The 72,089-nt window shown below is 36.2% G+C and overlaps 1 protein-coding gene across 2 annotated transcripts; it reads right to left on the reverse strand.

Annotated features, from left to right (window-relative positions):
- Positions 1-25,527: 25,527 nt before the first annotated feature.
- On the reverse strand, positions 25,528-36,794 carry LOC143082379 (uncharacterized). 2 transcript variants are annotated; one of them, XM_076258025.1, is made up of 9 exons: positions 36,701-36,794; positions 34,506-34,618; positions 33,068-33,166; positions 31,280-31,369; positions 29,282-29,405; positions 28,345-28,472; positions 27,646-27,767; positions 26,515-26,674; positions 25,528-25,814 (listed from the first exon to the last, which is right to left on the reverse strand). In XM_076258025.1, exons 2-9 carry the CDS (start codon positions 34,600-34,602, stop codon positions 25,603-25,605), a joined length of 1,032 nt encoding a protein of 343 aa, XP_076114140.1. In that variant the 5' UTR covers positions 34,603-34,618; positions 36,701-36,794; the 3' UTR covers positions 25,528-25,602. The 2 variants fall into 2 exon arrangements, with proteins under 2 accessions (XP_076114140.1, XP_076114139.1); XM_076258024.1 differs by lacking the exon at positions 36,701-36,794 and having other exon boundaries at positions 34,506-34,781.
- Between the last annotated feature and the right edge of the window lie 35,295 nt (positions 36,795-72,089).

Raw genomic sequence — 72,089 nt, forward strand, 5'->3', positions numbered from 1 at the left:
AACAAAATTGGGGTATATTGACGTCATGATAACCAGTACATTGTTTGATGGTTTTCGGTTGTTTTCATATTTGTTTATCAATAGAACATATGTTCATCTTCTAAATAATTAAATTGATTAGGTAAATTCGTGATAAGGACTAAGCCGCAGGCCAATTAACAGGCGGTTTCTTTATTCAGCTGATTATCGTGAAATTATACAAACACAACATGTATAAACACAATGAACAATGTCTAGGACAGAAAATCAAATACGACAACTTACCTTTGCACGCTGTTAGATTACATTGCTGAGTTTCAAAAGCATAGCCTAAACAAGAACCAGTGAAGCATGTGCGTGATCTTGTTTGATCACATGGGCAACCACTCCATGATGTCCATGTGGACCAAGTTTCAGAACTTCCAACTTTGATGAAAGAAATGATGAGAAACTGTTTATAATTTTTCCTTTACTTATATTTAGATATCTAAAAATTAGTAAATGTACCAATGCTGTTAGTTTACACACTTGAATAAATTCACTTGTAATAAAATTTTGCAAATTTAAGAAAAATAGATTTTGACCCAAACTTGAAAGGGTAATTTCCCTCCAGTTACCTCTGGGTTTTTGTCACAAGTGGAAACGTATGAAAGACCTAGATTTGATTTCTTATAATGCAATGAGAAGAGCATCATTTCCAGAATGTATGACTCAGCATATATAGTTTGAATGGCAGCCAGTTTGAAAAATCCGAGCTCACCCAAGATATGAATTTAGTGAAAAATAATTGTGTTGTTCTCTTCTTTTACAGCCTTTTTGTGTACCTTCTGGGAACATTTGATTGTCAGCACTACAACATTGAATGTCTTTTTATAGTATATTATTAATTTGATATTTAGATGAATGTAAACTTCCACATAATTTAAATAAAAGGGCAAAAAGTACTGCATATTTCCTTTCACAAAGTTAATCTACTATATGCCAAACATTGCATTTAATATTAGTTATCATCATCAAATTAAATAAATCTCAAATTATTAATGAACAGTATTTTGAATGAGAAGACAGGTTTTTGAACATTGCGCAATTCTAGTTTAGAAGATGGTAACAGAAAGGAATAGGCAGATTTTTCATCTTGCAAATAAAGTTTAAAACGCTAAATGACATTGTTTGCTTGTAGTTATAGCCAATTTGTAATGATGTATTTTTCTTAAACTATGAAATAAAGGAATTGTTTTGAGAAAAAAAATCCTTTCTGTTACAATCTCTGTCCAGTTACTTAAGTTTCTTTCATGTTACATATGGGGCTTTATTTTATGTAATTTTGTTAACCTTTCGTATTGTTAATGCAACAATAAATAATTGGCATTTGATAAAATATTGTAGGATATACCAGTAAACCAGGTATAGTATCTTTAACTTATTCTTTATTCCCAATAGAAACTTTTTTAAATTGATTCATTTTGGTAACATGAAAGAACTGGAATTTTCGGTGCAATTTTTTAAATTGCCATTGTTACCACATTTTACAATTGTTTGAATTACAGTAAACAGTTTCTGAATCTTCAAAGTTTGTTTTTTTATTTGTACTAGCTATTGAAATACCAGTTCAAAAGACATTTTTTTCCTATTGCCAAAAATAGACATTTTCAGATATTGTCTCATATATATTCCTGCTAAATTTATTATAAGTATCATCTACTCAATCTACATCTAGGTTAGCTGGTGTTGGTTCTGGGCTATTTTAAATTTCTTTTGATTTCTTTTAGTATCCAATAAATAACTTTATCCTACCTAGTCTCAGGTTTCATCGAAGACATTTTGACTTTTCATGTTCATTCTCTTAGTTTTAAGACGTTTATTTTAAAACTTGTTAAAATCCACCACATTGTGTGCTTGGTCCAAGTCAGACTACTGTGTTATGAGTTATTATTTTTATCTGTGTCTGATTTTTTTTTTCGAATGGTAATTTATACTTCATTTCTTTACATAGGAAAACTATTTTCAACCTTTTCCAAAAGGTGTTCATTACATCTACATTAAAACAAAAACCTGACGTAGTGTTAACTCAGATGATTCCTGATGTCTGAGGGTTAGCGAAAAACGCATACCGATGTCCATCTTCCTGTAGACTGCGAAAATTATCTTGCAGCTGATTTCTTGCTTCGAGTGTCAAACTATTTTAGTCTCATTTAAGATGATAGCATAAAATAATTACTCAATTAGGTTGGGTTTGTAGGCATAGAAAGTCGACAAGGTCAACTTTAATAACAGAAAAACCTGACAGCTCTGAAGAATAAACGGTAACTTGAATTACTACGAATGCAGCCCACACCAACAAAGTCTTCGCGCAACATCTTAATGTTTTGCTTAACAATTTAATATATTGTGCCTAACATTTTAATGAATTGAGGTTATCATTTTAATATACATATATATGTAACATTTTACAATATGTTTATCATGATTTTTTAATATGATTTTATAAAATAAATTATTCCACTTTTACTTATTTTCTTTATAGATAAAACTAATTCTTCATTTCAGTGGGTGTGTATAAATTCTGACGTTTTTTTTTCTAGTGATTATACACAATCCCTGAACATATATAATCACTTAACTATCCATTGATACTTCACAATCCCTGAAAATTTAAGGGATTCTACAGAATCACTGATAATACAAATTCACTGAAGCATATAATTATTGATCCAATATGGACTTTTTACGAGGTCGATACGTTATATATGAACCTATTCAAACTAAATTGACCGATAACGAAGTATGTATAGTCTAACGTCCATATATAACGTAATTACTGGGTGAAAGTCCTTAATTTATATATATCATATGTACCTCATGTAATCGAAAAATAGATACCATGTTCTTGTGTGTATGTCTTAATTTTTCTTGTTGGGATCGAAAAAAAGTCGTTACTTTCTACATCGACCGGGAGCAACCCTCTATTAAGGAAATCATGATGAGAAAAACAATCCCGGGAATATCGTATCAATTTGGAGATATATACTCCGTATGCAGGCGCCGCTGGAATGTTGGTACATGGAAATATAAATTTCACAGTTAGATGCTGAAATCATCTCTTTTGTCGAACAGTTGTGTTTTCAACCCACCCTCATTGTCAATTTGTAGATGTAAGTCCATATATGAGGCAGACTTAACTGTATCTGGTGTACCCTTTATCTCTTGTCCGATAGGATAAATGCGTTCAATCTAGTTACCATTTGTTTATTTATTTGGTGTGATACATCATCTATATAGCGGAAAGTAAAGTTCAAGGATATTGGTAACTTTTTTTCTTTTTCCTAAAAAGTTCTTGTATGAAGTCCGCCTCATAGGAATGATAGAACAAGTCGGCAACACGAAGGTCAAAAGTAGTTCCCATAAGAATTCCGATAGTTTGCTGAAAAAAAACACGTCCTCAAAACGTAATAAATATGAATCAATCAAGAAATCAAGCATCTTGATACTTTAAATTTTTGATGGATTCAGTCGAGGATTATGCCAGGCAATGGGCTAAGTGCGAGCAGGAAGACGTAGACACTCTTACCGAATGGATTAAGGCGATGAGGTCGTTGATACCAATCAGAATTAAGAAACTGAATGGATCTTTCAATGCCCATGCTACGTCAATCTTTAAAGAACCAAAGGTTAAAATACACTTATCCTACCTCCATGACAAATATGTTGTTGTCCCTGCAGATCAAGCCTGAACAACATCGTTTTTGTGTGTAAAACTCATTACATTAACTGCTTGATAAACGAGTTAGATATTGAAACTTCACTTGGAAACTCGAAATATACCCTCACGACACTTACCAAAGAAGAAATTCTGGATAATCATAGGTCTGTTCTATGTTCCTTTGGTATTCCAACCAAAGATAAAGAACTCGATCTTCCATCACTGTATAGTGTCGTTACAAACAACGGTATATTGCTGGGTATTCCAAGTGCTCGTCGAAACCTCTTTTTAAATTATTAACATCTATTTTATCAGCAATCAAAGACAGGCTTCAAAGTTATTGTAAAACTGCCTATTCTAGAGGTGGCGTGAATCAGATGTGCAAATTCCAAACATTTTTTACAGTTCATACAATCTAAGACTCTTTCTTCTTGCAATAGTATTAAAAAAATGACTTTTCTATACTTTATTCCCATTCAAAACTTAAAAAACAGGCACTTTGACGACCCAGCAATATACCGTTGTTTGTAAGGACACTTATGTAGTTTAGGCATCCAATACAGTGATGGAAGATCCAGTTCTTCTTTGTCGATAATCATATTTTGGTCTCCCACAAATCTGATTATTATGTACGGCATTGTTAACAGAATATATCGTCAGGACAAACAATGTGACTGCATATTGTGCATTAAAATGTATTATTTCGTTTTGTGTAATTCTTAATTATGAGAAACGCACTGTTATGACGGTGATCCCTATGTTGGTGCTGGAATGCTTTAATGGATATAGAATATGATGTGTTGAAATTTCTTTTGTGAGCAAAACCAAACACTTTTATCCCTCATCAAGCACAAGGGAAAGGAAATAAGAGTTGTGTTTTGTGATATCAGTAAAGCGTTTGACCGTGTTTGAAATAAAGGCCTCCTTCATAAACTAGAAAAATATGGAATAAGAGGGGACTTACTTAAATGGTTTAAAAGTTATTTATCTGAGAGAAGACAAAGAGTTGTCATAGGAGGACAGACCTCTGATGTGTACAGCATAAAAGCAGGCGTCCCCCAGGGCTCAATTTGAGGCCCTGTATTAATTCTATTATTTATAAACGATATTGTATGTGACATATCATGCAACATCAGACTTTTTGGTGACGATACATCATTATATATAGTTGTTGAGGACGAATTATGCTACAGCTGAATTATTGAACTCTGATACAGAAAAAAATCACTTATGGCCTCATCAATGGCTTGTTAATTTTAATCTAAGAAAAACTGCAACCATGACCATATCTAGAAAAAGAGTAAAACCCTATAATCCACCAATATATATGAATGATACACTGATACAAGAGGTTGAAGAACATAAACATTTAGGGTTGATTTTTCAAGAAAACGGCTGTTGGGAAAGTCATGTTAACTATAGTATTGATAAAGCTACGCCTCGCTTAAATCTTATGAGGAGTCTAAAGTTTAAGCTATAACGTAATAATCTACAAGTTATATTTATCAGCTTCATCAGGCCTATTCTCGAATATGCGGATACTGTGTGGGACAACATACCAATTTATTTAAAGGAAAAACTAGAGAGCATTCAAATAGAAGCGGCTCGCATAGTCACAGGTGCCACTAAGCTTTGCTCTAAATCTAATCTTTATAATGATACTGGTTGGGTATCTTTGAGTGAAAGAAGATCCAGACATAAAATTATTAAATTTCACGAAATGTTTATTCGTTATCAAGTCTATAACTATAATACTAGAAGTGCATTTAATGTTCAAAATATGAACTGTAGAACTACCTTTTATCAAAATTCTTTCCTACCATCTATTATTCGTGAATGGAACAGGCTTCAACAAGATGTTAGATGTAATCAATCAAAATTTACACTTAAAAATTATAGAAATCGAGATACTAAGAAAGTCCCTACATATTATAATGCTGGTTGTAGAAAAGGCCAAATAATTCACGCCAGACTCCGGTTAAACTGCAGTGGCTTAAATTAACACCTTTTATACTACCAATATATAATATACAAACATTATTATCAGGTACAGTCTATGGAAGAAGCGTATCGATAAAAACTTTTCTTATATCACATAGCGATATTGTCTAATATCAATTGTAAATATACAGACATTCCATGCGGAAAATGTTGTTTTCGGCAACGAAAAATTAAGAAAATACTAATTTTAAAACTTATTGTTCAAATATAAACAACAATTGAGTCTAAATATACATGCAGAAGTTAGTTAGAAGTTTACGTTTATGTCAGTGTAAAATTTGAAGTGCTGTGTTTTTCTTATATACATAAATAAACAATGCGATACTTTTAAAATATCAATGCGTTACTTTTAAAATATCATAGCGGTGTTTTTGTTATATCAATATTAGTACCGATTAGTATTAATATTAGACTGTTGTACACATATTTTGACAATTTTACCTATTATGTCTGTTTTGTTTACGCATCGTTGTAAATATGACAGAATTTGATGAGACTGTCATACACGTGAGAGGTGAAGTGCTATAAAACCAGATTCAATCCACCATTTTCAAAATTTGAAAATACAAGTACCGAGTCATAAATATGACAGTTGTTATCCATTCGTTTGGTGTGTTTTATCATTTGATTATACCATTTGATAAGGGACTTTCTGATTTGAATTTTCCTCGGAGTTCAGTATTTTTTTTAATTTTACTTCTTAGTAGTATTGTATGTAAATAAGCAATTTTAAGACCATTGCTTAAATTCAAATTGTTTTTGGTAACATCTTACAAATTTCTCAATTGGTTTTGGAAGCAAATCTAATCAAATAAGAGTTAAATAAACAATGCCGTAATCAAATAATCAAATAGCTAAGTATCAAAATGATTGACCTGTACTTTTGAATCTCCTTTTTTTTTTAAATTTGACCGTTGGTTTTCCTGTTTGAATGGTTTAACACTAGCAATGTTCTTGTTCCTATATAGCGTGGTGTTCGCTGTGAGACAAGGCTCCGTGTTTAAGGACCTACTTTGATCTATAATGGTTTACTTTAAACAAATTATTACTTTGATGGAAAGTTGTCTCATTCGAACTCATGCACCATCTTCTTATATCTATAAATCTTTAAAATTTCCCCTTATAAATAACTGCTTTCCAGTCCTCCAACTGAACAATCTAAATTTATGAATATAGAAAAGATATATAGATATAGGAAGATGTGATGTGAGTGCCAATGAGACAACTCTCCATCCAAATAACAATTTAAAAAAAAGTAAACCATGATTATAGGTCAATGTACGGCCTTCAACACGGAGCCTTGGCTCACACCGAACAACAAGCTATAAAGGGCCCCAAAATTACTAGTGTAAAACCATTCAAACGGGAAAACCAACGGTCTAATCTATATAAAAAAAACGAGAAACGAGAAACCCGTATATATTACATAAACAAACGACAACTACTGTACATCAGATTCCTGACTTTGGGCAGGTGCAAACATTTGCAGCGGGATTAAACGTTTTTAATGGATCCAAACCTTCTCCCTTTTTCTGAAACAATAGCATAAATCACAACATAGAAAAACACACGATAAAATATCAATTGGCAGACTTAACTCCATCAAAAAAAGTAAATTAATACACAATGAACGAATATACACATTTCTAACGTCAAAAGACATTTACATCTTATTTATTTGTGTTCTAAACATTTTTTTTAGTACTCACTGAAGAAATGAATTTATAACAAGCGATACGGATTGTTATTTTGCACTAAGAAAAGTTCGCGTATTTATACGATCGGTTACTAGCCAAAAACGAAAGTCAAATCTCTGTGGCAACAATACATCGGAATACCCTCACGGTCATCGCGATGTAAAAGAGCGTCCAGGCGGCGAGCTGATTATATTCATAGAAATATCGATTTACCAACGGGGAAAAGTCTTTGATATCAAAAAAGAACTGTCTTCCTTCTCAATATCTTTTACTATGTTAATAATAAATTTATTTTCTGTTTGACAAGATTTTTTATTTTCGTTGTATCTGAACTTGTCCAATTTTTATAGTCTGAGGCTACTCAGTTGGTATCTTCAAAGAGCGGACATCAGCATTTGTACATTTTAATTTGTTTGGATTATTCATTTTACCATTTGAATATTCATTGTAATTTGGAGCTGTATTGGATTGGATTGGATTGTTTGAATGAATGTTTCTTTTAAGTAATGATATTTTTTGTCTATTTCGATATTACGAAGGTGGGTAGACTATAGCAGTGTGACCAGTAAATTAGAATCTAATAAGTCGGTAGACGTATTTGCAACCACTTTTAAATTCCGCCATTGCATCATCACTTCAAATAGAATTATAAAAAAGAAGAAGTGGTAAGATTGCCAATGAGACAACTGTCCACAAGAGATCAAAATAACGCAGACATTAACAATTATAGGTCGCCGTACGGCCTTCAACAATGAGCAAAGCCCATACCGCATATTCAGCTATAAAAGGCCCCATAAGCTACATAAGACAATGTAAAAAAATTCAAACGAAAAAATAACGACCTTATTATATAAAAGAAAAATGAACGAAAAACAAATATGTAACACATAACTAAACGACAACCACTGAATTACAGGCTCCTGACTTGGGAAAGGCACATACATAAATAATGTGGCGGGGTTAATCATGTTAGTTAGTTGGTTAAACCATGTGATTGAAAACAATAGACTGTACAGGTTGTTAACACTTTCAACTATCAATAGGGTCAAGCAACATTTTCGGAATGATAAGTTCATGTAAGCGTTAATTGTGTTACAGTTACGAAATTTTAGTGATGTTGATCCTAAAACATTGAACTGGTCATGATTTAAGTTTGTGAAGTATGTTTGCAGTTTTCTTGACATGCATTGTGACGTGTCATCGTATTAATTCTATATTAGAAAACTATAGCAGTTATATTAGAAAAGTATCGCATTCATCAATTTTTTATATTAAAACATCATCGCTATGATATAAGACAAATATCGCATTGATATTTTAAAATATAGCAGTATCGTTGACTTATAGGTGATTTTGGCGTAACAAACAATTGAATTCATCTCAATTGCATTCCACTGAATTTGCTACATGATATTTATAGAATGTGTACATCTACAAATGATAAATCGTGCATTTATGTTTCATTTATTCAATAATTCAATTTTCTTGTTTAAATACACCTTGATTGTTATTACATAAAATAACTCATGAAAATTATACACCAGACATATGTCATGTTAAATGTCACCCTGTTTTAAGAAAAGAGTCATTACTTTATACCGAGAAATCTGCCTTTCTTCGTACAAATGCTAACATTCGTCTGAAATTTCCCACAATGCAACTCGTTGATATAAGACAATATCGCTCGTTGATATAAGAAAAAGCTTTTATCGAATCGCTTCTTCCATAGACTGAGGTAGTGAACTTATCAGTGATGAGGAAAACGAAACGAAAATATTTTTAAAGTTGTACAAAGATTTATTTTTGAAACAGGGATATTTGGTCCATAACAATTATTTTTATGTCGATGTCGATTAAGATGTTGAAACTTTATTTAAAGTAAATATTTTCGAAACATTTACATATTTCTCAGCTATTCATGGATCATAATTATAAAAAAAATGAGTTGATCACATTTTTCGATCAAACTGACATCTGAGTAACGGACAAACCACCGAATAAACATGTTAAATAAGAATTGAACATTATATTATACGAGTTTCTTATACTATGTTCCTAATTTTCTCATTTTTTAAAGGGAGACGGATTTATATAAGTTTTTCTTGTTTCCGAATCTCTGTATTTATATTGTATAATCATATATTTCGTGCATTTTTTTTTTAATAAAATATTGTATAAACTAATCAAGCACACCGTTTGAAATACAATATAAATAGAGAACTTCATTTTCTATAAAAGTAAAATAACAAAAATACCGAACTCCAAAGAAAATTCAAAACTGAAAGACCTTTATCAGATGGAAAAATCAAAACCTCACAGGTGTATATTTTTTCTTACGGAGGACAGAATAAAAAGTAAAAGAACGAAATTCATCTACGGTCTTTTTTTAAAAGCAATCACATGCTCTAAGCAAGTTAAGTGTATTAATTGTAAAATATATCTTACTTTCTGATAATTAAGTGTGTTCAAGTCGCGCCTTTCGCGATCAAAATAATATGTTTACTCATTTTAATTAAAATTTAACAAAATCATGCAATAATCAGAACACCTTTGACAGAAAAAAAAATCATATTTTGCTGTTCTATATTTACACTTCCGGCGCACCTAAGATCACCTCTGGTTTGTAATGGGATTCATGTTGCTCATTCTTTAGTTTTCCTTGTTGTGTGTTGTGTACTTTTTGTCTTTTGTCCATTTTCGTTTGTTACTATGACTTCGTCAGTTTGTTTTCGAATTAGGATTTCGAATACACCTTTCGTATATGTTGCCTCTTCTTTTATTGGTTCTGTATTTAATGTTTCTGACTAACTCTGTATTTCTTTAGAAGTCACTTTAGTGAAGAGTTTAATAAACATATCTAATTAAACTTAAATTACACTTATTATTGTTTAATGACAAACCTTTTACTTGTAATTCAATTGGAGTTTCTTTTCCACTTAAACTACCATCATCTCTCAAAATTAAACATTGATATTGTCCATTGTCATTGAGATTTGTGTTGTGTATTGTAAGACTCCTCCCTGAAACACTGTACTTTGAAGAGTTTTGAAGATTTTGGTTGGAATCACATATCAACTTTGTCCATTGATAGGAATCACTTTCTGTGAAACATCTCATAGTTGCGTCAGTCCCAAAATCAGTTACCATAACCACTAAAATATTTATGATTTGTTTATACGACGTATGTGATACACTTATTCACGACTTACCCTTAAAGAGCCACTAGCTGGCAAATTTATGTTTACCAATTTGAATTCAAATTCCTAAATGTGATAATAAATATTTCACTATTATACACTGAGTGCCACTGAAAAAGGAACACTTTGTTTTTTAAATAACAATTTTATACAAAATAATATTTTCTTTACAGTAATTTTTAATGAAAGTTAATGGGTTTATCTAAAGATTAAAGTCAAACAAAATTTTTTAATGACCACGATATGTATGCATTTGTTATTGATGAACGTAGTTGTACGGAGTGTGCACGAGCAATTTATCTTGTTGAAACATATTAACATATTGATGCTTAGCCATCAACTGTATAACGGTATATCATATATCTTCAGCAATGTAGCGTTTGGCATTTAAATTGCAATTGATAGTGCGCTCGTTCTAAAACTTTTAAAGAATACAAAAAAAAATCCAAAATATTAAATGGGTCATATAAAGTTGAAGAGCGTCAAGGAACCAAAATTCTGTACGATTTTGCAATAACCAATTAAACCAACGAAAAATATGTCCACTTCAACAAAATGCAATGCAGAACACGATAAATAAAGAGGCCCGACAAAACATTAGGTGACCTTAGTTCCCCTTATTATGATATTATTGATGACAACGAACAGGGCGGGCTTCAGAGAAAACAAATCAAGTATATATCCCCTTAATTTTCATGAACACGTTCATGTTTTCATCAAACAATCGGCATATATATTCTTGCAGACTTGTTCTTTTAATCATTTAAGTAGATATGGGAAGATGTGGTAGGAGTGCCAATGAGACAACTCTCCATCCATATAACAATTTATAAAAGTAAACCATTATATGTCAATGTACGACCTTAAACACGGAGCCTTGGCTCACACCGAACATTTAAGGTTTACTAAGGTTAATATAGAATTTACAAAGTATGTTACAATGTATTATCCTTTGCTTTTACGTTCTGCTCTATACGGTATGTGCAATCATTCGTATGTCCCATTAAATTTGAATTGAAACCAACCAGCCACTTTTTAGGCATGAAAGATCGGCTTAGAATCTATCTATATGACAAAATGGATGATTTCAGCATTCAAATTGGGAATAGTCTATATAATGTAGTCACATTTGTTTTTTTATTTAATACATTTTTTTTATTACAAACATACACGATGAAATAATTACGAAAAGTTGAAAAGCTAAGAAAAATGGCTGACCTAATAATCCAAATATACCATCTTTGTGCATCTTTTCTGGCTAATGATTTTTTTCAATTGATTGACGTTTCCAGATTACAGCAAAGAAAAAAAAAAAGATGGCGATCTAAATGATTTTATTAGATTGAAAAGCGTCATTAGAAAAGAGTATTGCCACGTGGATGAAATATTGGTAAAAATACTGTCATTAGGACACAAACTTTAAAATACTAAACTGACAATTTCAACACTGTTTATTGTTATGTAGATACATTGTATGTCATGGAGAAAAATTTTGTTATTAACAGTTTCTCCAATGTCACTTTTGTTTCGCGGTTAACTTTAATTTTAAGGGCATTCAACATATTGACTAGTCTACTTGTATATTGTGTCTATCATGTTTGATTTTCATAGTTCTTTAAATGTATTAAATTTTCTCCAAAACAATCAAAATGTATAAAATCGTCACAAAAAAAGATACAAAGGTTAGAAAACAAATCACTCAATGGAAAAAAGCAACAATTGATTAAGATATTTTGAAGATGAAATTGAAAAAGTAAATCGGAAATGTGTCAAAGGGAGAACAACCCGACCAAAGGGCACCAATGGGTCTTCAACACAGCAAGAAAATCACACATCCGGAGGCGGACTCCGAGACAAAATGTGTACTAGTAAAATTTACATCAATGGTAGTTCATGTCTACACAAAGGTTCTGTCTAATGTGTTTGTAAATACTCTCGGTATTGCGGTTATGAAAATTTATCACAGACACAAGGTTTATTATTTGGTGCACCAGAGGAGCTTTTTGTCAAATAAGACTGATCAACGATACTAGAATTAAAAGAGTTGCAAACTTGAATCAAATATGTTGTAAAATCTCACTTTGCTTTTGTGGCAAAATCTATATATGAAAAAAAAAGACTGTCATTCAACATGGTATTTTTTTTGGATCAAATTGACAACTTCTACAATGGGGGCATTTTATTTTGAGGTTGTCCATTTTTTTTAGAGAATGGCCAAGTAGAAACTTCTGACCATTCGAGTATGATAGCAAAAAACAGGTGACATATATTGCCATCTGACTTCATTGTTTTGAACCTTTAAATAATTTAAAACTGTGAGATTTTGTCCATAGGCATATGGTTGCTATGCCTTTTTCAGCTACTATATTTGTCGATAGCTATAACGAAATTGAATCCTGATTTGTTTTGATACTTCATAAAGCCCAGAATTCAAAAATGTATATCTGCTATGAACATTCATATCAATAAGATTCGTTGCTGATAATTGTTTATTTGACTTTGACTTTTAACATTTGACCCTTTGACTGAATAAGAGCAATAATCGTTTTGATCAATGTTTTCTATTTGAAATTTATATTTTTTATTTATAATTGATACACATGTAATATAATCTACTAGAAGTACTGATTGTCAAAGGTCAGGGTTATCAGCTAGTGCTTGAATTTTTCTTTGTCAAAATACTCTAAATACAGAGACTAGTTTCCATTTTTTTCATAAGTATATTTGTATATGTGAATCTATAGCTATCAACAAAGAAAATTTCGAGAGCATCTTGGACTGTACGTGCCACGACTTGGCTGGTAGTTAAGGTAGCCAAACAGTTCTTTTAATAGCATTTTTTATGTTCAAATATGGCTACTTGTGATACTAAGTAAATGATTTATTTTTTTAAGACATGTCAATATTGTTATACGTACCAGTCTTGTATTACAACTCCAGTTTCCGGTGCATGTCAAAACATGGAGGGAAATAAAATAGTGCATTTTTTCTGAATTTTTTTCTGAACTCAATTTTTTCTGTTTGATTATAGGTTTATGCTGAATTGAAACATATGTATAGACTTTTAAAAAATCTTGCATCTTTTGGGGGATATCAATCCAGGAAAGTGGAAGGATATCATGTTTACTGGAAGTGGTGCGGCCTAGTAAAAACAGCAAACAGAAAGTAGAAAAAAATGTTTTGACTTCAGTATTACGTAACTTTTTATTCTTCGTGGCATGACCCACTTTTTTTTATTAAATCACAATTTCACACTAGTACATACATGATATGAACATGAAATTTTTTTTCTATGTAGCATTTTTTTATATTTTTATTTTCAAAGATCAGCTGTTTTGCATGTAAGCCTATGGAGCAGTCAATTACAAGACTGCAACCTGCGTAGGGTAATTTTTTCCATATGTCCACTGCAAGGAAGTAGCTCATGTGGACTTTTGTGTGCTTAGAATGATAAAACATTAAGATTTAAGGACTTTTTTAGAGAGAAAAAATCATGGGGTTTCAAGTACACTGAAAAAAACTGAAACTATGTAATAATTATGCTTTTTTATACTTGACACCATTCAAAAGTATTTATAGATATAAAGCACAACAGTTTGAGGAAAATTGAGATTTTGATGGTATTACATACATAACTTTCAATTAAAGAGAACATAGAAAGATTTGTTTTCAATGAAATCTTCTTCTTGTGATGAAAATTCTAGTTGCACAGTTTTATTGAAAATTAATGCAAAGTTGAAAGACAGCTACATACAAAAGTAATATTTTTCTTTAGAGTTATTATTTTTTATGGCTCAATTGTTGACATTTAGGTAGAATATGTATAAAATGAACTTTTGGTGAAAAGATTTTTAAAAAATGTTCATTTTTCATGAGTATATACTTCTTTTCCTGTCTGCGGCACTGCATGGTTAATTGAAATTTCCATATTTGGGTTAAAAATTTGTTTAAAAAGTAGATTTTTTCTAAAATTATCCTTCGTGACAAGGATTTTTGTGATTAGGTGTGACAAATAATCAATATTCTTACCAAAAACACCAACTTGAGTATTCATTTTGTTTTTTCTTGAAATTTATTTCAAATTTTATATGTATTGGTGTGTCAAGTACAGTCTAAAAACCATGATATAGTAGGCATGTATAAAGACCAGTATAGTCAAAAAAGAGAAAGGTATGGTCTTTCTTGTGTTCAGATAGTTGTATTGTAGCAAATTCTTCAATATGAAAAGTTTTGAGTAGTTTTTCAATTTTGACTTAAACAAGAGGCCCACTTGGGTAGATTTCATTGAAATAAGGGGGAGGGGTAAACTATTGAATGTTCTTCAATCAAACAGAAGGGAAAAAATAAAAATAATAGATAAGAATACTCTTCTAGCTTCACAGTATCCAAATAATAAGAAAACATTCATAAAGGTAGACTAGAATGAGATTTACAGATCATTAGATAAACATGACTGATTTCCAAATTTTGCCTGTTTTCAGAAAGGGGTACTGCTTTTATAGTGGGGTTATTTTTAATAATACAGCCAAACAGTTCTTTTAATAGCATTTTTATGTTCAAATATGGCTACTTGTGAAACTAAGTAAATGATTTATTTTTTTAAGACATGTCAATATTGTTATACGTACCAGTCTTGTATTACAACTCCAGTTTCCGGTGCAGGTCAAAACATGGAGGGAAATAAAATAGTGCATTTTTTTCTGATTTTTTTTCTGAACTCAACTTTTTCTGTTTAATTATAGGTTTATGCTGAGTTGAAACATATATATAGACTTTAAAAAATCTTGCATCTTTTGGTGGATATCAATCTAGGAAAGTGGAAGGATATCATGTTTACTGGGAGTGGTGCGGCCTAGTAAAAACAGCAAACAGAAAGTAGAAAAAAATGTTTTGACTTCAGTATTACGTAACATTTTATTCTTCGTGGCATGACCCACTTTCTTTTCGATTAAATCACAATTTCACATTAGTACATACATGATATGAACACGAATTTTTTTTCTATGTAGCATTTTTTTATTTTTTTATTTTCAAAGATCAGCTGTTTTGCATGTAAGCCTATGGAGCAGTCAATTACAAGACTGCAACCTTAAAGAGAATTGCGAAGAAAGTTATTACAGAGTTTCAAAAGTATGTCAATCATATTGACGAATCAGCAATAATATACACTTAACGATCTCCTATCTATATTTGAGATAACAAAGAGATGCATCAATTAGTGCGTAAATTTGGTCAAAGGACAGCATATATATGGTCTATACTGAAGTAAAACGTCTGGGCAATCCATGTTTTAATGGACAGGTAAAACATTTGGTAACCTCCCGCCTGTAAGAATCGATTAAACAGTTCTATGAACGGATACTCAGTTGCTTCCGACTTCATGGGTGGTGGACTGATTAAATCAGGCCCTGTAGAGTTTGAAATATCTAGATTAGCAACTACATCTTCCAAGATCCTGCTCACTAATAATCAATTTCTCTCTTTTAATATTACAAGTAATTTTCTGATATTGGTAATATAGTATTTGAATCACCAACAGAAGACTGAACAAAAATAATCGTTTAAATCTACATTTGAACAAAAATTTACCATTAATACCCCAAAAGTGGTAGTCACATTTCTTCTATTGTCTTTATAAATGGTGTCAAATCGGGCTCATTTTTCTTACTATTAGACTCATTCCCCGTTTCGATTACGTATTCTATTCATAACAAGTGGGAAGAAAATATCGCTTGGCATCAACTCGAGTTATTCATTTTCAATATAATAGAAAATGCGTCTTTTGTGAGTATATTTTTATTAATAGCATTAGAAAACGAAAATTTATAACGAACGATACTCAATTAAAAATGTACCAAGAGTTTTGACACTTTATTCTCTTACGGTTGAAATGATAAGTTTGTAAAAATAAAATCCGCGAATTATGTTAACTTTATTGTATTGATTGCAGCTAAACGCATGACGAAATAAGTCATCTTCCGCTCTTAACTTTGCGAAGGCTTCAAAATGGAATACAATTTGACAAAAAGATTATTTTCAGCGAAAAGAAATATCATGTTGTGTATTCTAATGAAACACAAATATTTGTTTCCACGGGAGACGAATAACGCAGTGACCATTGGTAGTCATCTTTTAGGAAAATACTAAATTCGATGTTATTATTATACTGTAAACATTAAAAGTATATATACATGTATGACAAGTAGGATATCATTCAATCATATGTGATGGTCGTACATAAACCTGCACAATGATTAACAAGTCCTTGGCTAAACTAACCAGCCTCGCATAAATAAACTTTCAGAAAAAGTGAAACGACAGCTACAACGTATTCCTTCATAACGAATTAAACACAAACCAGGAAGTTACTATTTTTAACAGAGCTATGGTCATATCAATGAAATGCTAATGAAAATTCTGTTCCTTGTTGATAACCAGACCGTAAACTAAGGTGTTAAAATACACAGCAAAAACGTCTTTCACAATACAGTTATGTTATTCAGTTAAAAAGGGAGAGGGGTATACATGCTACATGTACTTCTTTTAACCGACTAAATGTTATCCTTTCATTAAAAACAGCCAGACATTATTTGTAGATATTTTATAATCATCATATCTGTAAATACTTCCACTTTGACATTCCTCTCATTTTTTAAGGTTGTTTACAAATGGTAAAAAGATCGAGAGATACTAGTAGATTGGTGAATTAGAAGTTAGGTATATATGAAATCAATACTCTACCTAAAATCTAAAGAAATAAAGAAAAGGCTACACCTGCACAGTAATCGCATTCACTTTTGAACCTTTCCAAGACGTTACTTTACAGCGAAAATAAATTTAACGGATGGTCATGTATGGTTTACAATTTAAAAAGCTACCATTAAAATCATGCAGAGTAAATGTATTATTGTTATTGACAGTCTTGAACATTGTACGGGACAATTTTGCAATTCCAGTATGACAAATCTGAATTTTTTGTCGGTTTACAAGATATCGAAAGTATTTTTTGCCCAAGTGATAGATAATCAAAAAAAATATCTCCCAACATGTCACCGTTGTCACTGTTGTCACCACAGCTGATAAAAAGTACATTTCCCATGGGAAATTTAAAAATTCCAAAGGGAATACTCGAAGCTCACATGGGAAAAGTAAAAGTTCCCATCGGAAAAACTTTTTCCGGTGATTGGAAATAGCATAAATTTGGATTTTATTTTTATTAAATACAAGACCCATACAACAGAAACACTATAACAATGATAACATTAAAAATTGAAACTGGTCGATATGAAAAAAAAATCTAGACGAAAGAGTCTGTTTTAACTGCAATATTTTAGAGGATGAAAAACATGTACTTTTAAATTGTCCGTTGTATGAAGATCTAAGACATGCTCTTTTTATTGATATATTGTGTCATAATGATATGTTTTTAAACTTGTCTGATGAAGAAATTTTTTTATATATGTTTAAAAATACCAATATTTGTAATACTGTTGCCAAAACATGCAATAAGGAGAAACAGTATTTTATATCATTAACTATTGTATTTGTAGTATTTTATAAAATGAATAAGTAGTATATGTATTTTAATAGTCTCTCATAATTCTTTAAGAATGGTGCATACATATATTTAATTGTTTTAACTATGTTTACTGTATAATTAATTTTATATTTGTATCTTGTTTTAATCATGTTGTATGTGGTGAGACTTTAATAAACTATTGAATCTGAACCATGATAACATGCTGAGATAATATAGTCATTTACAAGCTGTAAACACGATTCTAATTAAAGGGTTCTGGTGGAATGGTCGATTACACACAGATGACGATCAATAGAGTGTGGCACGTGTCGTTAAAACATTTACATGGTAATTACTAAAGATGTGATTATATAAGTTTTGGTTATATTTATAGTCTATGACGCGGTGTACTACATAGTTGTTACTAATTTATTAATCATAATTTGAATTTGGCCAGTAATTGGGAGCATTTAATCGCAGAGATAACCTAGGGCGGTCTCGTTGTGTAAAAACTATAACACATTGAGCTTTCTTGACTGTCTTATGTCTACTAGCAATTTCCGACCTATTTAGAAATATGTACCTTAACGACTGACATATATATGCATATTCCATAATTAGTATAATAAAGATTAAGTTTATACGATCAAGTTTATTTCTTTAGAAAGCATAAGTTATCAATAAATATATGGGAATTAATTGAGAGCTATTTCTTTTATGGATTCTCTCATATATATATAGTTAGAAACACTAATTAACTAGCGGTGTTCCGTGTAAAATTGTTTCCAATATTCTAATTTGTTCATAACTTTTTTTCATCTTGGACTAAAGGAGGGACGAAAGATACCAAAAGGGACAGTTTACATTTATAAAATAATATACATTTATAAAATCTTTTTATGTCCCAGTATTTATATAATACCTTTATTTTATTCCTTAACTCACCATCAGCATGGCTAAATAAATTATTGCCAGAGGTACTATGAGGTGATTCAAGCGATTTCCTGTCGGGCTTAAAAACTCTTGCTACACATAAAGCAAGTTTACGCACCGTTGCGCCTGCTGAGCAGTGTACGCTCGGACGTTTATTGGAAATTTTATTAAAAACAACTATCTGTTGTAGTATACATCATGTGTACATTGATATACTTTATATTACTAAACTCATACTTGTAGTCAATTTTACTACCAGATACTTATGAAAGACATTTCTCGTGAAATGAGTGGGCTATTCAGGCTCTTTGAGAGCCTTTTTTACAGTTTGCGTCCATTCAGTAGAACCTGCACAAAATGTATAGTTTTTACTTTAATTAAGAAACATATACACAAAACCAAACCAATTTGCTTGTATTTTGAATTATGAATAGTTTACACTGATATAGCTAAGATTATTATTTCTTTCTTATAAGAATAGATATAAAAATATTGCAAGGGAATTCAACAATGATCGACATTAGATTAGAAATTTGAACGCAGTCTAGAATCAGCATTTATACATGTAGACATTATGTTAGTATTATTCGGTTACAGCAGTAAAATACATTTACCTTAATATAAGTAACTCGTGGAATAATGTCTTTAAATAACTACTAAGTCTTATTTATCCTACATAAGCAGATTACTGTGCCATGTCAGGAGTATGGCAGTTTTTCCTTTATTCGTCATGTTTTAGCTTTGTAATTGGATTTTCCGTTTAGAATTGTCATTGGGGTTCGGTATGTACACATGTATTTTGTCAATTAAAGATCGTAACTCTTTAAATTATTATACTATCAGAACCGAAATATTTTCATATCAAAGTTGTACATTTGCGTATTACAGCATATTTATTACATGCAGAAATATGACTCGGGGCATAAAATGCCTTAACTTGTCAAATATTTCAAATTCATCATATATAGGTTGCCAAAACGTTATGAAAGAAATTTCAAAATGGGTGCGGGAGTTTCTCGCTACATTGAAGACCCATTGGTGACCTTCGGATGTTGTCTGCTCTACGGTCGGGTTGTTGTTGCTTTGACACATTCCCAATTTCCTTTCTTAATTTTATTATGAGTTGAATAATGGACGCGGCGCGTTCTGACCTAGGATTAGGCTTTGTATTCTAATTCAGTACGCTTACTCAAAACAATGTGTATGTAAGAACTTATATTTATAACGTACAGAATGCTTTAGGGTTCATTTAAAATGACTTTTTGTAGGAAATAGGCTCGTTTCAGTTTAAGATTTTTTTTTTTTTTAAAATGCAAAAATATAATAGTCACATGACTTCCATTGTTGCCTTAAGATATGGGCCCAAACAGGGGTCACCTTTTCAGCTGTGCAGGCTTTGTATTCTAATTTGTATTCTAATTTAGTACGTTTAACCAAACCAATTCATATGACAGAACTTCTAACAAGTATACGCAATTGCCATCTAGAACGTACAACATGCTTTTATTTCATTTGATAGGAATTCTCGGTGGAAACAGACGCGTTACATTTTCTTACAAATTGACCAAAATATGCCTTAATGTGGTAGTCGCATTTCTTCAATTGTCTTTAGAAATGGGGTCAAACTGGGTTCATCTTTCCGATTGTTTGACATGTTCCTCGTTTCCATCATGTATTCTATCCATAACGAGTGAGTATTGAATATCACTTGTCAACAAATCTAGTTATCTATTTTAAATATTAATCATAATAGAAAATGCGTCTTTGGCGAATCTATTTCCTATACTAACATAAGAAAGCTAAAGTTGATTACAAGCGATACTCAATTCTCAAGAGTTTTGACACTTGTTACTCTTATGGTTAAAATGATAATTGTGTAAGAGAAATGCGAAACATGTGTTTTGTTTCTTTTGCAGCTAAATTGAAATAACAAATATTTGTTACCGCGGTAGTTGAATTACACTGTGACCATTAAGTTAACTCATTTACTAGGCCAACCAAAACTAAGTGTAATACAAAAAAAATATATTCATTATGTACATATATAGCGGATTAGAGTGTATGATAACCAGGATAATGGATAATGTGTAATTATAATACGAGACACAGTAAAAAAACAAGTTATTGGCTAAAGTTACTGTTTTACATACCAGCTTCAGATAAATAAACTTTCAAAAAGAGTAAAACGACAGCTACAACGTCTCCCTTCATAACGAAAAACATAACAAGGAAGTTACTATTTTGAACAGAGCTATTTGCATGATGAAACGCCAATGAACATTTGGTTCTTTGTTGATAACCAGACCGTAAACTAAGATGGTAAACATATTTAAATACACAGCAAAAACGTCTTTCACAATAGAGTTATTTTATTCAGTAAAACAAAAAAGAACAAATTTCATCCTTTCATTAAAAACGGTCCGACTTTATTTATAAATATTTTACAATCATCATAATCTGTAAATACTTCCACCATGACATTCCTTTTACTTTTAAAGGCTGTTAACAGATGGTAAATAGATCGAGATATACTACATGTAATTGTAAGATGAATTAGAAGTGAGATATATCTAAAATCAATACTCCTCTTAAGATGTAAAGAAATAAAAAAAAAAAAAGACCACATCGTATTCACTTTTGAACTTTTGTAAGACCTTACTTTACAGCAAAAATAAACGGACGGTCATATGTAAGGTTTTAAATAACAAAAACTAACATTAAAATCATGCAAATTAAATGTATTATTGTTATTAACAGTTTTGTCTTTCACTTAATATTCTGACAGAAAACCTCGAGGAAACAGATAATCTTATCTTGTTTATCGGAACAAGTTCTGTTTGCGTTTTCTGAAGAAAAAAAATATGACTCGCTAATGTTGTCTTTTGTACATATTACAATGATGTCAAAGATCATGTTGTAACACTCTTTACAAGGTTATAAATTTGGACAAAAACAATTGAGTCAAGAGTCATCGTTTTAACCTTTGACAGTTATGACCTAAGGAATAACTCATTAGAATGTCGCAATTTTGTTTCGTGATGCTGTGTAAGCGTATCATTTTTGATGAGAAGTATCTTGTTAAGCAAAATATTCATAACAGGCCACAACTATATGATAAATTCGTGTTGCCTAAACAGTTTTAATAAATTTCAATGATTTTTATGAACAAAGAAAATAGTGTCGTACAAGAGGTCATGTCAATGAGTCAGCACAAATAATAGAATATAGAATAACAGGATTAAGGTTTTTCCTCTTCATTTTTTATCCCCTTTATGGAATCTAGACAATATATACATTAATGAATAGAGAATAAAGGAAAATTGAAGGTTTCGCAGGTGGTATTATAATGTCTTGTCAAGTACTGTAGTAATTGTAGACTGTGTAGTGTCGTCTGCTTCGTACAAAATGTATTTGAATACTAAAAAGAAGATTCTGCGGATCGGTTTTAACAATTAATAAATTTACGTTTCACATACGCACAAATTAAATTTCAAAAATAAGAACATCCTTCAAACTGTTTCGTTTTTTTTTACACAAATGCATCAACACATCATATTTTGACTTGAAACATACCCGCTGTGCTGTTGTGAACTGACTATTTTGAAAATGTTTAAGACATTTGTTTTTGTTTGTCCGAGACTATTGAAGACGGAACTTTATTTTCTTATCACGTTTTATTATTATTTCAACCTGGACTTCACATTACACATATAGGAACTCATTCTCCATTGGTTTAATATTATACTGTACATGTGTAACTCAATCATTTGAATCTTTGAGTTATTTGTTTTGTTTACTGTACAATTTAGAATGGAAACGGGGAGTGTGTCAAACTTTTGTTGTTGGGATATACAAGTACCTGGCCTAGTTCACTCTGTGTTTTTGTTAGATGTATTTGTATTTGTATCCATCTGATGAGTTAAATCCTTTTTAACTGATTTTTATAGTTAGTTCTTATGTTGTACTTTTACGTCAATGTCCAAGGTTAGGGGAGGTTTGGGATCCCACTAATATGTTTAACCCCGCCTCATTCTTCATGTATGTTCTTTTCCCCAAGTCAGGAGCCTGTAACTCAGTGTTTTACATTTGTCATATAGGGGCCTTGTATATCTGACAATGCGTTAAGGGCTTTGCTCATTGTTGTAGACCGCACTGTGACCTACAGTTGTTAATTTCTGTGTCATTTGGTCTCTTGTGGAGAGTTGTCTCATTAACAGTCATGCCACATCTTCTTTTGTATATCTTCATTTATTTTTGTATAGAGATTAAGAGATGTGGTACATGTATACTCATAGTTTGACTGCAACAGTCGTAGCAAAGAAAGACCAAATAGATTATACATGTTTTATCTTTTTTCTTTCTTTCTTTTTCTCACATATTACAACTTAGTCTGGTTTTGGAATCGTTTAATTTTATGTACGATTGTTTACTCCGAGAGCCGATTTGCTTTCCTTTTGTTGCTTCGTATTTTGTCGATTTTCACGTCTTGGTTGTCTGCTTTCTTTTTAAACTTGTGAGATATTTGAAAACCGGTAAAGTATCCTATTGATAGGCTCTTAGAGTTAACGTTATTTGAAATTCAGCGACACTTAATTCAAAACTTTGGGACACTAGACTGAATCGTGTCATATATAACATCTTTTTAGCTCACCTGGCCTAAAAGGCCAAGTGAGCTTTTCTCATCACTTGGCGCCCGGCGTCCGGCGTCGTCCGTCGTCCGTCGTCGTTAACTTTTACAAAAATCTTCTCCTCTGAAACTACTGGGCCAAATTAAACCAAACTTGGCCACAATCATCATTGGTGTATCTAGTTTAAAAAATGTGTCCGGTGACCCGGCCAACCATCCAGGATGGCCGCCATGGCTAAAAATAGAACATAGGGGTAAAATGCAGTTTTTGGCTTATAACTCAAAAACCAAAGCATTTAGAGTAAATCTGACACAGGTAAAATTGTTAAACAGGTGAAGATCTATCTGCCCTGAAATTTTCAGATGAATCGGATAACCCGTTGTTGGGTTGCTGCCCCTGAATTAGTAATTTTAAGGAAATTTTGCTGTTTTTGGTTATTATCTTGAATATTATTATAGATAGAGATAAACAGTAAACAGCAATAATGTTCAGCAAAGTAAGATTTACAAATAAATCGACATGACTGAAATGGTCAGTTGACCCCTTTAGGAGTTATTGCCCTTTATAGTCAATTTTTAACCATTTTTCGTAAATCTTAAAAATATTTTACAAAAATCTTCTCCTCTGAAACTACTTGGTTAAATTAAACCAAACTTGGCCACAATCATCATTGGGGTATCTAGTTTAAAAAATGTGTCCGGTGACCTGGCCAACCATCCAAGATGGCCGCCATGTCTAAAAATAGAACATGGGGTAAAATGCAGTTTTTGGGTTATAACTCAAAACCCAAAGCATTTAGAGCAAATCTGACGGGGTAAAATTGTTTATCAGTTCAAGATTTATCGGCCCTGAAATTTTCAGATGAATTGGACAACCCGTTGTTGGGTTGCTGGCCCAGAATTAGTAATTTTAAGGAAATTTTGCTCTTTTTGGTTATTATCTTGAATATTATTATAGATAGAGATAAACTATAAACAGCAATAATGTTCACAAAGTAAGATTTACAAATAAGTCAACATGACTGAAATGGTCAGTTGACCCCTTTAGGAGTTATTGCCCTTTATAGTCAATTTTTAACCATTTTTCGTAAATCTTAGTAATCTTCTACAAAAATCTTCTCCTCTGAAACTACTTGGCCAAATTAATCCAAACTTGGCCACAATCATCTTTTGGGTTAGTAGTTTGAAAAATGTGTCCGGTGACCCGGCCATCTAACCAAGATAGCCGCCATGGCTAAAAATAGAACATGGGGTAAAATGCAGTTTTTGGCTTATAACTCAAAACCCAAAGCATTTAGAGCAAATCTGACATGGGGTAAACTTGTTTATCAGGTCAACATTTATCTGCTCTGATTTTTAGATGAATCGAACAACCCGTTGTTGGGTTGCTGACCCTGAATTGTTAGTTTTAAGGAAATTTTGCTGTTTTTGCTCATTATCTTGAATATTATTATTGATAGAGATAAACTGTAAACAACAATAATGTTCAGCAAAGTAAGATTTACAAATAAGTCAACATGACCGAAATAGTCAATTGACCCCCTTAGGAGTTATTGTTCTTTATAGTCAATTTTTAACAATTTTCATAAAATTTGTAAATTTTTACTAACATTTTCCACTGAAACTAATGGGCCAAGTTCATAATAGATAGAGATAATTTTAAGCAGCAAGAATGTTCAGTAAAGTAAGATGTACAAACACATCACCATCACCAAAACACAATTTTGTCATGAATCCATCTGCTTCCTTTAATATTCACATAGACCAAGGTGAGCGACACAGGCTCTTTAGAGCCTCTAGTTTTCGACAGCGCCCAATATTCTCCTTTGGTTTATATTTTCGTGGATCCCTGTACAAAAAATCGGCAACAAATCAACAAATAGTCAAATAGTGTATTAAGATTATTCGCATGTATGTTTTATAAATGAATTCACTGTAGCACCACACACTTAAGTTTTAGTTATGATAAGGTCAACAATTGTGTAGTCTAAGTCAAAAGTACATTCTAGTAGACGTGTCTTCAAATTGTCATAGAAACGGTTCATCAAATTTACTTTGTCTACCATTGTGCGGTGATTTTGAAAGCTTTCGATCATAGGTTTATGACTCCAAACTCTTGCAACAGATGTCATACACGAGGCCCACATTTGCTTTTCCTGATCTGCAATTAATTATGATTAGAATAATTAAATTTGTTGAATTCACACTAAAATTTAATTTAAAAAAATCGTCATATGTAAAAATGTTATTAATAAATGGAAGTGATTCAAATGAATGAATTTATTATTTAAGTATACTAACTGCACTGTACCAATCTTAAATTCATATGTATGAGCGATTTTACTGCACACATATGTATATTTCGTTAATTAATTTCTCTTCGGTGATGATATAAATAAAATATTTAAAATTCCCAAACCTTAAACAAACATGGACGAGCTAATGAAGCCAAAACAACTTAGTATAGTTAAATCCAGATAAAAGCAAAGTTTTGTACGAGAGCGATATATTACAAAATAGGAACTTGTTCAGACCCAATTGGCATTTAAAACAATATATCATTTGTCTCAATATTAACCCATTACATTAGATTACTCAGAAGTTGTCGTTCTTGAAAAATATCTCGCAATTCAACGACTTATTATGTAATTATCTAATTATGGTTCATATGAAGTCTTAGTTGATCGCTAGACGCTAGATACCTTTTATTTGTTGTTGTTGTTGTGTGTGTGGGGGGGGGGGTGTGTGTGTGTGTGTGCGTGGCATTGATCTCGTGTCAAAATAGATTATTGATGTACCGTGATTTCTGAAGTTTCTCCACAAACGACTTGGTCTTCTAGTTCATCATTAAATGCACTTACTATTTTCGTTTCCCGGATGTTTGACCGCTGTCCAGTTTCTCGTTGTGAAGGATTGTAACTTTAAACCTAATGCAGAAACCTTTGATCCTTGGCAAAACGGTAGTCTCATTTCAGCTTCTGAACGTTGATAAAAATTAATGAGCATATTTTTATGTTCCTCCTGAATAATTAAACAAAATAGTTTGTTATTGTTGTTTGCTTTACCTTCAACTGCAAACATTTCATGCATGTTTAAGACAATTCTAAATGAAATATTGTATGTAATTCCTTAAATAGGGTTCGACCAGGATGAAGGGCTAGAAATTAGGACTTCCTTTGGAAAACGCTAAGATTCTGGATAGGGACAGTAATGTAGCTTTGAAAAAGGCCATGTACGGATCCCGGAAAGAGTTAATAAAAAAATAACAAGGATTTCTAAGATTTTTAAAGTATATGAAAGAAAATTATAAAAATAAAAATAGGGGTTGGTGGGCACTTTTCTTATTGACACTTAATGTAGTACTTCATGGATAAAACTAGACAACTCCGAATATCTGACAAAAAGTCGAAACAAGACTATCGAACAGCCTTAGATATCGACGAATGATGTGAGTATCTAAGTAGTTTTCTATGTGTTCATCTTTCTCAAGCAGATTGATGTCGTAAAATTGAGAAATCATAACTCTATTTTGAAGAATCTTACAACGAAATGTCATAAAAGAAAATTATAAATAACAAAAACATAACAAGTGCAAAGAGTGAAACTATCGATACAAAAGAGACCCCCCCCCCCTTTCCAATTTTAATGGTGATCGTGTTGCTAAGACTTTCATCTTTCTATCGAATATTTGTTGTGTTTTGTGTACTGTTGTTTGTCTTTTCGTTGTTTTTCGTTTTTTGCAATGTCATTGTCAGTTTGTTTTCGATTGATGAGTTTGTATATCCCTTTGGTATATTTCGCCCGTCTTTTATATGCATTATGAAAGGTGATATCTTTGAACAGTGTCTACCGGGTACCCGTGGCATGTCAGGAGCCTACATGACTTTATGGTTTACTTTTACAAATTGTGGCTTGTATAGAGACTAAGACTTCTTCAACCTATGAGATACAAGGTTATTTTATAAGAGCCTAATCTACTATGATTATATTACCTTAGATATAAATCCATCTTGAAACATTTTCTTTTGAACTTCTGACAGTTGCTTGTGAAACTCTAATGAACCATATTCTCCTTGGTCATCCTTTACCAAACCGAGAAGATACATTATTCCACCTGAAAACTAGCAAGAGTACTTTAAATAGATATAGGAAGATGTGGTATGAGTGCCAATGAGACGACTCTCCGTCCACGTCGCAATTTAACAAAAATAAAACCTTCTGGGTCAAGGTACGGTCTTCAACACGGAGCCTTTGCTCACACCGAACCGCAAACTATAAAAGGCCCAAAAAATATTACTAGTATAAAAACATTCAAACGGGAAAACCAAAGGTAAAATCTATATAAAAAAAGAGAAACGAAAAACACTTATGAACCAGTACGAATACGTGGTTGCGTAGTGGTTATCTCATAATGGTAGGTAACAGCTTTAATATAGAAAGTAGTATGCAAAATATTGTACTAAAGAAGTTGCATTATTTTACCTTAGGCAAGGCATTCACTTAAAACCCCCTGACCTGTATATTTTGCATATTCAATCAACTGTTTTGGAGTTCAACTTTGCTAATTTGTTTTTAAAGAAACAACGAAACATTCGTTACTGTGACGGTAGTTATATGTCTTATTTTATATAATTTCTAATACTCAAGGACTTAGCCGCGAGTTTACTAAAAATACAAAGTGTGAAACATACCACGTTTTAATTCTTTTCCTCGTTGGAGTAGGAATGTTTCCCAGTCCTTCTCGGCTTGTTGAGCAAATTCTTTCTGTTCGCTCTCGTTAGCATCATGTACGAACATTCCATTTTCTATATTGCAAGGTCTGTTCAGAAGAAGCAAAATATTAGTTTTGTGTTCAGTTTTTTTTTAATTTGGAATTAACAAAAAAAACTTAACTTCACATGTTAGCTTTCTTAAAAGCTTTTGGATGCTTCTCTGATTCACAATTGTAAGTTAAATATGGCTTTTTTAGTATGTGAAAATTTTTATTAATCTCCTTAGTGCAAACTTTGTATTTTAAGCCCGTCTTTATTTTTGATGCAATATTTATTTGCATATGGATATCCTCATGCGTGTTTTCCTACAAAGCCTCCTAAACATCACATATCATTCGAACAACAATTCTAACCTGTCTAATATACAATTCGGGGTACCATTGTCTTGGCGTATCTATTTTTTTTTCTATATTATTTCGTTTTATAACATCTATTCTCATTCTGACAGAATTCTTAAAGATTGCTGGCAGTAATATGCATTTTGTTATGGTGCAAATGTATATCAAGTCAAATAAGCACTCAGGAAATTGTTCATCTCAGTCCCTCTTTTTGATCTGACTAGAATTTTGTCCGTATTTAATAGTTACTCCTGTATGGTCATGTTCTCAATTCTTCATCTCATTCTAGTCAATAGAATCTTTCAGACACCATGAGGCAACCAATAACTGATATTTGTTGTGTATTGATATCAGGATGGCGAGAATATTGTTTAACACTAATGGCTTCGTACCACCATGATGGAAAGCAATAAAGTGGAAATTTTATAAACAGAAGCAGATACATTTATTATAGTTAATCACACAATCCTTCAAAGATCAAGCATGTTGTTTAAATGAACAGATAAGATACGGCTTACCTTTCTGACAACCAATGGTATCCAAAGGTTGAAAATATCAAATGTATAAAATTTGACGGTAAACATTGTTTATACATATCCTTTGAACACACAGCTTGGTACATATTATGTTGATTATGCTTGCCTGGAAAGTGAAAAAAAAAATATCTATTAACTTGAAATAGTAATTTGCATCTGTTTCAATTGTGACTTTGTTCTTGCACTTCTGTAACTGATGCAATGGGAGTTGATTTATGATATGCCAATGTTTTGTTGAAATTCACCATGACAATATAAGTTCAGATAATATTGTTTTCTATCACAATGTTATGTTCTCAATAGCAATAAAAACATTTGTAAAAAATCAAAAATAAAAGCAAACACAAAAAGTAATCTGAAGGATCATGGATGTATTTATATGCTGGAAGAACAATCAAATGCCATGGGACAGCCGAAGAATAATATAGCCTTCAAGAATGTTTTTTGCATGTTTTAAATGTCATTTTTTCTTTTTGGCAGACCGTGTTTTAGATCCGTACCGCCCATATGTCTAGAAATAAGTGTTTTCCAACATTTGACCCTCGAACTTTTCAATTCAATCTAAGCAAAAAATAATCGAAATGCATATGATAGATAAATATCAATGGTTGCAGAAAATGTATCACTCTAATGGATTGAAATTCTTGTTTGTACCAAAATTTGGGACTTTTGTGACATTTTCACCCCTTCCCCCTATCCCTTCCCTCCCCCACTTTGCAATATTTTATATCAAATAAATGCAGATTGCTGCCATTATATTTCACCGTTTTACTATTAGAGATCAATCTATGTTTCATCGATCACTTTTCTGTGTAAGAGTTATCTTCCCGAACACTGTTTTTCTTGTTATATCTCATTCGCATTCATTTAAATAGTATACAATGTGCAGTAACAAAAATATTAAAGGTACTAGTAACTATATATAGTTAACACTTCTAAACAGAACCGCTTAAGCAGAAATCTTTACAAGTATATGTATATATGTGTATGTATAAAAAAAAAATGAAGACAAGGAATATGTTACACAGCAACAAACGACAACCACTGAATTGCTAGCTCCTAATTTAGGAAAGAAACATGCATAATTATACTGAAAATAAATATTTATGTTTGATTGATAGCGTCGAAAAACAAAAAAAAATCATAGAGTTAAACCCAATACCCCTCTTTTTGAAGTTTAAGGATTGTTCAATATCTTTATTATAATCAAACGGATGTAGGGTAGACTCCACGAAGAGTAATGCCCCACTCTTTGCACGTTAAGAGTCCTTGCAACAACTCCGTAGGTGATATGTTACAAGGCTAAATTTCTGTACCTATCCAATTTACCCTCATATCTCGTGGCAGTCTAAATTTCTTCGACCTTGATACCGGACGCCTCTCTTCCAGAACCTACATATTGTATTAATTGGTAAATTATGTTCGTCCTATATATGCATAAATTATTTGCATTTGGACGTTAGGCAACCAACAAATTATAAAAAGTAAAAGAAAAGCATACAATGTAATATGTGTAAATATTAACAGCGACAGATTTTATGAATTTAAGTCAACGGTAACTGATCATAATTTATATCTATTTTTTTCTTATTCGTTAAAAAAAGACAGTACTCAACCATATTTTGTCCACAATGCTCTTTAACTACGTTCGATATTTAAAACATTTTAAACCTTTTTGATTCGAGCATCAATAGTGAATATTTTGTAGACTAAGCGCGAGTTTGTCGATCAAAATTTAAAGCCTAGAATATTTGATGAGTTTCTTTACAGTGCCGATAACGAATATACTAAAAAGTATAAACGAGTGAACTATAAATGTATCTAAATTTACGGGTTCTACAAACAAAATCACCGTATAATGAGTTTGTATTATCCATTTTGTAATAACATTTTCCGGGTTAGTTAAACTTCCAAAGCAAGTGAGTTTGTATATATGAGATAACTAAGTGTATGTATTAAGTAATTTATGTACCAACTTACAATTTATAGTGTTGAAGAGACAACTGAAATCATTATTCGGATGATCTTCGAATATTACAAACATCTGTCTTGAATGCTCATCTAATTTTTCTGAAAAAAAATTCCCCAAATAACAACAATGTTAAATCTGCAAATTATAGGAAACATTTTTTTTATTTTCTCGCAAGGTATTCGAATTCGTGCTATCGGGACAATACCGCCTGCAATGTGTTCATTGCTCTAGACCCCTCGGTCACCTATACTGAACTAAATAATATAAGCTTTCTGTGGTTTAGGTAACCTGTCTTCGTCATTAGAATCTAGAGTTGGCCTTTTAAAGCCGACTATGCAGTATGGGTCTTTTAAAGCTGACTATGCAGTATTGGGTTTCTCATTATTGAAGGCCGTACGGTGACCTATAGTTGTTAATTTCTGTGTCATTTCTTCTCTTGTGAAGAGTTGTCTCATACAACATATTCTTTTTTTATATTTTGACACAGTACATGATATATTAGGCACGAAGGGGGAATTGATTGCAGATTAGCTAAATTATCTATCGTTAAGGATCGTAAGATGCAGTCACATAAATACTTAAGTACGTCTTAACAAGTGACAACTCTACGACGGAGCCATCCATTGGATCACCAGTGAAGGTGTTAAGGATGTCTGTCTAAAGAAAGGAAATTACCAAGAAAACAAAATTTTCAGTAAATGTCAATCATTTCGACCCCCATTTATATCTAATATAAGCACATAAGGTATATTTGTTATAATAACTTATTTGAATTAGGTAAGTGAAAAGTAGCTTGTATGCAAATTTTCGTAAAAAATCACCATGGGATCAAAACTGTGTCGCATGCTTTGAGCTTTGAGCTATATAGCTTTCAATATCTGCGAGTGCTCCTATATCTTTACGGTTGTGTTTTTCGTCTTTCTGTTATTTGTGGTGTGTTTTGGTTCGATCTGATGTGTCAAGCCTTCCCAACTGATTTTTTACAGTCTGTTCTTCATGGTGCTGTGTCAGGTTATGGAAGGGTTAAACGCCCACAGAATTGTTGTGTATATATTTCTCCTTATCGTATATTTGCCTGTTTCACATTTTAAGCTTTTTATTTCGTGGTCGGCGATAGTTGATGTCGGTCTTTGATTTCCGCTAATATTAGTGTTTTATTTTTTCGTTATTTGTTTAATATTTTATCATATATGGGGCTTATATACTTGACTGTACGGTACAGATTTTTTTCATTGTTATATGTGTACATGAACGTGGACCTAAAATTGCAGAAACTCGCTTCATATCAATCATACCACATCTCTTTATTTTATATAGTACAATATCAACAGTACCAATTTTACTTCATCAGATGCATATTTCTGCAATTTATATATTTCAGAATGAAAATGAGGAATGTTTCAAAGAGACAACAACCAGATCATAGAGCAGAAAACAGTACAAAGCCATTTATGGATCTTCAACACAGCGAGAAAATCTCGCACCTAGAGAGCTGAAGAATAGACTGGAAACATCTACCAACAAATAAGATGTTCGCAGAACGATTAGTAAACATATTCTCGTTGTATTGAAGGCCCTCGGCCGTTTTCAGCTCTTTTGTCGGGTTGTTGTCTCTTTGACACATTCCACATTTCAATTCTCAATTTTATGACATAGACATATATTGACATGATTAATGAAGAATAAAGCCAAATTAACGGAGGTGAAAATAACTCAATGATTTCTAAAAAAAAATACGTTTTATTTTAATAAATATTACCGTGACTGTTTGTTTTTATTTAGGTGATAACACATACCCTTCATTTTGTGAAGTATTTCAACGGAATTCCCTCCATCCGCCGTACAGTAATCAGCAATTACTATAACGTCATCTTCAAAATGATTGCACAGAGTTTCTAAAATGAATATACGTCAAGAAAATTATTTTTCTGAACACAACTACACCTTATATAATAATGACGGAGTTTGATTGGTTGGTAGCCAATGTATATTTCGCATATTCTAACCTTTTTTTTCTCATTTTATGTTTTTCACCACTGCCGGTGAATATAACTTTCTTAATCTATCCTAGATTTCTACTAAACTTAAACCGAAGCTTGCTTATGATCATTAGATAGTATCCATAAGTTAATTTTGTAATTCCTGTTTTCCGTATTTTACTTATAAAAGGACTTAGTTTTTTTTCTGCCAGGAAACATTACATTCACTCTGTGGTTAAAGTTTTTAAAATTTTAATAACTTTCTTAAACTGTCCTTGACTTCTATTAAATTTGGACGTAAGCTTGTGTATGATCACACAATAGTATCCACAAGTAAATATTATTAAAAAAAAATCCTGTTTTTCCATATTTTACTTATAAATGACTAAGAAGAAAAAAAAACTTACTATAACCCCTTTTTAAGTTAAATGGTTGCTCCTAATAAAATTTAGAATGGAAATGGGGAATGGGTCAAAGAGACAACAACCCGCCCAAATAAAAAACAACAGCAGAGGGTCACCAACAGGTCTTCAATGTAGCGAGAAATTCCCGCACCCGGAGGCGTCCTTCAGCTGGCCCCTAAACAAATATATACTAGTCCAGTGATAATGAACGTCATACTAATTTCCAAATTGTACACAAGAAACTAAAATTAAAATAATACAAGACTAACAAAGGCCAGAGGCTCCTGACTTGGGACAGGCGCAAAAATGCGGCGGGGTTAAACATGTTTGTGAGATCTATTTTACCTGAATAATTATTTGAAAAAAAAGTTTATACACAAACTCTAAAATTCTGTAATATTTTAGGCATAATCTTCATTTCTTCTAAAACTAACTATAATTATACAAAAAAAAAGTGTTAATTTAAAATGTCCAAGTACCCAGTTCCATTTGATAACAATTGAAATAAGTTATGGAAAACACATTTGACTCAAAGAAGAACGAAATGTTAACCTCCAGATGATGGTCGGTATGTCAAAACGAGGTGACACTACCGAGAATTAATCCATACAACAACTTTGTGCATATCAATGCACAATATACATCGAAGGACAGTTCCAAAGAAAAGAACAAAAGAAAATAAGCCTAAACATTTTGAGACCTCTTAATATTTGATTTAAAACTTCTATACTCTATTTGATAAGATATTTTTTCTAAATAACTTGTTTGTGCATATGAAAAATAAAAACTTTAGAATATACGGAAGATTTGTCAAACTAGTATACTAGATATAGTAAACAAAATCAACATACCTATGCACTTGAGAATGGGCTCCGCAGAGGATATGATTATTTGGTTGCAAACTCTCATCACATCTGAGTACCGACTTTGTTCATCTGAGTACATCATACTTTTTTTTCTCTTTCTGAATAATACTATAATTATTAAGTTAGCAACAGACCTATATTCCACCTGCTGCTCACCCACGTGTAAAGATGATTCTTATATCATTGGAGGATACTATCTAACATAAATGAGTGTATATATCCCTGTGAATGACAAATCTCTCATTGTCAAAATAACTGCACAGATAACCTACGAAAGCCGTACAGCTTAATATTCCCAAAGGGTCATTTATAAATACTGATAAGGGTATTTTAAGGTTAGTAATGAGACGTTAGTGGGGACATGGTATTATAAAATTAAGAATAATGATTTAATTAATATCTAGATCTTTGACATTCCTTTTTTTGTTCTACATTGTCACATCTCAAAAGTTTGACCTTCTTTTTCTAAATCTTTTAGATCCGAATGATTTAACAAATCAAATAAGGTATATAAGAATAATATTTCTTATTTATAGACATATCTATTTTACTTTATCCTGCATAATAAAAAGTAATCCGGTTTAGACCTTTACTAGTATCTGATTCTTTTTGACGACTTTTTTTCTAATTATCGAAAATAAATCTCATATATATAGCGAGGGTAACAGCTGTATTAAGATAAAACTTATTATAATGACTTTTTGTATACGTTTTTTCTTCTTCCTTTTCAAATTCATTTTATACTGCAACTAGTTGTGTATATTTTCTAAATGTAATAACACAACTATAGTTTGTGTAATGTCACTACAATCTGAGGTTCATTAAGGGATGATGATATTAAGTTAGAAATTAAAATTTAAATAGCTATTAATGAATTGCTTAAGTTGCAGTATAAAAACAATATTCAATTTTTGTCAATGTAAAAAACTTTTTTTGTATTCGTCACAAAACTGGGGTAGGGCTCGGTAAAACCTCGCACTTCCCTAGTTTCTCAGCCTCATACAAAAAAGTTGACGTACTTATGGACGTACTTCAGCGCTCAATAATGAATAATGAACTATGAATAATGGACGTACTTCAGCGCGGTAAAAAAGTTCCTATTTTTCTGACAATGACCTTATATTGTATATTCATTTGTAAATATGGATGACGTGATTTATGTTATATTATTTGTATAGCATTACATGATAGCCAAAAGTATTTAATAAAACTGTTTGATGCGCCTCTTGATCCATCCAAGTCTTCAGTTGGTTTATTTCGAAGTAGTCACAAAATATGTATTTAAGAATTGAATGCTCTTTTTTGTCAATTTATTGGGGTGTAAAAGCGTTGACCGAAGTACATTTTGTATGAAGCGCGGAAGCGCTTCATACTTAAAATGTGCGCAAGGTCAACGCTTTTACAACCCTATAAAGTTACAAAATAAAGCATTCAATACTTATAATTACATTTTTACCTATAGGATCATGAAAACACGCCTTTTATCAAGTTTTATTTCATTTACCTGTGCACTTTATTGTGGGACCTCGTGTCATCATGAATGAGAAGTTTCATTGAGTGATACAACTGCTTAAGGAATAACACATGATGTGCAGTAAGCCAATCAGAATAACGTATTGTAATGAAACATACATCTAATGTAATTATTTTCGAATGGGCATAGCAAAGTGGTAATTCAATTACTTTAATTATTTGAAGCGTGTGTAATTCTTATGTTATGTTATTGCTATATTGTTCGTAAGTTTTAAATATATTCTTTTCAAATACATTTTAAGATGGACTTGTGTATGTATTGTTACACATCTATTAAACACAGTACGCATTTCTGTGTGTAACTCCTTATTTCAAAAGTGCTGATGTCAGTATGCCCAGTTTCATAATATTTAACTATATATATCATGATTTTCAAATGCCGTTATTATTTTTTATAGGCATGTACGACCAATACATATCTGTTCGTTTTTTTTTATAATATTTATAATAATCAAGCATATTAGTTAGCCTACACACATATTTCATTAATTACAATAACAGGGCTTTAAACATAGGCGAGAATCTATATGCAGTTAGTTGCATACGTATTTACCCGATGTAAAACATGATATAAAGTTAATTGTGATATCGTTATAGGTGCAAAATAACCAAATAAGAATTAAACAAAAGCAAACAGCAAATCTTACGTGCAGTTCAGCAATCAACTTGAACCAGATAATTTTACAACGGTGAACAACAACTCATTGAACGAATAACAATTCCAAGGTTACATAACACCGGTCTATTGATGGTGAACGTTTTTAACGACCCTGACTGGCTATACAGCTCTATTGTATGGGATACTTCTATTTTTATAGTCTTGTATGTAATTGAAGCTTCTTTTTTTTTAAAGAAGGTTATTTAATATGTACATGACTTTTTTGTATACTATGCATGTAAAAACTTTTCTGAAAGCAGAGCAGTGAAGCGAACTAGAGATTTGTATATTTTATTATACGGTTTTTACCACAAATGACCTAATGACTTGTTTTTGTCTAACCCAATTATTTTGAAAATTAAAATACTTTACTTTGTTATCGTTCGTGTGTTGGTAAGCAACTCGCTAGACACAACTGGATCTTGGACAGTGAAGTATAATTGTAACAGGCAATCTAAAGAATGAAGAATATATATTTTTTTGTTAAAAAAAAAAGATATGAAAATGTAAAAGTCAGGAGTGGATTCAGATTAAGCGTATAGGGCATACTCCAGCTCCCCTTTTAAAGGAAACATCTTCCTTCTTTCATAAAATAAAATGTAGGAAAATTTTCTGCATCCCTCCGATCGGCGATATATATGTAGGACTCTAAAGTGCGATGGTACTCTAAAGTGCGATGGTCACGCTAAAGTACGATGGTGTCTCACGCTAAAGTGCGATGGTCACGCTAAAGTGCGATGGTCTACGCTAAAGTACGATGGTGTCTCACGCTATTTCAAAGTGCGATGGTTGTTTGTTCGCTAAAGTGCGATGGACAAAAAGGAAAAGATTCGAGGGATTAAAACATCGAGGTTAAAAAAATAGTCTTTTTACGAAAGATAATTGGTGTAGATTGCCATACACACAGTCTATCACTAATGGGAACATTTTAATTAGATTGCATTGTAAATCACAAATACAAAATAAGATTATTGTCGGAATATGTAACATTTTTTTTAAGCTTTAATCTAAACAAGAGAAAGAGGAGATGTGTGCTGACTTTTCTTCTTTTTCATAGTGACCACACAAACATGTTATATTTTCCTTCAATATACAAACGAATGTTTTAGCTGACTAAATCAAATTATAGTTTACGCATGAAAACAAGTACTTTTTTTTACCGACGTTACTTTCCAATAAAATCGACAACGTTTTCAAGGGAACTGCAAAGTAAACTGCAACATAAACAATGATTCAAATATATCTGTTCGCTTCCACCAAAACCAGGATACATGATATCCATGCGAATACCGACAAAGCACGGTCAGGTTTAAATCAATTCAGTCATTGACATTTGGTTTTAAAGGTGTTAATAAAATATTTGTAATTTATCTTCCGGCGTGTTCAATTTTTAGTTTGTATAAACGACTGTTAACGTCATAATCCAACTACGTTTCGTACGTAGATACTGTCGCGGACCATCGCACTTTAGCGTATGGAGGCATCGAACTTTAGCGTAGACCATCGCACTTTAGCGTGACCATCGTACTTCAGTGTCCCCATCGCACTTGAGTCCTACATATATGTTTGTCGCAATTTACGAAATTTTTCTTATATCTAACTGACTGATAATTTCTTTTCCCAGCACAGTAGAGTGATATGAACAATTATCGCTAGAAACTAAGGGCGCACCAGCCCGTTGTCATTAATATTGAAATTAACAATGTCATCATAGGTAAAATAACAATAAACGGATTATCATTGGTCATCTCAACTCGATTGTTTTTCTCACTTGCGCCGTACCGGCTCAATCGAAAAAATCATTCTCGTTGAGTTGATCAACGATAATCTATAAAAATGAAAAAGCGTTATAAATGGTATAAAAAATATGTTAGTCTCATGCAACATTTGGGTTTATAGACATATCTGAAAACTGGCCGAAAGTAGAGCGGTTTCTAGCAAGTGGCTCGGGTTTTAATGCAAATGTGTGAACAATCAGCTTGGTTTTATCCCTGATATGTTTAGACTATGTAATAAGTTCAATATCTTGCAATATACTGTTAATCTTATCGAACTAGGATCTTTTCCTTCAAAAACTGTCTGGAACAATGTAGTGTTGCAAAACTTTCACAAGACTGAACAATTGAAGTGGCTAGAAAGAATTTCAAACGATAGCGACTTCAACTTTTTCAAACTTATCCATCCAGTCATTATCTACATAAAGCATTGATAATTGCGAAGAGATAACCAGATTTAAGAGTAGCTTCAGAGTAAATGTTTGACCTGTGTTCTATTTATTGTACGTATGAAAGTTGAACATCTCCTATGTGAAAAATGCGGGAGTTTTCAAACGTTTAAGATCATAAACTATGCTCATGTGACTTAAACGTTTGTCCTTGATTATAGAAATGAAATGTGAAGAGACATCATAAACCTGAATTCGATCCAGTTTATTGTCTATATGAACAGTCTATCATCTCTAGAATTCACAGCCGCACTTCTATCATGTGACACGAACTAGATAACGACGAGAGTATTGTACTTATAAAACTTTGTGTCCAGCATATATATAACACATGTAAACTTTGTTTTATGGATAAGTTTCTGGTCATTAGCGACAATCACAATTGCTAAATTTGATGATCCTTTTTGTTGATACTTTGAACTGTCTAAGTGTGTGTTGTTTATGTGTATTGTTTCTAACGTGTTTATACATTATGTTACGATATATTCTCTATAGAAAGAAAAAAGCCAAAAATAATAATAATAATCCCTTTCTTTATGATTAAGCACGAGCGGTAGCGAGTATTTTACTGAAAGTGATTATCACTCTTTTAAAACCGTGAAAGATGTAAAGTGCTAAAGGTTCAAATAATTTCTTAATTGCTTTAATCAAGAACCTGTTCATTGTCAGAATATGTAGATTCAGATTCAATATTTTATTATAGTCACACTACTTGCAATACTATTAGTTACATAGAGTGTTAGTGACCTAATACGGTATATATGGGGTCAGTAAATTCATATGGAATTTAGAATTTACTGACCCCATACATGTATATACCGTATTAAGTCACTAGTGCACTATGTAACGAATTTATCTTACCGACTATCTTAACATGTTGCATTAGTTTAGTGACCTCTCACAGTGAGGAAGTCTTCTATATCGTAAGCATTAAGAAACTATACTTCCATTGATCATCCAAAAACGGATAACCACTTGTTATTAAGGTCTTTCCTCTCCGCGAGGAAAGACCTTATTGTTTTTCTCCTGTTTTTAAGGTCTTTCCCCTACATGGGAAAGACCTTATTGTTTTTCTTATGTTTTTTTTTCTTTTTCTTTTTTTTTTTTTTTTTTTTTTTTTTCTTCCAACATTTTTTTGACATGCCCTCCTCTTGTTTCTGTTGAAGTTATTAAGACCAAATATGGACTATCACTAGATCTCACCAAGATGTATTACCAAATGATCCTGTTAAGGATTTCATCATCCCCTTTGGGAGTTATCTCCCTTTTATTGATTTTTTTCAACATGGCCCTCCCTCGTTGGTTTTAAAGATATCATGACTTTAATTGGACATAATGTAGATCTCATGATGATGTATTACCATGTGAGACTGAATAGGATTTCATCATCCCCTATGAGAGTTATATCCCCTTGAAACAATTTCTTTCCTTTGCATTTTTCTCAAAAAGTATAAGAGATAGAATCGATTTGAAAACGGCAACATGTACAAGAACAGATGGCAATATTAATGAAGATGTACAATCATTTTGTTATTAACCCTTATAAGGAGTTATTCCCCTTGAAAAATTGTACATAATTTTAGAAAAATTGTATTTCGAGAACCAGAAGTCGTAGAGACTTGGGACCTTCACCAATAATCTTTAATTCATGTGACCTTTAATATGCAGTCAAGGTCAAAGGTCACTGAGTGCAAAAAAAAATTATGCTGCAATTTCAAGCTTACATATTAGGAAAACGATAAGACTTTACTGCATACATACAGCGTATAAAATGTTCCTCTCGACGAGCTCTACATTTTATAAAATTGTCCGACTGTCTGTTCAAAAGTTACGACGGGATGATTCTTAAAAGTATAGTATTTTGTGTATATCTTTTTAAAGGTAACAGATATCAACCTACTATAAACTGCAAAGATGATCAGTAGTTCAAGACCTTCAATTTGAGGTCAATGTCAGGTCATGATGAAATTTCTCCTTGACCTTCACATTATACTATGACCTTGACCTTGTGATATTTTAAAGGTCAAGTGGTCTTAAGTTGAATGGTGATAGTCCCATGTCTCTACGACTTCCGGTTCTCAAGTTTTGTATTGCATCATATATTTGATGATTAATTGTGACCTTGGTGAACTTTAAAATTGTCCCAATCCTTTTTCTATAATGTTGTCCTTCAACTGTAGATCATTTATCATTTAACAGATTTGAGATATCTACTGTCGTTTTAGACGTAATGCAGTTTGAAGTTTTTCGAGCGGCGGCATGTATTTCTGAATCATCAAGAGCTTACCACTTAAAATGTTTTAGAAATTGAAGAGGTTGACATAGTCATACGTTTGAACAAATACCAAAAACATTCCATGGAAAAAAACACCAAAAAATCATTTTGAAATTTTCATGTTTTACATTGACTTTGTAAGTTTCATAACTTCTATTTATATCGTTGATATTGTATCATTTTTGGCACTTTGTCAAATTGGGTCATCTGATATATCAAATTGAAGGTCTCAATAAACTCTTCTTAAAAATGAAAAATTTAAACCTCTTTTTCATCCCAGGTGGAGGGGTGGGGTCATTTAGTGCAAAAATTCAAATTTCTCAGATGGTAAGGTTGTCGCATATCAAATGAAACATCATAAAGCGTACATTTCAAATTTCAAATTGACGTCCCCAAAAAATTGGTTGGATGGGGTCATTGAGTGCAAAAAACAAATTTCTTTTACGATAGGGTTATTGTATATCAAATGAAAGGTCATGATGTGTACATTTGAACTATCAAATTCCCAACCTCCAAAAATTGGTTTGATGGGGTTATTAAGTGCAAAAATCAAACTTTTTAGAACATGGCGTTGTCGCATATCAAATGAAAGCTCATCTACCCTGTGTTACATATATCATACTTCCGATCTCAAAAATGTAGGCGGATGAGGTCATTAAGTGTAAAAACCGAAAAGTTTCAAAGGGTATGCTTGTCGTATATCAAACGAAATGTCGTACAAGAACATTACGAAAACATCCCTTTTACAGGAAAGACCTTTCAATTGTTTTACAAACAATTGAGATACTAGTTTTTTTTTTTTTTCATCCAGCATTTGTTTGACATGGCCTCCCCTCGTTTCTATTCGAGTTATCAAGACCAAATATGGACCATCGGTAGACCTCATCATGAAGTATTACCAGCTGAGGCTGTGTAGGATTTCATCATCCCCTTTTGAAGTTATCTCCCTTTTATTGTTTTTTTTTCGACATGCCCCCCCCCCCCCTCGTTGTTTTTGAAGATATCATGACCTTATTTGGACAAAAGTTAGATCTCATCATGATGTGTTTCCATATGAGGCTGCTAAGGATTTCATCATTCCCTATGAGAGTTATGTCCCCTTGAAGCAATTTCTTTCTTTTACATTTTTCTCAAAAAGTATTCAAGATAGAATCGATTTGAAAACGGCAACGTGTACAGGACCAAATGGCAATGTTAATTAACATATACAATCATTTTGTTGTTAACCCTTATAAGGAGTTATTTCCCTTGAAAAAATATAAACGATTTTTGAAAAATTGTATCTCAAGAACCGGAAGTCGTAAAGACTTGGGACCTACACCAATAATCTTAAGTTCATGTGACCTTTAATTTGCACCCAAGGTCAAAGGTCACAGAGTGCAAAAAAAAAATTACGCTGAATTTCAAGCTTTCATATTAAGAAAACGATAAGAGTTTGCTGCATACTTACAGCGTATAAAATGTTCCTCTCGACGAGCTCTACATTTTATACACTGACCTCAAAAGAGTCCAACTGTCTGTTCAAAAGTTACGACGGGATGATTCTTAAAAGTATAGTATTGTGTGTATATCTTTTTAAAGGTAACAGATATCAACCTACTATAAACTGCAAAGATGATCAGTAGTTCAAGACCTTCAATTTGAGGTCAATGTCAGGTCATGATGAAATTTCACCTTGACCTTCACATTTTACTATGACCTTAACCTTGTAATATTTGAAAGGTCAAGTGGTCCTGAGTTGAATGGTGATAGTCCCATGTCTCTACGACTTCCAGTTCTCAAGTTTTGTATTGCATCATATATTTGATGATTAATTGTGACCTTGGTGAACTTTGAAATTGTCCCAATTCTTTTTCTATAATGTTGTCCTTCAACTGTAGATCATTTATCATTTAACAGATTTGAGATATCTATTGTCGTTTTAGAGATAATACAGTTTGAAGTTTTTCGAGCCGAGGCATGTATTTCTGAATTATCAAGAGCTTACCACTTAAAATGTTTTAGAAATTGAAGAGGTTGACATAGTTCTATGTTTGACCAAATACCAAAAACATTTCATGGAAAAAAACACCAAAAAATCAATTTGAAATTTTCAAGTTTTGCATTGACTTTGTAAGTTTCATAACTTCTATTTATATAATTGATATTGCATCATTATTTGCACTTTGTCAAATGGGGTCATCTGATATATCAAATTGAAGGTCTTAATAAACTCTACTTAAAAATGGAAATTTTAAATCCCCTTTTCATCCCAGGGGGACGGGTGGGGTCATTTAGTGCAAACATTCAAATTTCTCAGATGGTAAGGTTGTCGCATATCAAATGAAAGAACATAAAGCGTACATTTCAAATTTCAAATTGACGTCTCCCAAAAATGGGTTGGATGGGGTCATTGAGTGCAAAAAATAAATGTTCTTTTAAGATAGGGTTGTTGTATATTTTTAAGGTCTTTCCTCTCCGCGAGGAAAGACCTTATTGTTTTTCTAATGCTTTTTAAGGTCTTTCCCCTACGTGGGGAAAGACCTTACTGTTTTTCTAATGTTTTTTTTTTCCAACATTTTTTCTAAATGCCCTCCCCCCGTTTCTATTGATGTCATCAAGACCAAATATGGACCATCGGTAGACCTCATCATGAAGTATTATCAGATGAGGCTGTGTAGGATTTCATCATCCCCTTTAGAAGTTATCTCCCTTTTATTGGTTTTTTTCGACATGGCCCCCCCCCTTGTTGTTTTTGAAGATATCATGACCTTATTTGGACAATAGTTAGATCTCATCATGATGTGTTACCATATGAGGCTGCTAACGATTTCATCATTTCCTATGAGAGTTATGTCCCCTTGAAACAATTTCTTTCTTTAACATTTTTCTCAAAAAGTATTCAAGATAGAATCGATTTGAAAACGGCAACATGTACAGGACAAGATGGCAATCTTAATTAACATATACAATCATTTTGTTGTTAACCCTTATAAGGAGTTATTTCCCTTGATAAAATATAAACAATTTTAGAAAAAATGTATCTCGAGAACCGGAAGTCGTAAAGACTTGGGACCTACACCAATAATCTTAAGTTTATGTGACCTTTAATTTGCACTCAAGGTCAAAGGTCACCGAGTGCAAAAAAAAATTACGCTGCAATTTCAAGCTTTCATATTAAGAAAACGATAAGAGTTTGCTGCATACTTACAGCGTATAAAATGTTCCTCTCGACGAGCTCTACATTTTATACTCTGACCTCAAAAGAGTCCGACTGTCTGTTCAAAAGTTACGACGGGATGATTCTTAAAAGTATAGTATTGTGTGTATATCTTTTTAAAGGTAACAGATATCAACCTACTATAAACTGCAAAGATGATCAGAAGTTCAAGACCTTCAATTTGAGGTCAATGTCAGGTCATGATGAAATTTCAACTTGACCTTCATATTTTACTATGACCTTGACCTTGTAATATTTGAAAGGTCAAGTGGTCCTGAGTTGAATGGTGATAGTCCCATGTCTCTACGACTTCCGGTTCTCAAGTTTTGTCTTGCATCATATATTTGATGATTCATTGTGACCTTGGTGAACTTTGAAATTGTCCCAATTCTTTTTCTATAATGTTGTCCTTCAACTGTAGATCATTTATCATTTAACAGATTTGAGATATCTATTGTCGTTTTAGAGATAATGCAGTTTGAAGTTTTTCGAGCGGAGGCATGTATTTCTGAATCATCAAGAGCTTACCACTTAAAATGTTTTAGAAATTGAAGAGGTTGACATAGTTCTATGTTTGACCAAATACCAAAAACATTCCATGGGAAAAAACACCAAAAAATCAATTTGAAATTTTCAAGTTTTGCATTGACTTTGTAAGTTTCATAACTTCTATTTATATAATTGATATTGCATCATTATTTGCACTTTGTCAAATGGGGTCAACTGATATATCAAATTGAAGGTCTTAATAAACTCTACTTAAAAATGAAAATTTTAAACCCCTTTTCATCCCAGGGGGACGGGCGGGGTCATTTAGTGCAAACATTCAAATTTCTCAGATGGTAAGGTTGTCGCATATCAAATGAAAGAACATAAAGCGTACATTTCAAATTTCAAATTGACGTCTCCCAAATATGGGTTGGATGGGGTCATTGAGTGCAAAAAATAAATGTTCTTTTAAGGTAGGGTTGTTGTATATCAAATGAAAGGTCATGATGTGTACATTTGAAATATCAAATTTCCGACCTCCAAAAATTTGTTGGATAGGGTTATTAAGTGCAAAAATCAAACTTTCAAGAACATGGTGTTGTCGCATATCAAACGAAAGCTCATCTACTCCTCTCCATATATCATAATTCCGATCTCAAAAATGTAGACGGTTGAGGTCATTAAGTGTAAAAAGCGAAAAGTTTCAGAAGGTGTGCTTGTCGTATATCAAACGAAAGGTCGTACAAAGTACAATACGAAAACATCACTTTTACAGGAAAGACCTTTCAATTGTTTTACAAACAATTGAGATACTAGTTTTTTCTTTTTTTTCTTCCAGCATTTGCTTGGCTCGCCCTCCTACCGCTTCTATTGGAGTTATCAATACCAAAATTAAACCATTGATAGACCTCAACATGAACTTTTACCAGATGAACTTTTGTAGGATTTCACCTTCCCCTTAAGAAGTTATCTCCCTTTTATTGATTTTTTTCAACATGGTCCCCCCAAAATGTGTTAAAAGATATCATGACTTTATTTGGACAATAGGTAGATCTCATCATGATGTATTACCATATGAGGCTGCATAGGATTTCATCATCTACTTTGAGAGTTATATTCCCTTGAAGCAATTTCTTTTCTTTGCATTTTTTTCTAAAAGTATTAGAGATAGAATTTAATTGAAAATGACAGCATGTATTAGAACAGATGGCAATGTTTATAAACATAAACAATTAATTTGTTATTAACCCTTATAAGGAGTTATTTCCCTTTAAAAATTAAAAATATTTTTTCAAAAATTTATATTCGAGAACCGGAAGTCATAGAGACTTGTAACCTTCACCAATAATCTTAAATTCATATGACCTTTAATATGCACCCAAGGTCAAAGGTCACCGAGTGCAAAAAAAAAAAATTACGCTGCAATTTCAAGCTTACATATTAGGAAAACGATAAGACTTTGCTGCATACATACAGCGCATAAAATGTTCTTCTCGACGAGCTCTACATTTTATACAATAAGCCCAAAAATGTCTGACCGTCTGTTCAAAAGTTACAACGGGATGATTCTTAAAAATATAGTATTGTGTGTATATCTTTTTAAATGTAACAGATATCAACCTACTATAAAGTGCAAAGATGATCAGTAATTCAAGACCTTCAATTTAAGGTCAATATCAGGTCATGATGAAATTTCATCTTGACCTTCACCGTATACAATGACCTTGACCTTGTGATAGTTGAAAGGTTAAATGGCCCTGAGTTGAATGGTGCTAGTCCCATGTCTCTACGACTTTCGGTTCTTAAGTTTAGTATTGCATCATATATTTGATGATTAATTGTGACCTTGGTGAACTTTGAAATTGTCCCAATTCTTTTTCTATATTGTTGTCCTTCAACTGTAGATCATTTATCATTTAACAGATTTGAGATATCTATTGTCGTTTTAGAGATAATGCAGTTTGAAGTTTTGCGAGCGGAGGCATGTATTTCTGAATCATCAAGAGCTTACCACTTAAAATGTTTTAGAAATTGAGGAGGTTGACATAGTTATATGTTTGACCAAATACCAAAAACATTCCATGGAAAAAAACACCAAAAAATCAATTTGAAATTTTCAAGTTTTGCATTGACTTTGTAAGTTTCATAACTTCTATTTATATAGTTGATATTGCATCATTATTTGCACTTTGTCAAATGGGGTCATCTGATATATCAAATTGAAGGTCTTAATAAACTCTACTTAAAAATGAAAATTTTAAACCCCCTTTTCATCCCAGGGGGACGGGTGGGGTCATTTAGTGCAAACATTCAAATTTCTCAGATGGTAAGGATGTCGCATTTCAAATGAAAGAACATAAAGCGTACATTTCAAATTTCAAATTGACGTCTCCCAAAAATGGGTTGGATGGGGTCATTGAGTGCAAAAAATAAATGTTCTTTTAAGGTAGGGTTGTTGTATATCAAATGAAAGGTCATGATGTGTACATTTGAAATATCAAATTCCCGACCTCCAAAAATTAGTTGGATAGGGTTATTAAGTGCAAAAATCAAACTTTCTAGAACATGGTGTTGTCGCATATCAAATGAAAGTTCATCTACTCTGTTCTATATATCATAATTCCGATCTCAAAAATGTAAGCGGATGAGGTCATTATGTGTCAAAAGCGAAATGTTTCAGAAGGTATGCTTGTCGTATATCAAACGAAAGGTCGTACAAAGTACATTACGAAAACATCACTTTTACAGGAAAGACCTTTCAATTGTTTTACAAACAATTGAGATACTAGTCTTTGAATGTGTTTTTAAATTTATTTCAATCATTCATTGTCTGTTTAAACCTTTAAAAGATTTTTTCTCAGTATCGTTTTGCTTTTATAAAGGGACGTACAATGTAACACTACTAACTGTGTATTGAAAAGCCCTTAAACGCGATCTTACTACGTTCCCAGCAAAAACGTCGACATCATGTTCAATATCAATACAGTTCCATTCCTTCTAATTCTGATTAATACATTGTACGTAGATTTCAAGAAAAAATACAGTCATGCCACCAAAATAAACTAGAACACGTGTGCGTGGTGGTAGGGGTTGGTGTAGAGGCAGAGGGAGCTCTGATACATGTAGTAACTAATCCTGATCAAGCAGTGATATCGGACAGACCAATCCAACCTAAATTGCAACCTATTATAACTGGTCCATGAGGCTCAAATGACGATATTTTAGTGAACGATAGCAGAAATGACACAGTAGTGTCAATAGATATGGGAAGATGTGGTATGGGTGCCAATGAGACAACTCTCCATCCAAGTAACAATTAATTTATAAAAGTAAACCTATGTAGGCCAAGGTACGGCCTTCAACACGGAGCCTTGGCTCACACCGAACAGCAAGCTATAAATGGTCCCAAAAATTACTAGTGTAAAACCATTCAAACGAGAAAACCAACGCCGGTCTAATCTATACAAAAACAAAGCATGGTTGAGCCGTTAGAGAAAATGGACAAGAAGTCTAATTACATACTGACAAACAAAACCTGGAGAGATTTAATATATTTTATGTGAAAATGACAATGAGAATGATGGTCGTAGTATGAACGTAGTTAGGTCGTAAGAAGAGCGTGATGAGGACGACAAGGGCGTGCTAGAATCGTACTATGGTCTTGAATAGCGTGGTGTAAACATGGTACCCAATATAGGCCAAGGTACGGCCTTCAACACGGAGCCTTGGCTCACACCGAACAGCAAGCTATAAATGATCCCAAAAATTACTAGTGTAAAACCATTCAAACAGGAAAACCAACGCCGGTCTAATCTATTATACAAAAACGAGAAGCATGGTTGAGCCGTAAGAGAAAATGGACAAGAAGTCTAATTACATACTGACAAACAAAACCTGGAGAGATTTAATATATTTTATGTGAAAATGACAATGAGAATGATGGTCGTAGTAAGAACATAGTCTGGTCGTAAGAAGAAAGTGACGAGGACGGCAAGGGCGTGCTAGAATCGTACTATGGTCTTGAATATCGTGGTGTAAACGTGGTATAGTCGTAGAGGAAGCGTAGTTGGGTCGCGGTGAGAAACGTGATGGTCGTAATGAGGTCGTAATAACGTCGCTGTGAGATCGTAGCGCAGTATATCCGAATAGATTCACGCTTTCGCTACGCTCTCGCTACAATGGTACAGCGACCTTTGCGATCTTACCACGACATAAGTGCGCTCTCACTACGCTTCTACAACGACCTCATTTCGCCACGACTGCACCACGATTGTTTTGAAATGTTCAAAGTTGGCCACGCTCATCACGATCTTGAAGACCTCACCACGACCGTGATACGACCTTACTGCGATCTACACGATAGTACTACGATCGTCAAAATTTTTCATTTTTTTCACAGATCGTAGTGCGTTCGTGGCCTAGTGGGACTGCGGTATTAGCAAGAGCATTACTGTAACACCATTTAAATATTCTATAATTTAATCTATATATGCACATTATGTTACATCTAGTCCAGTGTCGAAAAATACATGTCCACTGCTTAACACTTGAAGGTTTCCAACCAGACTCAAGCTGGCAGCCACTTTTATCGGCCAATCAAGATAGCAGCCACTTTTTTCCAGCAGCCAATTTTGACGATATGTCTAAAAACCAAAAAATTGCATGAGACTCAAACGTTCCAAAAATCGCTAAATCTTAGTTAAATATAATTTAACGGCGGAATTCGACAATTTCGCGGCTTGTAATGATTTTAAAAGCATTTCATTACTTTTAAAATATGTATGTGAAGTTAGCTGCCGGTTTGTTATTCGATATTCGATATTCCATATCAAACCGGTTGCTAGCAGTCGGTTCAATATTAAAATTTAGTTAAAAAGTATGATTTTCATAGTTAACAGGAGTGAAAAATTACGCCGCAAATAGTTTTATGACCCCTTCAAGCTGTCGTAAATTCTCGTTGTCCCTCGTTGTCCTCGAATATAAACCCTTATATTAATTACATATATGTCTTTATGTAATATGAATTTTTATCAATAAAACGACATCAAAGATTCATCAAAGATTTAATTTAATATAAAATATATAAAACTAAAACTAAAGCCAGCCACTCTAAAAACATTAAGAAATATAAATAGAAATATCTATGGAAAGCCAAAAAAAAATAAATAAATATATATATGTAGTGAAAACCTACGGGAGACCACTCAGATAACGGTGAGACCCCTGGTGTTTCAATATCCCAAATTCAGTGAAATTATAGACTTTGTAGTATATAAAATTAGGTGTAGATATAAACGTGACTAAAAGGATCTGGGTTATGGGTATTGAAAATACATCAATGGGCAACTTTGAACCTCTGTGGTGGCCAGACGGGCCCGGATCCCAGAAAAATATTTAAGTGGGGAATAGCTTGGGTCAATACCTTTCAAATGAGCTAGGTCCGGTTCGGAACTTTGCCGTAGGGATATGCCGAAGAGTACCGAATGTGTGGTCGATATGAAAAATACGTAAATGGGCAACTTTGAACCTCTGTGGTGGCCAGACGGGCCCGGATCCCAGAAAAATATTTAAGTGGGGAATAGCTTGGGTCAATACCTTTAAAATGAGCTAGGTCCGGTTCGGAACTTTGCCGTAGGGATATGCCGAAGAGTACCGAATGTGTGGTCGATATGAAAAATACGTAAATGGGCAACTTTGAACCTCTGTGGTGGCCAGACGGGCCCGGATCCCAGAAAAATATTTAAGTGGGGAATAGCTTGGGTCAATACCTTTAAAATGAGCTAGGTCCGGTTCGGAACTTTGCCGTAGGGATATGCCGAAGAGTACCGAATGTGTGGTCGATATGAAAAATACGTAAATGGGCAACTTTGAACCTCTGTGGTGGCCAGACGGGCCCGGATCCCAGAAAAATATTTAAGTGGGGAATAGCTTGGGTCAATACCTTTCAAATGAGCTAGGTCCGGTTCGGAACTTTGCCGTAGGGATATGCCGATGAGTACCGAATGTGTGGTCGATATGAAAAATACGTAAATGGGCAACTTTGAACCTCTGTGGTGGCCAGACGGGCCCGGATCCCAGAAAAATATGTAAGTGGGGAATAGCTTGGGTCAATACCTTTAAAATGAGCTAGGTCCGGTTCGGAACTTTGCCGTAGGGATATGCCGAAGAGTACCGAATGTGTGGTCGATATGAAAAATACGTAAATGGGCAACTTTGAACCTCTGTGGTGACCAGACGGGCCCGGATCCCAGAAAAATATTTAAGTGGGGAATAGCTTGGGTCAATACCTTTCAAATGAGCTAGGTCCGGTTCGGAACTTTGCCGTAGGGATATGCCGAAGAGTACCGAATGTGTGGTCGATATGAAAAATACGTAAATGGGCAACTTTGAACCTCTGTGGTGGCCAGACGGGCCCGGATCCCAGAAAAATATTTAAGTGGGGAATAGCTTGGGTCAATACCTTTCAAATGAGCTAGGTCCGGTTCGGAACTTTGCCGTAGGGATATGCCGAAGAGTACCGAATGTGTGGTCGATATGAAAAATACGTAAATGGGCAACTTTGAACCTCTGTGGTGGCCAGACGGGCCCGGATCCCAGAAAAATATTTAAGTGGGGAATAGCTTGGGTCAATACCTTTAAAATGAGCTAGGTCCGGTTCGGAACTTTGCCGTAGGGATATGCCGAAGAGTACCGAATGTGTGGTCGATATGAAAAATACGTAAATGGGCAACTTTGAACCTCTGTGGTGGCCAGACGGGCCCGGATCCCAGAAAAATATTTAAGTGGGGAATAGCTTGGGTCAATACCTTTAAAATGAGCTAGGTCCGGTTCGGAACTTTGCCGTAGGGATATGCCGAAGAGTACCGAATGTGTGGTCGATATGAAAAATACGTAAATGGGCAACTTTGAACCTCTGTGGTGGCCAGACGGGCCCGGATCCCAGAAAAATATTTAAGTGGGGAATAGCTTGGGTCAATACCTTTCAAATGAGCTAGGTCCGGTTCGGAACTTTGCCGTAGGGATATGCCGATGAGTACCGAATGTGTGGTCGATATGAAAAATACGTAAATGGGCAACTTTGAACCTCTGTGGTGGCCAGACGGGCCCGGATCCCAGAAAAATATGTAAGTGGGGAATAGCTTGGGTCAATACCTTTAAAATGAGCTAGGTCCGGTTCGGAACTTTGCCGTAGGGATATGCCGAAGAGTACCGAATGTGTGGTCGATATGAAAAATACGTAAATGGGCAACTTTGAACCTCTGTGGTGACCAGACGGGCCCGGATCCCAGAAAAATATTTAAGTGGGGAATAGCTTGGGTCAATACCTTTCAAATGAGCTAGGTCCGGTTCGGAACTTTGCCGTAGGGATATGCCGAAGAGTACCGAATGTGTGGTCGATATGAAAAATACGTAAATGGGCAACTTTGAACCTCTGTGGTGACCAGACGGGCCCGGATCCCAGAAAAATATTTAAGTGGGGAATAGCTTGGGTCAATACCTTTCAAATGAGCTAGGTCCGGTTCGGAACTTTGCCGTAGGGATATGCCGAAGAGTACCGAATGTGTGGTCGATATGAAAAATACGTAAATGGGCAACTTTGAACCTCTGTGGTGGCCAGACGGGCCCGGATCCCAGAAAAATATTTAAGTGGGGAATAGCTTGGGTCAATACCTTTAAAATGAGCTAGGTCCGGTTCGGAACTTTGCCGTAGGGATATGCCGAAGAGTACCGAATGTGTGGTCGATATGAAAAATACGTAAATGGGCAACTTTGAACCTCTGTGGTGGCCAGACGGGCCCGGATCCCAGAAAAATATTTAAGTGGGGAATAGCTTGGGTCAATACCTTTAAAATGAGCTAGGTCCGGTTCGGAACTTTGCCGTAGGGATATGCCGAAGAGTACCGAATGTGTGGTCGATATGAAAAATACGTAAATGGGCAACTTTGAACCTCTGTGGTGGCCAGACGGGCCCGGATCCCAGAAAAATATTTAAGTGGGGAATAGCTTGGGTCAATACCTTTCAAATGAGCTAGGTCCGGTTCGGAACTTTGCCGTAGGGATATGCCGATGAGTACCGAATGTGTGGTCGATATGAAAAATACGTAAATGGGCAACTTTGAACCTCTGTGGTGGCCAGACGGGCCCGGATCCCAGAAAAATATGTAAGTGGGGAATAGCTTGGGTCAATACCTTTAAAATGAGCTAGGTCCGGTTCGGAACTTTGCCGTAGGGATATGCCGAAGAGTACCGAATGTGTGGTCGATATGAAAAATACGTAAATGGGCAACTTTGAACCTCTGTGGTGACCAGACGGGCCCGGATCCCAGAAAAATATTTAAGTGGGGAATAGCTTGGGTCAATACCTTTCAAATGAGCTAGGTCCGGTTCGGAACTTTGCCGTAGGGATATGCCGAAGAGTACCGAATGTGTGGTCGATATGAAAAATACGTAAATGGGCAACTTTGAACCTCTGTGGTGACCAGACGGGCCCGGATCCCAGAAAAATATTTAAGTGGGGAATAGCTTGGGTCAATACCTTTCAAATGAGCTAGGTCCGGTTCGGAACTTTGCCGTAGGGATATGCCGAAGAGTACCGAATGTGTGGTCGATATGAAAAATACGTAAATGGGCAACTTTGAACCTCTGTGGTGGCCAGACGGGCCCGGATCCCAGAAAAATATTTAAGTGGGGAATAGCTTGGGTCAATACCTTTAAAATGAGCTAGGTCCGGTTCGGAACTTTGCCGTAGGGATATGCCGAAGAGTACCGAATGTGTGGTCGATATGAAAAATACGTAAATGGGCAACTTTGAACCTCTGTGGTGGCCAGACGGGCCCGGATCCCAGAAAAATATTTAAGTGGGGAATAGCTTGGGTCAATACCTTTAAAATGAGCTAGGTCCGGTTCGGAACTTTGCCGTAGGGATATGCCGATGAGTACCGAATGTGTGGTCGATATGAAAAATACGTAAATGGGCAACTTTGAACCTCTGTGGTGGCCAGACGGGCCCGGATCCCAGAAAAATATGTAAGTGGGGAATAGCTTGGGTCAATACCTTTAAAATGAGCTAGGTCCGGTTCGGAACTTTGCCGTAGGGATATGCCGAAGAGTACCGAATGTGTGGTCGATATGAAAAATACGTAAATGGGCAACTTTGAACCTCTGTGGTGACCAGACGGGCCCGGATCCCAGAAAAATATTTAAGTGGGGAATAGCTTGGGTCAATACCTTTCAAATGAGCTAGGTCCGGTTCGGAACTTTGCCGTAGGGATATGCCGAAGAGTACCGAATGTGTGGTCGATATGAAAAATACGTAAATGGGCAACTTTGAACCTCTGTGGTGGCCAGACGGGCCCGGATCCCAGAAAAATATTTAAGTGGGGAATAGCTTGGGTCAATACCTTTAAAATGAGCTAGGTCCGGTTCGGAACTTTGCCGTAGGGATATGCCGATGAGTACCGAATGTGTGGTCGATATGAAAAATACGTAAATGGGCAACTTTGAACCTCTGTGGTGGCCAGACGGGCCCGGATCCCAGAAAAATATGTAAGTGGGGAATAGCTTGGGTCAATACCTTTAAAATGAGCTAGGTCCGGTTCGGAACTTTGCCGTAGGGATATGCCGAAGAGTACCGAATGTGTGGTCGATATGAAAAATACGTTAATGGGCAACTTTGAACCTCTGTGGTGACCAGACGGGCCCGGATCCCAGAAAAATATTTAAGTGGGGAATAGCTTGGGTCAATACCTTTCAAATGAGCTAGGTCCGGTTCGGAACTTTGCCGTAGGGATATGCCGAAGAGTACCGAATGTGTGGTCGATATGAAAAATACGTAAATGGGCAACTTTGAACCTCTGTGGTGGCCAGACGGGCCCGGATCCCAGAAAAATATTTAAGTGGGGAATAGCTTGGGTCAATACCTTTAAAATGAGCTAGGTCCGGTTCGGAACTTTGCCGTAGGGATATGCCGAAGAGTACCGAATGTGTGGTCGATATGAAAAATACGTAAATGGGCAACTTTGAACCTCTGTGGTGGCCAGACGGGCCCGGATCCCAGAAAAATATTTAAGTGGGGAATAGCTTGGGTCAATACCTTTCAAATGAGCTAGGTCCGGTTCGGAACTTTGCCGTAGGGATATGCCGATGAGTACCGAATGTGTGGTCGATATGAAAAATACGTAAATGGGCAACTTTGAACCTCTGTGGTGGCCAGACGGGCCCGGATCCCAGAAAAATATGTAAGTGGGGAATAGCTTGGGTCAATACCTTTAAAATGAGCTAGGTCCGGTTCGGAACTTTGCCGTAGGGATATGCCGAAGAGTACCGAATGTGTGGTCGATATGAAAAATACGTAAATGGGCAACTTTGAACCTCTGTGGTGACCAGACGGGCCCGGATCCCAGAAAAATATTTAAGTGGGGAATAGCTTGGGTCAATACCTTTCAAATGAGCTAGGTCCGGTTCGGAACTTTGCCGTAGGGATATGCCGAAGAGTACCGAATGTGTGGTCGATATGAAAAATACGTAAATGGGCAACTTTGAACCTCTGTGGTGACCAGACGGGCCCGGATCCCAGAAAAATATTTAAGTGGGGAATAGCTTGGGTCAATACCTTTCAAATGAGCTAGGTCCGGTTCGGAACTTTGCCGTAGGGATATGCCGAAGAGTACCGAATGTGTGGTCGATATGAAAAATACGTAAATGGGCAACTTTGAACCTCTGTGGTGGCCAGACGGGCCCGGATCCCAGAAAAATATTTAAGTGGGGAATAGCTTGGGTCAATACCTTTAAAATGAGCTAGGTCCGGTTCGGAACTTTGCCGTAGGGATATGCCGAAGAGTACCGAATGTGTGGTCGATATGAAAAATACGTAAATGGGCAACTTTGAACCTCTGTGGTGGCCAGACGGGCCCGGATCCCAGAAAAATATTTAAGTGGGGAATAGCTTGGGTCAATACCTTTAAAATGAGCTAGGTCCGGTTCGGAACTTTGCCGTAGGGATATGCCGATGAGTACCGAATGTGTGGTCGATATGAAAAATACGTAAATGGGCAACTTTGAACCTCTGTGGTGGCCAGACGGGCCCGGATCCCAGAAAAATATGTAAGTGGGGAATAGCTTGGGTCAATACCTTTAAAATGAGCTAGGTCCGGTTCGGAACTTTGCCGTAGGGATATGCCGAAGAGTACCGAATGTGTGGTCGATATGAAAAATACGTAAATGGGCAACTTTGAACCTCTGTGGTGACCAGACGGGCCCGGATCCCAGAAAAATATTTAAGTGGGGAATAGCTTGGGTCAATACCTTTCAAATGAGCTAGGTCCGGTTCGGAACTTTGCCGTAGGGATATGCCGAAGAGTACCGAATGTGTGGTCGATATGAAAAATACGTAAATGGGCAACTTTGAACCTCTGTGGTGGCCAGACGGGCCCGGATCCCAGAAAAATATTTAAGTGGGGAATAGCTTGGGTCAATACCTTTAAAATGAGCTAGGTCCGGTTCGGAACTTTGCCGTAGGGATATGCCGATGAGTACCGAATGTGTGGTCGATATGAAAAATACGTAAATGGGCAACTTTGAACCTCTGTGGTGGCCAGACGGGCCCGGATCCCAGAAAAATATGTAAGTGGGGAATAGCTTGGGTCAATACCTTTAAAATGAGCTAGGTCCGGTTCGGAACTTTGCCGTAGGGATATGCCGAAGAGTACCGAATGTGTGGTCGATATGAAAAATACGTTAATGGGCAACTTTGAACCTCTGTGGTGACCAGACGGGCCCGGATCCCAGAAAAATATTTAAGTGGGGAATAGCTTGGGTCAATACCTTTCAAATGAGCTAGGTCCGGTTCGGAACTTTGCCGTAGGGATATGCCGAAGAGTACCGAATGTGTGGTCGATATGAAAAATACGTAAATGGGCAACTTTGAACCTCTGTGGTGGCCAGACGGGCCCGGATCCCAGAAAAATATTTAAGTGGGGAATAGCTTGGGTCAATACCTTTCAAATGAGCTAGGTCCGGTTCGGAACTTTGCCGTAGGGATATGCCGAAGAGTACCGAATGTGTGGTCGATATGAAAAATACGTAAATGGGCAACTTTGAACCTCTGTGGTGGCCAGACGGGCCCGGATCCCAGAAAAATATTTAAGTGGGGAATAGCTTGGGTCAATACCTTTAAAATGAGCTAGGTCCGGTTCGGAACTTTGCCGTAGGGATATGCCGAAGAGTACCGAATGTGTGGTCGATATGAAAAATACGTAAATGGGCAACTTTGAACCTCTGTGGTGGCCAGACGGGCCCGGATCCCAGAAAAATATTTAAGTGGGGAATAGCTTGGGTCAATACCTTTCAAATGAGCTAGGTCCGGTTCGGAACTTTGCCGTAGGGATATGCCGAAGAGTACCGAATGTGTGGTCGATATGAAAAATACGTAAATGGGCAACTTTGAACCTCTGTGGTGGCCAGACGGGCCCGGATCCCAGAAAAATATTTAAGTGGGGAATAGCTTGGGTCAATACCTTTAAAATGAGCTAGGTCCGGTTCGGAACTTTGCCGTAGGGATATGCCGAAGAGTACCGAATGTGTGGTCGATATGAAAAATACGTAAATGGGCAACTTTGAACCTCTGTGGTGGCCAGACGGGCCCGGATCCCAGAAAAATATTTAAGTGGGGAATAGCTTGGGTCAATACCTTTCAAATGAGCTAGGTCCGGTTCGGAACTTTGCCGTAGGGATATGCCGAAGAGTACCGAATGTGTGGTCGATATGAAAAATACGTAAATGGGCAACTTTGAACCTCTGTGGTGGCCAGACGGGCCCGGATCCCAGAAAAATATTTAAGTGGGGAATAGCTTGGGTCAATACCTTTAAAATGAGCTAGGTCCGGTTCGGAACTTTGCCGTAGGGATATGCCGAAGAGTACCGAATGTGTGGTCGATATGAAAAATACGTAAATGGGCAACTTTGAACCTCTGTGGTGGCCAGACGGGCCCGGATCCCAGAAAAATATTTAAGTGGGGAATAGCTTGGGTCAATACCTTTAAAATGAGCTAGGTCCGGTTCGGAACTTTGCCGTAGGGATATGCCGATGAGTACCGAATGTGTGGTCGATATGAAAAATACGTAAATGGGCAACTTTGAACCTCTGTGGTGGCCAGACGGGCCCGGATCCCAGAAAAATATGTAAGTGGGGAATAGCTTGGGTCAATACCTTTAAAATGAGCTAGGTCCGGTTCGGAACTTTGCCGTAGGGATATGCCGAAGAGTACCGAATGTGTGGTCGATATGAAAAATACGTAAATGGGCAACTTTGAACCTCTGTGGTGACCAGACAGGCCCGGATCCCAGAAAAATATTTAAGTGGGGAATAGCTTGGGTCAATACCTTTCAAATGAGCTAGGTCCGGTTCGGAACTTTGCCGTAGGGATATGCCGAAGAGTACCGAATGTGTGGTCGATATGAAAAATACGTAAATGGGCAACTTTGAACCTCTGTGGTGGCCAGACGGGCCCGGATCCCAGAAAAATATTTAAGTGGGGAATAGCTTGGGTCAATACCTTTCAAATGAGCTAGGTCCGGTTCGGAACTTTGCCGTAGGGATATGCCGAAGAGTACCGAATGTGTGGTCGATATGAAAAATACGTAAATGGGCAACTTTGAACCTCTGTGGTGGCCAGACGGGCCCGGATCCCAGAAAAATATTTAAGTGGGGAATAGCTTGGGTCAATACCTTTAAAATGAGCTAGGTCCGGTTCGGAACTTTGCCGTAGGGATATGCCGAAGAGTACCGAATGTGTGGTCGATATGAAAAATACGTAAATTGGCAACTTTGAACCTCTGTGGTGGCCAGACGGGCCCGGATCCCAGAAAAATATTTAAGTGGGGAATAGCTTGGGTCAATACCTTTAAAATGAGCTAGGTCCGGTTCGGAACTTTGCCGTAGGGATATGCCGAAGAGTACCGAATGTGTGGTCGATATGAAAAATACGTAAATGGGCAACTTTGAACCTCTGTGGTGGCCAGACGGGCCCGGATCCCAGAAAAATATTTAAGTGGGGAATAGCTTGGGTCAATACCTTTCAAATGAGCTAGGTCCGGTTCGGAACTTTGCCGTAGGGATATGCCGAAGAGTACCGAATGTGTGGTCGATATGAAAAATACGTAAATGGGCAACTTTGAACCTCTGTGGTGGCCAGACGGGCCCGGATCCCAGAAAAATATTTAAGTGGGGAATAGCTTGGGTCAATACCTTTAAAATGAGCTAGGTCCGGTTCGGAACTTTGCCGTAGGGATATGCCGAAGAGTACCGAATGTGTGGTCGATATGAAAAATACGTAAATGGGCAACTTTGAACCTCTGTGGTGGCCAGACGGGCCCGGATCCCAGAAAAATATTTAAGTGGGGAATAGCTTGGGTCAATACCTTTCAAATGAGCTAGGTCCGGTTCGGAACTTTGCCGTAGGGATATGCCGATGAGTACCGAATGTGTGGTCGATATGAAAAATACGTAAATGGGCAACTTTGAACCTCTGTGGTGGCCAGACGGGCCCGGATCCCAGAAAAATATGTAAGTGGGGAATAGCTTGGGTCAATACCTTTAAAATGAGCTAGGTCCGGTTCGGAACTTTGCCGTAGGGATATGCCGAAGAGTACCGAATGTGTGGTCGATATGAAAAATACGTAAATGGGCAACTTTGAACCTCTGTGGTGACCAGACGGGCCCGGATCCCAGAAAAATATTTAAGTGGGGAATAGCTTGGGTCAATACCTTTCAAATGAGCTAGGTCCGGTTCGGAACTTTGCCGTAGGGATATGCCGAAGAGTACCGAATGTGTGGTCGATATGAAAAATACGTAAATGGGCAACTTTGAACCTCTGTGGTGACCAGACGGGCCCGGATCCCAGAAAAATATTTAAGTGGGGAATAGCTTGGGTCAATACCTTTCAAATGAGCTAGGTCCGGTTCGGAACTTTGCCGTAGGGATATGCCGAAGAGTACCGAATGTGTGGTCGATATGAAAAATACGTAAATGGGCAACTTTGAACCTCTGTGGTGACCAGACGGGCCCGGATCCCAGAAAAATATTTAAGTGGGGAATAGCTTGGGTCAATACCTTTCAAATGAGCTAGGTCCGGTTCGGAACTTTGCCGTAGGGATATGCCGAAGAGTACCGAATGTGTGGTCGATATGAAAAATACGTAAATGGGCAACTTTGAACCTCTGTGGTGGCCAGACGGGCCCGGATCCCAGAAAAATATTTAAGTGGGGAATAGCTTGGGTCAATACCTTTAAAATGAGCTAGGTCCGGTTCGGAACTTTGCCGTAGGGATATGCCGAAGAGTACCGAATGTGTGGTCGATATGAAAAATACGTAAATGGGCAACTTTGAACCTCTGTGGTGGCCAGACGGGCCCGGATCCCAGAAAAATATTTAAGTGGGGAATAGCTTGGGTCAATACCTTTAAAATGAGCTAGGTCCGGTTCGGAACTTTGCCGTAGGGATATGCCGATGAGTACCGAATGTGTGGTCGATATGAAAAATACGTAAATGGGCAACTTTGAACCTCTGTGGTGGCCAGACGGGCCCGGATCCCAGAAAAATATGTAAGTGGGGAATAGCTTGGGTCAATACCTTTAAAATGAGCTAGGTCCGGTTCGGAACTTTGCCGTAGGGATATGCCGAAGAGTACCGAATGTGTGGTCGATATGAAAAATACGTAAATGGGCAACTTTGAACCTCTGTGGTGACCAGACGGGCCCGGATCCCATAAAAATATTTAAGTGGGGAATAGCTTGGGTCAATACCTTTCAAATGAGCTAGGTCCGGTTCGGAACTTTGCCGTAGGGATATGCCGAAGAGTACCGAATGTGTGGTCGATATGAAAAATACGTAAATGGGCAACTTTGAACCTCTGTGGTGGCCAGACGGGCCCGGATCCCAGAAAAATATTTAAGTGGGGAATAGCTTGGGTCAATACCTTTAAAATGAGCTAGGTCCGGTTCGGAACTTTGCCGTAGGGATATGCCGATGAGTACCGAATGTGTGGTCGATATGAAAAATACGTAAATGGGCAACTTTGAACCTCTGTGGTGGCCAGACGGGCCCGGATCCCAGAAAAATATGTAAGTGGGGAATAGCTTGGGTCAATACCTTTAAAATGAGCTAGGTCCGGTTCGGAACTTTGCCGTAGGGATATGCCGAAGAGTACCGAATGTGTGGTCGATATGAAAAATACGTTAATGGGCAACTTTGAACCTCTGTGGTGACCAGACGGGCCCGGATCCCAGAAAAATATTTAAGTGGGGAATAGCTTGGGTCAATACCTTTCAAATGAGCTAGGTCCGGTTCGGAACTTTGCCGTAGGGATATGCCGAAGAGTACCGAATGTGTGGTCGATATGAAAAATACGTAAATGGGCAACTTTGAACCTCTGTGGTGGCCAGACGGGCCCGGATCCCAGAAAAATATTTAAGTGGGGAATAGCTTGGGTCAATACCTTTCAAATGAGCTAGGTCCGGTTCGGAACTTTGCCGTAGGGATATGCCGAAGAGTACCGAATGTGTGGTCGATATGAAAAATACGTAAATGGGCAACTTTGAACCTCTGTGGTGGCCAGACGGGCCCGGATCCCAGAAAAATATTTAAGTGGGGAATAGCTTGGGTCAATACCTTTAAAATGAGCTAGGTCCGGTTCGGAACTTTGCCGTAGGGATATGCCGAAGAGTACCGAATGTGTGGTCGATATGAAAAATACGTAAATGGGCAACTTTGAACCTCTGTGGTGGCCAGACGGGCCCGGATCCCAGAAAAATATTTAAGTGGGGAATAGCTTGGGTCAATACCTTTCAAATGAGCTAGGTCCGGTTCGGAACTTTGCCGTAGGGATATGCCGAAGAGTACCGAATGTGTGGTCGATATGAAAAATACGTAAATGGGCAATTTTGAACCTCTGTGGTGGCCAGACGGGCCCGGATCCCAGAAAAATATTTAAGTGGGGAATAGCTTGGGTCAATACCTTTAAAATGAGCTAGGTCCGGTTCGGAACTTTGCCGTAGGGATATGCCGAAGAGTACCGAATGTGTGGTCGATATGAAAAATACGTAAATGGGCAACTTTGAACCTCTGTGGTGGCCAGACGGGCCCGGATCCCAGAAAAATATTTAAGTGGGGAATAGCTTGGGTCAATACCTTTCAAATGAGCTAGGTCCGGTTCGGAACTTTGCCGTAGGGATATGCCGAAGAGTACCGAATGTGTGGTCGATATGAAAAATACGTAAATGGGCAACTTTGAACCTCTGTGGTGGCCAGACGGGCCCGGATCCCAGAAAAATATTTAAGTGGGGAATAGCTTGGGTCAATACCTTTAAAATGAGCTAGGTCCGGTTCGGAACTTTGCCGTAGGGATATGCCGAAGAGTACCGAATGTGTGGTCGATATGAAAAATACGTAAATGGGCAACTTTGAACCTCTGTGGTGGCCAGACGGGCCCGGATCCCAGAAAAATATTTAAGTGGGGAATAGCTTGGGTCAATACCTTTAAAATGAGCTAGGTCCGGTTCGGAACTTTGCCGTAGGGATATGCCGATGAGTACCGAATGTGTGGTCGATATGAAAAATACGTAAATGGGCAACTTTGAACCTCTGTGGTGGCCAGACGGGCCCGGATCCCAGAAAAATATGTAAGTGGGGAATAGCTTGGGTCAATACCTTTAAAATGAGCTAGGTCCGGTTCGGAACTTTGCCGTAGGGATATGCCGAAGAGTACCGAATGTGTGGTCGATATGAAAAATACGTAAATGGGCAACTTTGAACCTCTGTGGTGACCAGACGGGCCCGGATCCCAGAAAAATATTTAAGTGGGGAATAGCTTGGGTCAATACCTTTCAAATGAGCTAGGTCCGGTTCGGAACTTTGCCGTAGGGATATGCCGAAGAGTACCGAATGTGTGGTCGATATGAAAAATACGTAAATGGGCAACTTTGAACCTCTGTGGTGGCCAGACGGGCCCGGATCCCAGAAAAATATTTAAGTGGGGAATAGCTTGGGTCAATACCTTTCAAATGAGCTAGGTCCGGTTCGGAACTTTGCCGTAGGGATATGCCGAAGAGTACCGAATGTGTGGTCGATATGAAAAATACGTAAATGGGCAACTTTGAACCTCTGTGGTGGCCAGACGGGCCCGGATCCCAGAAAAATATTTAAGTGGGGAATAGCTTGGGTCAATACCTTTAAAATGAGCTAGGTCCGGTTCGGAACTTTGCCGTAGGGATATGCCGAAGAGTACCGAATGTGTGGTCGATATGAAAAATACGTAAATTGGCAACTTTGAACCTCTGTGGTGGCCAGACGGGCCCGGATCCCAGAAAAATATTTAAGTGGGGAATAGCTTGGGTCAATACCTTTAAAATGAGCTAGGTCCGGTTCGGAACTTTGCCGTAGGGATATGCCGAAGAGTACCGAATGTGTGGTCGATATGAAAAATACGTAAATGGGCAACTTTGAACCTCTGTGGTGGCCAGACGGGCCCGGATCCCAGAAAAATATTTAAGTGGGGAATAGCTTGGGTCAATACCTTTCAAATGAGCTAGGTCCGGTTCGGAACTTTGCCGTAGGGATATGCCGAAGAGTACCGAATGTGTGGTCGATATGAAAAATACGTAAATGGGCAACTTTGAACCTCTGTGGTGGCCAGACGGGCCCGGATCCCAGAAAAATATTTAAGTGGGGAATAGCTTGGGTCAATACCTTTAAAATGAGCTAGGTCCGGTTCGGAACTTTGCCGTAGGGATATGCCGAAGAGTACCGAATGTATGGTCGATATGAAAAATACGTAAATGGGCAACTTTGAACCTCTGTGGTGGCCAGACGGGCCCGGATCCCAGAAAAATATTTAAGTGGGGAATAGCTTGGGTCAATACCTTTAAAATGAGCTAGGTCCGGTTCGGAACTTTGCCGTAGGGATATGCCGATGAGTACCGAATGTGTGGTCGATATGAAAAATACGTAAATGGGCAACTTTGAACCTCTGTGGTGGCCAGACGGGCCCGGATCCCAGAAAAATATGTAAGTGGGGAATAGCTTGGGTCAATACCTTTAAAATGAGCTAGGTCCGGTTCGGAACTTTGCCGTAGGGATATGCCGAAGAGTACCGAATGTGTGGTCGATATGAAAAATACGTAAATGGGCAACTTTGAACCTCTGTGGTGGCCAGACGGGCCCGGATCCCAGAAAAATATTTAAGTGGGGAATAGCTTGGGTCAATACCTTTCAAATGAGCTAGGTCCGGTTCGGAACTTTGCCGTAGGGATATGCCGAAGAGTACCGAATGTGTGGTCGATATGAAAAATACGTAAATGGGCAACTTTGAACCTCTGTGGTGGCCAGACGGGCCCGGATCCCAGAAAAATATTTAAGTGGGGAATAGCTTGGGTCAATACCTTTAAAATGAGCTAGGTCCGGTTCGGAACTTTGCCGTAGGGATATGCCGAAGAGTACCGAATGTGTGGTCGATATGAAAAATACGTAAATGGGCAACTTTGAACCTCTGTGGTGGCCAGACGGGCCCGGATCCCAGAAAAATATTTAAGTGGGGAATAGCTTGGGTCAATACCTTTCAAATGAGCTAGGTCCGGTTCGGAACTTTGCCGTAGGGATATGCCGAAGAGTACCGAATGTGTGGTCGATATGAAAAATACGTAAATGGGCAACTTTGAACCTCTGTGGTGGCCAGACGGGCCCGGATCCCAGAAAAATATTTAAGTGGGGAATAGCTTGGGTCAATACCTTTAAAATGAGCTAGGTCCGGTTCGGAACTTTGCCGTAGGGATATGCCGAAGAGTACCGAATGTGTGGTCGATATGAAAAATACGTAAATGGGCAACTTTGAACCTCTGTGGTGGCCAGACGGGCCCGGATCCCAGAAAAATATTTAAGTGGGGAATAGCTTGGGTCAATACCTTTAAAATGAGCTAGGTCCGGTTCGGAACTTTGCCGTAGGGATATGCCGATGAGTACCGAATGTGTGGTCGATATGAAAAATACGTAAATGGGCAACTTTGAACCTCTGTGGTGGCCAGACGGGCCCGGATCCCAGAAAAATATGTAAGTGGGGAATAGCTTGGGTCAATACCTTTAAAATGAGCTAGGTCCGGTTCGGAACTTTGCCGTAGGGATATGCCGAAGAGTACCGAATGTGTGGTCGATATGAAAAATACGTAAATGGGCAACTTTGAACCTCTGTGGTGACCAGACGGGCCCGGATCCCAGAAAAATATTTAAGTGGGGAATAGCTTGGGTCAATACCTTTCAAATGAGCTAGGTCCGGTTCGGAACTTTGCCGTAGGGATATGCCGAAGAGTACCGAATGTGTGGTCGATATGAAAAATACGTAAATGGGCAACTTTGAACCTCTGTGGTGGCCAGACGGGCCCGGATCCCAGAAAAATATTTAAGTGGGGAATAGCTTGGGTCAATACCTTTAAAATGAGCTAGGTCCGGTTCGGAACTTTGCCGTAGGGATATGCCGAAGAGTACCGAATGTGTGGTCGATATGAAAAATACGTAAATGGGCAACTTTGAACCTCTGTGGTGGCCAGACGGGCCCGGATCCCAGAAAAATATTTAAGTGGGGAATAGCTTGGGTCAATACCTTTAAAATGAGCTAGGTCCGGTTCGGAACTTTGCCGTAGGGATATGCCGATGAGTACCGAATGTGTGGTCGATATGAAAAATACGTAAATGGGCAACTTTGAACCTCTGTGGTGGCCAGACGGGCCCGGATCCCAGAAAAATATTTAAGTGGGGAATAGCTTGGGTCAATACCTTTCAAATGAGCTAGGTCCAGTTCGGAACTTTGCCGTAGGGATATGCCGAAGAGTACCGAATGTGTGGTCGATATGAAAAATACGTAAATTGGCAACTTTGAACCTCTGTGGTGGCCAGACGGGCCCGGATCCCAGAAAAATATTTAAGTGGGGAATAGCTTGGGTCAATACCTTTAAAATGAGCTAGGTCCGGTTCGGAACTTTGCCGTAGGGATATGCCGAAGAGTACCGAATGTGTGGTCGATATGAAAAATACGTAAATGGGCAACTTTGAACCTCTGTGGTGGCCAGACGGGCCCGGATCCCAGAAAAATATTTAAGTGGGGAATAGCTTGGGTCAATACCTTTCAAATGAGCTAGGTCCGGTTCGGAACTTTGCCGTAGGGATATGCCGAAGAGTACCGAATGTGTGGTCGATATGAAAAATACGTAAATGGGCAACTTTGAACCTCTGTGGTGGCCAGACGGGCCCGGATCCCAGAAAAATATTTAAGTGGGGAATAGCTTGGGTCAATACCTTTAAAATGAGCTAGGTCCGGTTCGGAACTTTGCCGTAGGGATATGCCGAAGAGTACCGAATGTGTGGTCGATATGAAAAATACGTAAATTGGCAACTTTGAACCTCTGTGGTGGCCAGACGGGCCCGGATCCCAGAAAAATATTTAAGTGGGGAATAGCTTGGGTCAATACCTTTAAAATGAGCTAGGTCCGGTTCGGAACTTTGCCGTAGGGATATGCCGAAGAGTACCGAATGTGTGGTCGATATGAAAAATACGTAAATGGGCAACTTTGAACCTCTGTGGTGGCCAGACGGGCCCGGATCCCAGAAAAATATTTAAGTGGGGAATAGCTTGGGTCAATACCTTTCAAATGAGCTAGGTCCGGTTCGGAACTTTGCCGTAGGGATATGCCGAAGAGTACCGAATGTGTGGTCGATATGAAAAATACGTAAATGGGCAACTTTGAACCTCTGTGGTGGCCAGACGGGCCCGGATCCCAGAAAAATATTTAAGTGGGGAATAGCTTGGGTCAATACCTTTAAAATGAGCTAGGTCCGGTTCGGAACTTTGCCGTAGGGATATGCCGATAAGTACCGAATGTGTGGTCGATATGAAAAATACGTAAATGGGCAACTTTGAACCTCTGTGGTGGCCAGACGGGCCCGGATCCCAGAAAAATATGTAAGTGGGGAATAGCTTGGGTCAATACCTTTAAAATGAACTAGGTCCGGTTCGGAACTTTGCCGTAGGGATATGCCGAAGAGTACCGAATGTGTGGTCGATATGAAAAATACGTAAATGGGCAACTTTGAACCTCTGTGGTGACCAGACGGGCCCGGATCCCAGAAAAATATTTAAGTGGGGAATAGCTTGGGTCAATACCTTTAAAATGAGCTAGGTCCGGTTCGGAACTTTGCCGTAGGGATATGCCGAAGAGTACCGAATGTGTGGTCGATATGAAAAATACGTAAATTGGCAACTTTGAACCTCTGTGGTGGCCAGACGGGCCCGGATCCCAGAAAAATATTTAAGTGGGGAATAGCTTGGGTCAATACCTTTAAAATGAGCTAGGTCCGGTTCGGAACTTTGCCGTAGGGATATGCCGAAGAGTACCGAATGTGTGGTCGATATGAAAAATACGTAAATGGGCAACTTTGAACCTCTGTGGTGGCCAGACGGGCCCGGATCCCAGAAAAATATTTAAGTGGGGAATAGCTTGGGTCAATACCTTTAAAATGAGCTAAGTCCGGTTCGGAACTTTGCCGTAGGGATATACCGAAGAGTACCGAATGTGTGGTCGATATGAAAAATACGTAAATGGGCAACTTTGAACCTCTGTGGTGGCCAGACGGGCCCGGATCCCAGAAAAATATGTAAGTGGGGAATAGCTTGGGTCAATACCTTTAAAATGAGCTAAGTCCGGTTCGGAACTTTGCCGTAGGGATATACCGAAGTGTACCGAATGTGTGGTCGATATGAAAAATACGTAAATGGGCAACTTTGAACCTCTGTGGTGGCCAGACGGGCCCGGATCCCAGAAAAATATTTAAGTGGGGAATAGCTTGGGTCAATACCTTTAAAATGAGCTAGGTCCGGTTCGGAACTTTGCCGTAGGGATATGCCGAAGAGTACCGAATGTGTGGTCGATATGAAAAATACGTAAATGGGCAACTTTGAACCTCTGTGGTGGCCAGACGGGCCCGGATCCCAGAAAAATATTTAAGTGGGGAATAGCTTGGGTCAATACCTTTAAAATGAGCTAAGTCCGGTTCGGAACTTTGCCGTAGGGATATACCGAAGAGTACCGAATGTGTGGTCGATATGAAAAATACGTAAATGGGCAACTTTGAACCTCTGTGGTGACCAGACGGGCCCGGATCCCAGAAAAATATTCCAATGGGGAATAGCCTAGTAGGTCAATACCTTTGAAATTAGCATGGACAGGTTCGAAACTTTGCCGTAAAGATATTCTTAGGAGTTCCGCATGTATGATTGTTGAAGAATCTCAATTAATGCGTTGTGTTTTCTATATTCGTTTAATTGTAGTGATAGGTAATGAATAATACAATAACGTCACTCACTATAACGTTATAGTTACAACGTTACCATAGCATAATGTTTGTACTTTGAGTTTTTTCCGAAAACTGAAGTATGTAACGAATAATTACACGGAAATGTAAGTTCACAATATAGATCAAAGAAAATTAAATTAATGTCCATCTCAAATTAAAGAATCTAGTTCCTTATTCTCAACTGATCACAACTAAAGTTCATTCATGGATTTTTTTTCTGCCACATACGGTAGCTTCACTCAGCCTAATTTTCCTTATGCGTAGTAAGTTTCTTTCCTGTATCTATTTAGCGTCTTGACTCTACCAGTTGAGGATGTGCTCGTTCGTCTAGGTAGCAATTTACCTTCTTGGAAATTTTCCTCAAATGGATGATCTACTTTGTACGAGCCATTGTGATTTGTCTTGTGGTCTTCTTTTGGCAACGGTCGTACCTGAAGGTATATCATCTGAACGGTCATGTTTCCATAGCAACTTTGCCGTGGACTTTCCTTTTTCGCTGTGTTCTTGTCTTTAATGACGTTTACCATAGCTGTAGATGTTGTCGGATGGTTGATGTTTTTATTTATTAGTTATGATAACACACATCCGAACTTTGACTGTACAACGATGGGTCCTTTTCCTCTTATAACTCTGTCCTCGATAATTTACCAATAGTAGACGTCAATTTCAAAACGTTCTGCACTTAAGTTTAAATGTGTCAAGATCCTTGTAGTCTGTGAAATCTTGTTTTAAATCGGAACGGCAATCTCTGTAACAATGAGTGTGTCGATATGGACTTTTTCTCCTGTTTCGGTCTGTAACTGTATTGTTGCAGTGTCTAATTAGTTGCGAACCTTCTGGGATAAATCTCAAATCACAGACGAATAAATGCTTACTTTCTGTAGGATTTATTTCTAATTTATCAGTTAATTTAAGTTATAAAATAAAAGAAGGCTGTGCTCCCTCGTCAAATAAGATGTTACATTCTACTTCTTGGTCGTTATTTACAACTGGTGCAGTTGTTGTTTTCAGAAGAATGTCGTGACTCTGATGTGATAAATACATTACTGTAGTCTCGTTTGATGTTCCAACTACGTTGATTGCTGACTGTTGTATTGTAGGCTGCGGTGTCACACCTGGAATTACCTCTTTTCCTTTACATATACTAGTATGATGTATTCCGTTACACTTTTTGCATCGTTCAGTAGACTGGCATGCGGCCACTTGGTGTGACCCTTAACAGTTAAAGCATAACTGTTTCTGTTTCACAATTTGATTTCTTATGTTTGCGTCTGTTACTTCAGGGCACTCCGTCGGATAGTGCTCAGCTAAACAAAATATACATGTATGTGTATTTACCTTCTTACGTGTGTCTGTGAATTTGCTCTTGTATGAATTTGATTACGTACCCATAAAAAGTGCAGTGGCGTACAATATGTCTAAATTCATGACTCCATCGCCAGCTTCAAGTATTTCAATCTCTTTAGTTATTTCTTTTCGTAGATTTTTCAGTATCAAGTTATATCTCCCGCGTTTTCTTGCAATAGATTTTCTTATGGCAATCGATAACTTGTCCAAAACTAAAGCGAACCATACATCTCAGGTGTTTGACAAAGTGACTCTAATCCTCGCACATATGATTCAAGTTTGTCTCCGTAAGACCTCAAGCTAAATGCATCATTTGTCGGTGCGGGTAAGCTCATGAGTGATTTCATGTAAGCATTAAAAATTTTGTGTGGGTTTCAAAATCTCTCTCTTATCAAACAAACGGGTGTCTCATAATTGGCGTATGTAAGAGCAAATCCTGCTATGGTTTGGGCGGCGGTTCTTATAAGCTGGGCTTTCAGATAACTAAATTTCTGTATTGGTGTAAGGCTACTATTTTAGTGTATAGTACATTCGTAAAAGTCCCAAAATGTGCTCCACTGCAAAACATACCCGTCAAAATGTGGCTAATCTAATTTAGGTAATCTATGGTTTATATTACTAAATACATTTGGTAGTTGGGCTGGTGGTTGTATATACGAACATTCTTCCTGCTCTGTTGCCGACATGTATTGCCTTTAAAGTCAGTCACGGTAACATAAATGTTACAGAATCTCAATAAATGCGTTGTGTTTTCTATATACGTTTAATCGTCATGATAGCTTATGAATAATACAATAACGTCACTCACTATAGCGTTATGGTTACAACGTTACCATAGCAAAATGTTTGTATTTCGCGTATTTTCCGACATGATTATTATGAAAATTATGTTAAGGCACAACTTTAAACCCCAATAGCGGTCAGAATTGCCATGATCCCAGAAAAATATTAAAGCTCGGAACTTTGCCGTAAGGATATGCTAAGAAGTTCCGAATATATGGTTTGTAAGTAAAGTACGTTATATGAATTTCGGAACCACTGTAATGCAGATGGCTCAGGATTATATAAAAAAGTAGTGAATAGCCTGGGTTCATACCAGTGGTGTAAAATAGAGAGTGCTGTCACACTTTCAATTTTAGTAATTAACAGTGAACGTGAAAGGAAGAAGGTGACAGGGAAAAAGAAAGTGACGTCATATCAGTAAGTAAAAGTAATGACATTACACAGGTAAATTAGCGTCATGGTGTAAAAGTTAAAGTAGTCTGATTTAAAACTGTTTACTAAGGTGTTTAACGTTTTAGGATAAGGTGTGTAAGGGTAAGGGGTGTTAGGGTTATAATTTGAATAGGAGTACAGGGTGATGTTTTTTAAATCGAAAAATAAACAGAATATAGAAATATTTTTATAAGTATTAAGATTATGATGGCATCTTATATTCATTGATCTGAATACCTTTGTCACAAAAGAAAAACAAAAATGGAAGGACCTGCCAACAAGCGAGGTGAACCAAATTATTGACACTACAAGTGTGGATGAAATATTTTGTGATAGTTACCTACTAATCTTGAGGTCAAGGAAGTTGGTAACAAGTAAGATTTGGGCTTATAGTGTCTTGTAGTACGAAACGAGAACGTTGGAAGGACCGTTCATCAGACGTACGATCGCCTACACCCTAATTAGACATAAAACCGCGTAGAAGTACGTGTCCTTGTTTTCCTTTTCACATCTAATAAACATTATATTAAAAAAAATACCAGTGGTGGTTAGGGGTGTAAAATTGAAAAATAAATCATCATAAAAGACATGTGTGTGTAAGGTATTAATTTATTAAATGAACAATGGCATTAACAAACAAAAATATACCGGGTCCGCCTAGATTGTCATTTAATATACATAATATACATAATAAAGAGGTTGCGCTAGGTTTATAAAGACAATACCAACTGGACATTTACAAATAACGGTAAACTAACTACATCGAATGGCAAAGGATTTGGGGTTAAAAGGATATAGTATAAACCCAAAAAGAAGTGTTGGTAAAGCTTATTGAAGACAAAACGCATCAAGTGTTACCCAATAGAGATGTGTTCACTAAAAATGAATTAATACTAAAAGAAACTTGGTATACCTTATAGATCTAGGTAAAGGAAAAAAGATTTCAACAAGACATAGCTAAGGAACCTGTTATTAAGGTGAAAGATGGTAGAAAAGAACTACAGTGCTCATTGGACCATTTGTTAATTTATTTTTAAGGCAAGTCGAAGTGCTTTACATCACAACTTAAAGTAGGCATCGAAGGTGCTTCTAGTACAGTTAGTAAAAACAAACCTTGCAACAGGTGACAGTCCACGTTTTAGGTCAACTCAAGTTAGTATTACTGAATCAACCAACTAAGACACTGAGCTAACAGTAATGATAGAAAAGGCAAAAGAAAGCATCGTAACTTACATG

This window comes from Mytilus galloprovincialis, chromosome 7 (genome assembly GCF_965363235.1).
Source record: "Mytilus galloprovincialis chromosome 7, xbMytGall1.hap1.1, whole genome shotgun sequence".
Classification (NCBI taxonomy): domain Eukaryota; kingdom Metazoa; phylum Mollusca; class Bivalvia; order Mytilida; family Mytilidae; genus Mytilus; species Mytilus galloprovincialis.

Bases quoted from the DNA above. Each gene is read 5' to 3' on its own strand.
- LOC143082379 (XM_076258025.1), bottom strand. From the start codon at position 34,602: ATGATGTACTCAGATGAACAAAGTCGGTACTCAGATGTGATGAGAGTT. The intron at 31,370-33,067 runs GTATGTGTTATC...ATTTTTTTTCAG, and splicing joins AATACTTCACAAAATGAAGG to AAAAATTAGATGAGCATTCA. The intron at 28,473-29,281 runs GTAAGCCGTATC...TCTTCTGAACAG, and splicing joins TACCATTGGTTGTCAGAAAG to ACCTTGCAATATAGAAAATG.